At 36.1% G+C, this 72,089-nt stretch overlaps 1 protein-coding gene across 1 annotated transcript; it reads left to right on the forward strand.

Annotated features, from left to right (window-relative positions):
* The first annotated feature begins 31,855 nt into the window (after nt 1–31,855).
* Nucleotides 31,856–60,591, forward strand: LOC100472560 (olfactory receptor 2T8-like). The gene is made up of 2 exons (XM_034653322.1): nt 31,856–32,752; nt 60,220–60,591. Exons 1-2 carry the CDS (start codon nt 31,856–31,858, stop codon nt 60,589–60,591), a joined length of 1,269 nt encoding a protein of 422 aa, XP_034509213.1.
* The last annotated feature ends 11,498 nt before the right edge of the window (nt 60,592–72,089 follow it).

Raw genomic sequence — 72,089 nt, forward strand, 5'->3', positions numbered from 1 at the left:
TCCAGTCCAAAACCTATGAGATACTGCAAAGGAGGTACTAAGAGGGAAATACAAAGCCATCCAAGCCTCTCACTGAAAATTAGAAAATTCCCAAATGCACAAGCTAACCTTACACCTAAAGTAGCTGGAGAAAGAACAGCAAATAAAACTTAAACCAAGCAGAGGGAGAGGAACAATGAAGATTAGAGCAGATATCAGTGAAATTGAAACCAGAAAAACAGTAGAACAGGTAAATGAAACTAGAAGCTGATTCTTTGAAATAATTAATTACATCGATAAACCACTGGCCAGACTTATCCAAAGAAAAGAGAAAGGACCCAAATTAATAAAATCATGAATGAAAGGGTGAGATCATGACTAACACCAAAGAAATAAAAACAATTATTAGAAATTATTACCAGCAAATATATGCCAACAAATTAAGCAACCTGGAAGAAATGTATGCCTTTCTGGTAACTTTTAAGCTATCAAGACTGAAACAAGGAGAAAAAGACAACCTGAATAGACTGATAACCTGTAATGAAATTGAAGTGGTCACCAAAACCTTCCAAAAAACAAGAGTCCAGGGCCAGCTGGCTTCCCAGGGGAATTCTACCAAACATTTAAAGAAGAAATAGCTCTCCAAGTTAAGATGGCGAAGGAGTAGGTGACCCTTTTTTCAGCCGGTCCCCTGAGGTGAGTTGGATAGGTACCAGACCAGCCTGAACATCCATGGAATCAGCCTAAGACACAGGAAGACACATCTGGAACTCTACAAATGAACATCCCCAGGGCTGAGTATTGAGGTAGGAAGCGGGGAGCCGTGAAACTGCACACAGATATCGGAAGATAAATGGAAGGGGGAGGGAGCCGCCACGTTAGGGCACTGGAAAGCAATAGCTACCTGCATGGGGGAGCGGGTGGACTCACAGACCGGCACCCACGTGAGCAGACTGAGACTGTGAGCCGGGAACACATGCCACCAGATTGAAACACAACTCCTGTGTGCTCACTGGAACCAGACTGAGACCAGCAGCTCCAGGAGCGGAGGGGGCGGCTGGAGGCTGGCGGGGTTAGAAACACAAAGGACAGAGATGTGCCAGCCCTGGAAGTGAGGGCTGGGACGCCAGTGTGGGGTGCACATCCCCAAATGTTGCAATATTGAGCAGCACCAACAGAAACAGAGTTAAAGTGGCCAGACCTTAAGTGGAGAATGGTCCTGTTCTGAGACAGAGGCTGAGATTCCTCCACTGCTGCTCTGACTCAGAAGAGCCACAGTAAAATGCCAGGGAAAACCGTCAGAGAACAAAAGCCTGGAAAGACCATCTCACAGTGTGCCCATCCCCATCCCCCGTCACAGGGGACATGGAGACTCTACCCAAACAGGGTTGCCTGAGTATCAGCATGGCAGGCCTCTCCCCCAGAAGGCAGGCTGAAAAATCAAGAAGCCCACATCCCTAAGATCTCTATAAAACAAGGGCACACGGCCTGGGTCCTGGTCAATAATTTGGGCTCTGGACAACCCCACAACCTCTCCTCATCAGAATGATGAGAAGGAGAAGTCCCCCACAGCAAAGAAAAGACAATGAGTCTGTGACCTCTGCCACATAACTAATGGATGTGGATATAACCAAATTATCAGAAATGGAATTCAGAGTAACAATGGTCAAGATGGTGTGTCGACTGGAAAAAGCATTAACGAAATGTTAATGACAATATAGAATCTCTAAGGTTGGAAATGAGAGGGAATCTGGCAAAAATTACAAATTTTATGAACCAAATGCAATCAAAACGAGACACTCTGAAGGCCAGGGTGAATGAGGCAGAGGAACGTATCAGCGAGTTGGAGGATGGATTAGTAGAAGAGAAAGCTAAAATAGAATTTCGACTTAAAAAAATCCACATGCAAGAATGTAGGTTACTGGAGATTACTGACTCAATGAAATGTTACAATGTCAGAATCGTCATAATCCCCGAGGGGGTGGAGAAAAACAGAGGTCTAGAAGAGATATTTGAACAAATTGTAGCTGAAAACTTCCCTAATCTAATGAGGGAAACAAACATTCATGTCCAAGAGGCAGAGAGGACCAATCCCAAGCTCAACCAGGACAAACCTACATCATGTCAAGTCAAGGTGCAATTCGCAAACATTAGATCCAAGGATACAGTATTGAAAGCGGCCAGGGCAAAGAAATTTCTCACGTACCAAGGCATAGTTATCAGAATTATGTCAGACCTGTCTACACAGACCTGGAATGAGAGAAAGGGTTGGGGGGCATTTTTAAAGGTCTTTCAGAGAAAAACATGCAGCCAAGGATCCTTTATCCAGCAGGGCTGTCATTCAGAATTGATGGAGAAATAAAGACGTTCAGAATCACCAGTCATTGACCATTTCATAACCATGAAACCAGCCCTACAGGAGATATTAAGGGGGGTTCTATAAAGGTAAAAAGGCCCCAAGAGTGATGCAGAACAGAAAGTCACAATTGATAGAAACAAAGACTTTACTGGCACCATGGCATCATTAAAATCATATCTCTCAATATTCAGGCTCAAAGTAAATGGACTAAATGCTACCACAGGACTGCAGATTGGATAAAAAGACATGACCCATCCATTTGCTGTCTACAAGAGACTAATTTTGAATGTAAAGATACATTCAGACTGAAAGTACAGGGGTGAAATACCATATTTCACACCATGGACCTCAAAAGAAAGCTGGGTAGCAATTCTCATATCAGACAGATTGTATTTTAAACTAAAGACTATAGTTAGAGAGAGAGAAAGGCACAATGTTATTCTTAAAGGATTTATCCAACAAGTGGATATGGCATATATATATATGCGGCCAACAGGGGAGCAGCAAGGTACACAAGCCAACTCTTGACCAGAATAAAGAGACATATAGATAAAAAAAAAAAAACATTAATAGTAGGGGACCTCAACACTCCACTATCAGAAATAGACAGAAAACCCATGCAAAAAATTGACAAAGAAAGAAGGGCTGTGAATGATACTTGACGAGTTGGACCTCATAGGTATATATAGAACACTACACCCCAGAACCAAAGAATATTCATTCTATGCTAATGCCCATGGAACATTCGAAAGAATAGTACAGGTTCTGGGTCACAAAGCAGGTATCAACTGATACCAAAAGACAGAAATTATTCCCTGCATATTCTCAGAGCACAATGCTTTGAAATTGGAACTCAACCACAAGTAAAGTTGGAAAAAAACTCAAACACTTGGAGACTAAGAACCATCTTGCTCAGGAATGATTCGATAAACCAGGAAATCAAAAATCAATTTAAACCATTTATGGAGACCAACGAGAATGAAAACACAATTTTCCAAAACCTATGGGATACTGTGAAGGCAGCCCTAAGGGGGAAATGCATAGCCATCCAAGCCTCACTCAAAAGAATAGAAAAATCTAAAATGTAGTTTTTATATTCTCACCTCAAGAAGCTGGAACAGCAACAGAGGGACAGGCCTAATCCACGCATGAGGAAGCATTGACCAAGATTAGAGCAGAAATCAATGAATTAGAAACCAGGAGTACAGTAGAGCAGATCAACATAACTAGAAGCTGGTTCTTTGAGAGAATTAATAAAATTGACAGACCACTGGCAAGGCTTATCCAAAAGAATAAAGGACCCAAATTAATAAAATTATGAATGAAAAAGGAGAGGTCACAACCAACACAAATGAAAATGGAAGGATTATTAGAAACTTTTATCAACAGCTTTATGCCAATAAATTAAGCAATCTGGAAGAGATGGAGGCCTTCCTGGAAACCAATAAACTACCAACACTGAAACAGGAAGTAATTGATTTTTTAAACAGGACAATTAATTATGAAGAGATTCAGTAAGTGATAAACAACCTTCCAAAGAACAAAACTCCAGGCCCAGATGGTTTTCCTTGGGATTTCTACCAAACATTCAAAGAAGAAATAATACCTATTCTCCTAAAGCTATTTCAAAAAATAGAAACAGAAGGAAAGCTCCCAAACTCATTCTATGAGGCCAATATGACATTGATCCCCAAACCAAGCAAAGAACCCATCAAAAAGGAGAATTACAGACCGATTTCCCTAATGAATATGGACGCCAAAATGCACAACAACATCCTGGCTAATAGAAACCACCAGTACATTAAAAAGATTATCCATCATGACCAAGTGGGATTCATCCCTGTGATGCAAGGGTGATACAACTTTGGCTAATCTAGCAGTGTCTTAGATTTTATCCAGAGAGAAAAATTCCAAAAACATGATTCTCTCAATAGATGCAGAAAATCATTTCATAAAATACAGCATCCTTTCCTGATTAAAACCCTTCAGAGTGTAAGGATAGAGGGTACATTCCTCAGTCTCATAAAAACCATCTATGAAAAGCCTACAGCAAATATCAATCTCCATGGGGAAAAGACGGAAGCCTTTCCCTTAAGATCAGGAACACGACAAGGATGCCCACTCTCACCACTATTATTCAACATAGTACTAGAAGTCCTTGCAACAGCAATCAGACAACAAAATGGGGTAAAATGTATCCAAATCAGCAAAGAAGTCAAACTGTTTCTCTTCACAGATGACATGATACTCTATATTGAAAACCCAAAAGAATCCACCCCCAAACTATTAGAAGTTATAGAGCAATTCACTAATGTGGCGGGATACAAAATCAATGCTCAGAAATCAGTTGCATTTCTATACACGAATAATGAGACTGAAGAACGAAAAATTAGGGAATCCATCCCATTTACAATAGTACCGAAAACCATACGTTACCTTTTAATTAACTTAACCAGAGACGTAAAGGATCTATATTCTAGAAACTATAAATCACTCTTGAAAGACTTTGAGGAAGACACAAAAAGATGGAAAAATATTCCATTGTCATGGATCGGAAGAATTAACATAGTTAAAATGTGTATGCAACCCAGAGCAATCTACACTTTCAATGCTATCCCGATCAAAATACTGATGACATTTTTCAAAGAACAGGAACAAATAGTCTTTAAATCTGTGTGGAACCAGAAAAAGCCCCAAATCACCAAGGAACTGTTGAAAACGAAAAACAAAGCTGAGGGCATCACAATGCCAGATTTTGTGCTTTACTAAAAAGCTGTGATCACAAAGACAGCATGGTACTGGCACAAAAACAGACATATAGATCAATGGAATGGAAGGGAGAACCCAGAAATGGACGCTAGGCTCATTGAGCAAATTATCTTTGATAAAGCAGGAAAAAACATCCGGTGGAAAAAGGCAGTCTCTTCAATAAATGGTGTTGGGAAAATTGGACAGCTACATGGAAAAGAATGAAACTTGACCAATCTCTCACACCATAAACAAAGATAAACTTACAAATTGATGAAAGACCTCGATATGAGACAGGAATCCATCAAAATCCTAGAGGAGAACATAGGCAGCAACCTCTACGACATCGGCCAAAGAAACCGTTTTCATGACACATCTCCGAAGGCAAGAAACAAAAGATAAAATTAACTTGTGGGACTTCATCAGGAAAAAACTTCTGCATACCCAAGGAAACATTCAAAAAAACTAAGATGCAGCTCACAGAATGGGAGAATATATTTGCAAATTATACTACAGATAAAAGACTGGTATCCAAGATCTACAAAGAACTTCTCAAACTCAATACACAAGAAACAAATAAACAAATCATAAAAGAGGCAGAAGATATGAACAGACACTTTTCCAATGATGACGTACAAATAGCTAACAGGCACATGAAAAAATGTACAAAATCATTAGCCATCAGGGAATTTCAAAACAAAACCACACTGAGATACCACCTTATGCCAGTTAGAATGGCAAAAATTGACAAGGCAAGAAACAACAATTGCTGGAGAGGATTTGGAGAAAGGGAATCCCTCCTACATTGTTGGTGGGAATGCATGTTGGTACAGCCACTCTGGAAAACAATGTGGAGGTCCCTTAAAAAGTTAAAAAATGAGCTACCCTATGACCCAGTCATTGCGCTACTGGGTATTTACCACAAAAATACAGACTTGGTGAAGCGAAGGGCCATATGCACCCCAATGTTCATAGCAGCATTGTCCACAATTGCTAAATCATGGAAGGAACCATGACGCTCTTCAACAGATGACTGGATTTAGAAGTTGTGGTCCATATATACAATGTAGTATTACTCAGCTATCAGAAAGAACGAGTTCTCAACATTTGCTGCAACATGGACGGCACTGGAGGAGATAATGCTAAGCGAAATAAGTTAAGCAGAGAAAGACCATTATCATATGAGTTCTCTCATCTATGGAACATAAGAACTAGGAAGAACGGTAGGGGAAGAAAGGGATAAAGAAAGAGGGGTAATCCGAAGGGGGAATGAAGCATGAGAGACTATGGACTCTGAGAAACAAACTGAGGGCTTCAGAGGGGAGTGTGGAGGGGGAATGGGATAGACCGTTTGGGTAGTAAGGAGGGCATATATTGCATGGTGCACTGGGTGTTATACACAACTAATGAATCATCGAACTTTACATCAGAAACCAGGAATATACTCTTTGGTGACTAACATAATATAATAAAAAAAACATAAAGAAAGAAGAAGAAATAATACCTGCTCTACTAAAGCTCTTTCAAAAAATAGAAACAAAAGGAAAACTTCCAAACTCCTTCTATGAGGCCAGTGTTATCCTGAACCCAAATCAAGGCAAAGACCCCATCAAAATGAGAATTACATACCAATATCTCTGATGAATGTGGATGCCAAAATACTCAATAACATCCTAGCCAAAAGGATCCAACAGTACATTAAAAGGATTATTCACCATGACCAAGTGGGATTTATTCCTGGGGTGCAAAATGGTTTAACATTCACAAATCAATCAATGTGATAGAGCTTATTAATAAAATTATAACAAGAACTATATGATCCTCTCAATTGATGCAAGAAAAGCATTTGACAGAATACCACATCCGTTCCTGATTAAACGTCTTCAGGGTGTAGGAATAGAGGGTATATTCTTCAATATCACAAAAAGCATCTATGAAAATCCCACAGTGAATATCATTATCAATGGGGAAAACCTGAGAGCTTTTCCCTTAAGGGCAGGAAAATGACAGGGATGCCCACTCTCACCAATATTGTTCAACATAGTACTAGAAGTCCTAGCCACAGCAATCAGACAACAAAAAGAAATAAATGGCATCTAAATTGACAAGGAGGAAGACACTCTCTCTCTTCTCATATGACATGATACTTTATGTGGAAAACCCAAAAGTCTCCACCCCCATATTACTGGAACTCAAACACCATTTCAGCAATGTGGTAGGATACAAAATCAATGCACAGAAATCAGTTGTTTTCTACATACTAACAATCTAACTATAAAAAGGGAAATTAGGAACCAATTCCATTTACAATAGCAATAAAAACCATAAGATACCTAAGCAAATTTAAGCAAAGAGGTAAAATATCTATACTCTCAAAATTACAGTACACTTATGAAAGAAATTGGGGAAGACACCAAAGGATAGAAAAACATTTTATGCTCATGCATTAGAAGAATAAACATTGTTAAAATGGCTAACCCGCCCAGAGCAATCTGCACTATCAGTGCTATCCCTATTCAAATACCATTGGCACTTTTCCAATGAGCTTAAGCAAAGAATCACAAAATTTGTATGGAACCTCAGAAGACCTCAAATCACCAAGGGAATGTTGAAAAAAGAAAAACAAAGCTGGGGAAGCCCTCAGTTTGTTTCTCAGAGTCCATAGTTCCTCTGCTTCAGGGGGGGTGGTGGGGAATGGGATAGGCTGGTGATGGGTAGTAAGGAGGGCACATATTGTGTGGTGCACTGGGTGTTATATGCAACTAATGAATCATCGAACTTTACATCAAAAACCAGGGATGCACTCTATGGTTACTGACATAATAAAATTAAAAAAACATTATTATAAAAAAAGAAAAACAAAGAAAAAAAAGCTGGGGGCATCAGGTTGCCTGACTTCAAGCTCTATTACAAAGCTGTGATCACCAAGAGAGCATGGTATCGGCACAAACATGGACACACAGTCCAATGGAACAGAATAGAGAGTCTAGAAATGGATCCTCAACTCTCCGGTCAACTAATATTTGAAAAATCAGGGGGGAATAACCAATGGAAAAAAGATAGTCTCTTCAATAAGTAGTGCTAGGAAAATTGGAAAGCTATATATAGAAGAATTAAACTAGACCATTCTCTTACACCATTCACAAAGATAAATTCAAAATGGATGAGAGACCTCAATGTGAGACAGGAATCCATCAAAATCCTAGAGAAGAACATAGGCAGTAACCTCTGTGACATCGGCCACAGCAACTTCTTTCAAGACACATCTCTAAAGGCATGGGAAACAAAAGCAAAAATGAATTTTGGGAACTTTATCAAGTTAAAAAGCTTCTGCACAGCAAAGGAAACAGCCAACAAAACTAAGAGGCAACTCATGGAATGGGAGAAGATATTTGCAAATGACATTACACATAAAGGGCTTGTATCCAAGATCTGTAAAAACTTCTCAAACTCAACACTCAAAAAACAAGTAATCCAGTCAAAAAATGGGTAGAAGACATGAACAGACACTTCTCCAAAGAAGACATACAAATGGTTAACAGACATATGATAAAACACTCAACATCATTAGCCATCAGGGAGATACAAATCAAAACCTCATTGAGATACCTCCTTACACCAGATAGGATGTCAAAAATTAACAAAACAGGAAACAAGAAATATTGGGGAGGATATGGAGAAAAGGGAACACTTTTACACTGTTCTTGAGAAAGCAAGTTGGTACAGCCACTTTGGAGATCAGTACAGAAGTTCCTGAAGATGTTAAAAATAGAGCTACCCTATGACCCAGCAATTGCACTAGTAGGTATTTACTCCAAAGATACAGATGTAGTGAAAATTATGGGCACATGCACACCAATGTTCATAGCAGCAATGTCCACAATAGCCAAACCGTGGAAGGAACCGAGATGCCCTTCAACAGATGAATGGGTAAAGAAGATGTTGTAGATATATACAATGGAATATTATTCAGCCATCAGAGAAGATGAACACCCACTATTTGCATCAACATGGATGGAACTGGAGGGGATTATGCTGAGTGAAGTAAGTCAAACAGAGAAATACACTTATCATATGGTTTCACTCATATGTGGAACATAAAGAACAGCATGAAGGACATAGGGAAAGGGAGGGAAATCTTAAAGGGAGGGGAGAAATCAGAGGGGGAGACGAACCATGAGAGATTATGGACCCTGGAAAATGAACAGAGGGTTTCAGAAGGGAAGGGGATGGGATGATTGGGTAAAAGGTGATGGGTACTAAAGAGGGCATGTGTTGTGATGAGCGCTGGATGTTATACACAACTAATGTATCATAAACTAATGATGTACTATACAATGGCTAACTGAACATAATAAAAAAATTATGGTTTGTGGTGTTATGTTTCAATTCTTAACACCTATTATGTTAATTTTTGTGGCTGGTGTAATATGGGGGTCCAATTTCTTTCTTCTATATGAAGCTATATATTTCTCTCAATACTATTTATTTAAAAGACTCTCCATTCCCCTTTGAGTATTTTTGGAATCCTTGCTAAATATTAGTTGATTATATATGTGAAGATTTATTTCTGGACTCTGAATTCTGTTCTATGGGTCTAAGTTTCTATTTTATACAAGTGCCCTATTATTTTGATTTCCAAAAATTTACCGTTTAGCTTGCAATCAGACAGTATGATACCATTATTTTTGTTCTTTCTCAGGATTGATTAGGCTATTTGGTTTTTGTGGCTCTGTAAAAAGTTTAGCAGTATTTGTGCTCTTTCTCTGAAAAATGCCATTGGAACATTAGGAGTTGCATTGAATCTACTGGTGGCAATCAGTAGGATGGATATGTAACAATATGAATTCTTCCCACCAATTAACGAGGAATATGCTTTCATTTTTTGCATATTCTTCATTTTTTAAAATAAAACTCTTAGAATTGTTTATATATAGATCTTTTACTTCCTTGGTTAAATGTATGTCAAATGATTGATTTATTTTTGATCCTTTTGATCAATTTGAATAATTTTATTTCACTTTCAAGTATTTTACTGTTAGTTGATAGAAGCACATAATTTCTATACTTTGTTTTATATCCAGCTACTTTACTAAAATTACTGATCAGATCAATCTAGTTTCTGATGGACTCTTCAGGATTTTCTGTAAGGTTATATCATCTGCAAACAAGTAAAATATTACTACTTCTGTTCCAAAGAGTATTTTCTTTTTCTTGTGTATTTGTTCTGGCTAGGATTTCCAGTATCATTTTGAATATGAGTAGTGATAAAGGGCACCTTTGTTTTCTTTGTGATCATAGAGGAAACTATTGCGCTATTAAATATGAAATTAACTCTGATGCTGCTATGTAAATATGTTTTATATTGAGTTATGATCCTTCTATACCCATTTGACAGTTTTCTTTAATCATGAAAGGATACTATACTTATCTAGTTTTTTTTTCTGTATTTACTGAGGTAATCATATGATTTGTAACATCAATACCCCATGTATTGATCTATGTATATTTAACCATTCTTACCCCCAGGAAGAAGTTCCATTTTATCATTGTATAGGATCCCTTAAATATGTGGTTGACTTGTGTTTCCTAGTGTTTTTTTTTGGGGGGGGGGTTTGCATTCATATTAATCAGATTTTTTTTTCTTTTAGTGTCTGTATCTGACTTTGGTGTCACCATAATACCACCCTAGTATTATGAGTTTGAGAGTGGTGCATCTGTAACAACTTTCTGGAGTAGTTTAAGAACAATTCATGTTAATTCTTTAAATCCTTGGTAAAATGCACTAGTAAAACAATCTGGTCCAATACTTTTTCTCTCTTGAGAGGTATTTGGCTACTGATCTAGTCATTTTACATTATTTGTCTACTCACATTCTCTCTCTCTCTCTCTCTCCCTCTCTTTCTTTCTTGAGTTGGTCTTTGTATGTTCTGAACTGATATGACAATATCCATTTCTTCTAGGCTATCCAATTTGTTGTCATATAATTATTTATGGTACTCTCATGATTCTTTGTATTTGTATGGTATCATCATACATTCTCTGCTTTTATTTCTGATTTTATTTATGTAAGTCCTATATATTTTTTCTTAGGATAAAGGTTTATCAATTTTGTTTATCTTTTCAAAAAACCAACACAGTTTTATTGAATTATTTTATTTTTCTACTATGCCATTTATTTCTGTTCTGCTATGTTTTACCCTTCAGTCTTCTAACTTGTAGATCACTTAGTTTTTTTTGTTTGTTGGTTGGTTTCTTTGTTCTTCTAGTTCCTTGATATGTAAAATTTGGTTCTCATTCAAGATCTTTCTTTTGAATTAATGTAGGTATTCATTGCTGAAAAACATCCTGCTTATGACTGCTTTTGCAGCATCCCACTATGCATTGATTTGTTTGCTTTCATTTTTGTTTCAGATCTTTCTCTCTCCTTTTGAATTTCCTCTTTCATCAATTCGATGTTCAGGATTGCGTTGCTTAATTTGTACATATCTGTAAAATTTCCAGCTTTACTCCTGTTACTTATTTCTAATTTCATGCCATTGTGGTCAGAAAGTCATTGGATATCACTTCAATCTTATTAAATTTGTTAAGGTTTTTCATCAACATGCAATCTGTCCTTCATAATATTCCTTGGGTTCTTGACAAAAATATTTTTCTGCTTCTATTGGATGGAGTGTTTTGTATATGCCACTTGTGTCCATTTTGTCTAAAGAACTGCTTAAGTCATATATATATATATATATATATATATATATATATATAGTCTTGTTTAATTGACTTTTTTGTCATTATGTTATGTATTTCTCAGTGTTTTGTTACCATTTTTGGCTTAAAGTCTACCTTGTCTATTATAAGTAAGCTTTCTCTTTTGGCTTCCACTTGCATGGGATATCTTTGTCCTTTCACTGTTATCCTAAATGTGTCTTTAAAGTTGAAGTTATTCGCCTGTATGCAGCATATAGTTGTGGTTTTTTTTAATGCACACAGCCACTGTGTCTTTTGATTAGATAATTTAATCAATTTATATTTAAAGTTACTTCTTACTGTCATGTTATTTTTGTTTTCTGCCTATTTTCTATTTCCCATTTTTTTCTTCCTCTTCTCTAGCTCTCTGTATTTGTACAGTGATTGTTTTCCATAGGGGTATGCTTTGATTCCTTTTGTTTTATCTTTTATGAACTCACTGTTCATTCACTTTGTGGTTATTGCAAGAATTATATATAACATCTTCTACATGTAATAGACTTTTTATTCAGATAACATTAACTTCAGTCACATATGAAATGCAATTTGCATAATGAAATAAAAGAACAATAAACTCATGAAGATTAAGAGATTATTCTTTTTTTCTTGAAAGAGAAAATAAATCCCCAGCTGGACAGACTTTAGGATAATAAGAAAATCCATAAGTCTGAATTCATAGAATTACGAATTGCCAGATTAACATTACAAAAAACACAAAACACTATGTATTAAGGCTAAGAACTTTATTTTCACCACCAGGGATATAGAAATATAGACAGAAGAGCTTACACTGATATGGAGAAGAGTGTCAGACTTCTGGAAAAAATATATTTATAGGCTGCTTGGACAGTCAAAATCAAAGTTCAATTAGCATGAGATTAGGGGTTCCTGGGTTGCTCAGTCAGTTAAGCATCTGCCTTTGGCTCAGACCATGATTTCAGGGTCCTCGGATCTCTTTCTCTCACTCTGCTCTCTTTCTCTCAAATAAGTAAATAAAATCTTCAAAAAAATAATTAGCATGAGATTATAAAAAATACAGAGTTAAAATGGAGGTGAATAACAAGGTATTTAAAGAATAACCCATGAACGAAAGCTCTTGCACAAAGACAATCATGTGTATAATTAAAAACTAATTAAATCATGATACAAAGACATATTTTTGTTGTTATGGGACCTTGAGTATCTTTATGTGTTGTAGCAGGGAGTTAGGCTGCCTACTGGGCATCATATGCAGGATGCGGGTTGTTGGATGTGTTCTTTATATTTTATGACAAATCATCTAAAACAAAATATAAATTCTTCTGTTAATTACTTACTCTGCTGCATGAAAAAGAAATAGAAAACTAATTAGATGAAATTAAGTGACACTTTTTATTCACTGAAAAGAGTTCAGTCCAGCTAGCCTCTGGGCTGCACCATTTATTCCAGTTAAATGAAGTAAGAATATTTTACCATCTATATGCCCACTTTTCACTGGCAAGATCATGTTTTTCTATGTGTGAACTTCCAAAATGATATGCATTAAAATAATGGAGTGATTAAGTAAGTATTTTGGTGAATTTTTGTATTTACCTGAATTTATGTTGTACCTGTCAATTCTGCCACTAAACTGCTTATATTTCACTTAGGAAAAAAAAATGTAAAATAAAATGCAAGAAAATAATGTCACTGTAAATCAAAATTCATATTTCGGTATGTGTAGAAGTCTAGGGGATCCTTAACTCTGAAAATAGGTAAAATTAGGGCTGCCTAGTGCCTCATTCAGTTAAGCATCTAACTATTGATTTTCACTCTGGTCATGATCTGAGGGTCCTGAAGTTGAGCCCTATGTCAGGCTCTGTGTTGGCTATGAGTTGTAGAATCTTACTTTTTTCCCCAAATTGTCTCACCAATTGTCCTGGTTATGCTTGTCAATAACACACTGTCATCACCATTTATTTATGTTATCTCCAGGGCTTTGAATTCTGATCCTCTGTCTATGTGTTTCTTTCTTACATGGGGACTATACACTTTCATTCACAGTAGTATTTTATAATGTATTTTGATAACTAACAGTAAGTGCATGAGGGTGGTTTTCCTCTTAAACTACTTTGAAAAATCCATAGGAAATACAGGATGAAGTATCAGGCTCCTTAACAATATGAATATGCAACCATCACAATCTAGAGTATGGATTATTTTATAGGACAAATACTTAGTTCCATTACAAATAATAATATTTTTAATGAGTAAGAAAATATAGACTAAAAGAGACTTAAAAGTTTATTAAATTAATTAGATGGACTTCTTTTGGATTATAATTATTACATATATGTATAAAATTATTGACATTTTAACATTGACTATTTTATGAAATTAAGAATGGTAGCTTACTGTTTAAAAATATATCACTGGGTGTTATATGCAACTAATGAATCATCTAACTTTACATCAGAAACCAGGGATGTACTGTATGGTGACTAACATAATATAATAAAAAAACATTTAAAAAATCATGGTAAAAAATATACATGGTATATAATAAGTAGGCTTAAAGAAGCCCACATTATTAGAGATAAGTACTGTAATATTTACAGATGCAAAGATGTGATGCATTTACTTACTTTAAAATGTTTGGTAGGTGATGGGTTATGGGAGAATACAGAACAATATTTTCCTGTGATTATAATTATTGAGAATGTGTGATTGATTCATGAATATTGATCATGATATCCCTGCACTTCACATTCCAATGAACACCTTCAAAAGGAATCTAAAAAAATGAGAACTTGAATCAGAATTCCATAATTTTATAGATTGCATGAAGATGAATTAAAATTGTATATTCAATCTTCTACTCTGTATTCTACCATTCCATCTAGAAACATATTTACTTACCTCTTCTTTCATAAAATTCTGGGAGAAAATTGTGCTTATGTAAATATTGAAAATTTCTCAATGAATTTATTTTCAAGACATGAAAATTTTGTTGCATTTGTAATTTTTTAAAACTAGAATTTGTAACTGTTTAGGGCCCTTCATTTTCTTTTTCTGTATTAACTGTGTGTCCCCCTATACTTGCCTTGCATTCTTATGGTATTCTAGTTAAATCCAACCATATTGCAAGTTACTTATATTATAAGCAAATACTGATTTTTGCTTGTTTTCCAAAAGTTAATGTATTTTTGGTTGCAGGAATGTTTACCACAATGTGCATGACCATGACTTCCAGGAAGATATTGAGAAAAAATACATGTTACTTGCATTTAACATCCTGATGGGAAGCATTGAGAGTGTTTTATTTATCTTATTTTAAACATTATTAATTTATTTATTTGAGAGATAAAGAGCAAAAGAGAGAGAATGTATGATGGGAAGGAACATAGAGAGAGGGAGAGTGAAACTCAAGCAGATCCAGGATGAGCATGAAACCCAATGTGGGGTTTGATCTCACAACACTGAGATCACAACCTGAGCTGAAATAGAGTCAGATGAATGACACAACCACCCTAAGTGTGTTTTATTTTTAATGCAAGAAGGCTATGGATTTCAATATACTATAGACTTAATTTTTGGTCTGCACTACCAAAAACCTTTTTGTGTTTAGTGTTCTACAGAAATTTATGTGTTTTTATATAAATTTTATCCCCATTGTTCTGTTGCCATAGTTTTCCTCTATTTTAGAGTAGTTATTGACTCCTCTCTTTCTCTAACTAACCAATTCACCAACACACCTGTTGGCTGTTCATTAGAACCCCTTTCATATATGCCTACTTCTCAAGAGCTCCCCTGCAGATCTTGGAATCAGCTGCCATTGTGTCTTGCTTTGGTACCATGAAGAACTTTCAGCTGCTCTTCTAATTTTTCATTTTTTTTCTTCTAAAATGTCTCCCCATGATAGAGCCAGAGGTATTCTATAGAAAAATTAATCAGGTGATATATGTTTCTGCTCAGATTTCATCAATACATTGTATAAGTCCAAATTATTTAAACTTCCATAAATTGCTATTGAATACATCTCTGAACTTACCCATAGAATATCCCTCCCTCACTGGATTTGTACTGCTGTCCTCTTTGATTTTCTCATGCTCTTAAGGTTTTTGCACTGTTGTTCTCTCCCCTAGTACTTCTTCTTTGCACAAATTGCCTTTGGCTAACTCCCTAATTGCATTCAGATCTCTCAAGTATCACTAATAAAAGACATCTTGTTGACCGAACAACATAACATAGCAGTGCCATAGCATTCTACCCATTGTCTAGTTCTTTCAAATTCACAAGTGCTAGTATTATTTTTAATTGTAATATTTGTCTATTTGTATATGTACTCATTGTACATTCCCCCATTACAATGCAAGTTGTAATTTCTTACATTACAATGTAATGTACATTCCCCCATTACAATGCAAGTTGTAATTTCTTACATTACAATGTAAGAAATTTGTCTTCTTTACTTCTGTAATTGTACAATCTGAAAGAGGAGCTGACAAACAACATGAACTAAAGCATTTTTAATAAATGGATGTTACATTAATCCTAATACCCAGATGTCTTTGGAATTCTGTAATTATGAGTATTTGTTTAAAAGATACCTTTTATTGGGGCATCTAGGTGAAGCAATAGGTTAAATGTAAGACTCTTGTTTTTTACTCAGGTTGTGATCTCAGGGTAGAGACAGAGTCCTATATCAGGCTTTGTGCCCAGCATGGAGTCTATTTAAGAGTCTCTTCTTTTCCCTCTTCCCCTTCCCCCTCTCTAATTAATTAATTAATTTTTAAAAAAATTACATTTATTGTTCTACCATAGTTTCCATTTCCTGATAGTTTATTTATGATAAAGAATGATATTCATGGATAACATTTGTCCAAGTTTATACATTTTACTGTTTTTTTTTAATTTTTATTTTTAGAGTAGTTTTATGTTCACAACAAAATTACAGGAAAAGAGAGAAATTTCTCATATCCCCACATATCCCTGGGCTCCCTAATTATAAACATCCCTCACTAAGGTGGTATATTTGTTACATTTGATAAACCTATATTGACACATCAAACCACTCAAAGTTCATAGTTTGCCTTAGGGTTTACTCTTGGTCTTGTATATTCTATAGGTTTCAAAAATGTATAATGACTTATATCCATCATTAGACTTCTATATACAATGGTTTCACTGTCTTAAAAAATCTTCTGTGTCCCACCAATTGATTCCTTTCTCCTTCCCCAATCCCTGTCTCCATAGTTTTGCCCTTTCCACAACAATGTCATTCTGTGGAATCATACAGCATGTTGCCTTTTCAGATTGGGTTCTTTCAGTTAATAATATGCATTTCGGCTTCCTCCATGTCTTTTTATGGCTCAATACTTGTCTGTTTATTTGGTTCATTTGTTTTTAGTGTGGAAAAATATTCCATATTCTGGATTTACCATGATTTACTTATCCATTTGCATACTGAAGGAAATGTTAGTTGTTTCCAAGCTTTGTCAATTATAACTAAAGCTGTTATAAATATCCATGTGAGGTTTTTGTGTAGACATGAGTTTTCAGTCCCTTTGGGTAAATACCAAATATGTGATTGCTGGGTTGTATTGTGAGAGTTTGTTGAGTTTTGTGAGAAATGGTCAATCTATCTTCCAACGTGGCTGTAGTTGTCCTACCAGCAGTGAATGAGTCATTGTTGCTTCATATCCTGGTCCACATTTTGTGTTTTAAAAGTGTTCTGCATTTTGGACATTCTAAATTATATTTGTAATTTTTGCCCCATTTTTAAACCAGTAGTTTTCTTATTGTTGACTTTAAGAGTTGTTTGAATATTTTGGATAATATGCCTTTTTGCTAATAATTTTTTAAAGATTTAATTTATTTGAAGAGAGAGAGAGAGAGAGAGAGAGAACTCAAGCAGGGGAAAGGACAGAGGGAGAAGGAGAGGCAGACTTTCCTGTGAGCAGGGAGCCTGATGTGGGGCTTGATCCCAGAACCCCGAGATCATGACCTGAGCTGAAGGCAGCCACTTAAATGACTGAACCACACAGACACCCTTGCTAATAATTTTTCATAATTTGTTTCTTGTGTTCTTATTCTCTAAACATAGCCTTTCACTTAATAGAAGTTTTCAGTTTTAATAAATTCCACCTTCTTTATTATTTCTTTCACGGAAAGATATTATTTGGCATAATGTCTTAAAGTCATCAGTATATCAAGTTCATCTGGGTTTTTTTTCTCTGATATTATTAGATGTTTTATAGTTTTTTGTTTGTTTTGTTTCTTTTCTTGTTTTGTTTTTAGTTTACATTTAAGTCTATGATCCAATTCTATTTAGTATTTGAAAAGGTTGTAATGTTTGTATCTAGATTCAGGTTTGCTTGTGGATGTCCAATTATTCTGGCACAATTTGTTGAAAAGATTACATTTCTCTTTTGTTTTGCCTTTGCTCCTTTATCAAAGATCAATTTGGTATATTTTTGTGTTTCTATTTCTGGACTTTATTTATACCATTGATCTACATGTCTATTATTCTGCCAACACCACACTGCCAAGATTATTGTAGCTTCATAGCAAGTCTTGTTGTTTGGATTGTATCAGTCCAACTTTGTTCTTCCCTCCCAATATTTTGTTGGCTATTCTGGGACTTTTATTTCTCCATGTAAACTTTAGAATCAGTTTGCCTTTCATTATAGTCTGTAATATTTCACTAATTTTTGTTCTTTGGACATTCTTACTAGGTTCCTACTTTAGGACCTTAACTTAGTTAATTTCCATTGAACAGCTTAGTACCAGGTATATGCATACCCACTTCTTTTAATTTCTTTGGTTTTCCACTGGAATGTCACTATAATAGAGAATTTATCCATGTTCTTCCAACTTAAACCAGCCACTGCTTTTCCACATACTCTATTTTATTATTTTTTCCTCTCATAGATTGTCATCATATTTGTGTGTGTGTTTGTGTCTGTTTCTTTTCTCTATTCTTGAATTCATATATGTTAAAAACTGACTTATATCTGGGGGCACCTGGGTGGCACAGCGGTTAAGCGTCTGCCTTCGGCTCAGGGCGTGATCCCGGCGTTGTGGGATCGAGCCCCACATCAGGCTCCTCTGCTGTGAGCCTGCTTCTTCCTCTCCCACTCCCCCTGCTTGTGTTCCCTCTCTCGCTGGCTGTCTCTATCTCTGTCGAATAAATAAATAAAATCTTTAAAAAAAACTGACTTATATCTGACAAATATTTGATTCCTGTATAATATTTGTTGAAAAATTGAATAAAATTTGCATAGAGTAGATTATTAGTTAGAAAATATTAACATGCTCCCAAACTCACACCTATACCATATATATAAGAGGAGTACATTTCCATGATTTCTTCACACTGGCAATGGCCATGAGACTTAGCTAATAAAATGTGGATGAAAGTGGAAATATTACAGTTTCTGTGAATTCTATAAGAGGCTTTCCCTGAAAACTTGAACTTTCACAAGAGAAGCATGCCCTGAGTAGCTGTTGTCCATTCAGTTAGTTGAGGATGATTAAGAGTCCCAATGAATCAATCTGAACTCACAACCAGCCATCCAACCAATATGGTTGTGTGAAATAAATGCTTTTTTTTTATGCCACTGAGATTGTGTAGTTGTCTTTTGTGCATTATAATACTTTATCTTAAAGTAAGAGCATGACTAATATAGGAACTTAATAAGTCAAATGCAGATCTTGCCGTATATGAAATCTCATGACACCATTCAAGCAATACAAGCACTACACCTGGGAATAAGAGGAGAGTGATTGTTCTCAGGGAATCCAGAGCAGTGGAATATTCTCCGTCTTTGTTTAGTGAAAGCTTCACTGTGTGATTTGTTCTGGTAAATGGAAAGTGAATAAAATATGAATAAAAGTGAAGGATTCAAAATCTAAACAAGCTTTAAGAGCTTTTACATAGTCTCACTATTGTTCTTATTCCTTTGCCATGATAGTAGTGGGCCAGTGAGACTTCAACACAGAAAAGAATAAAGTCATGGGCCTGTGTTTCACTTGAATCATACCAAACAGGTCACGTAATAAAAAGTTGATGGTCAACATTGTGAGTCATTGACACTTGGAAATTGTAAACTAAAGTCAATTCCAGGGATGTGTACCAATCATTAGATGAATAATAGGGTACTATTATTCATGATTACTTCAGGAACATGCATTCTACAAAATGTCCAATTTGTTCAGGTGTTATTTGGGGAAGGAATTTGATAAAGGATTTTCCTTACTATTCTGACAGCCCTGTGACTAACATATTGTAGACCACTGTGAATTGCAGATGTGAATCCTGGTGATGCTGTATCCATATTTTCCCAGCCATAAAATCCATACTTACAATGAAACTAAAGCTAATAAAAGCATAGAAAAATAAACTGTAAGAATCTAATTAATGATGTTATCAATTCACTGAATAAAATCATGTTATATTTTGAACAGCAAAAATCAACCTTTAACAGTCATATAGAGGTGATTTGAGTTTTAAATTATTTACAAAGATTGGAGGCAAGATGGCAGAAGAGTAGGGAAACTTGATTTATCTGGTTCCTTAAGTTCAGCTAGATAACTATCAAATCATTCTGCATAATTATAAATTCAACTTCAGATGTAAGAAAAAGTGCTGGAATTCTACAAGGAGAAAAGCGATCACTTTTTGCAAGGTAAGAGATGCAGAGAAGTGAATCTGAGGTGATATTTGAAAGATGAACAATGGGGGGAAGGGAGACTTCAAAAGCTCTCTATGGGAAAGTGGAATAAACCCTGAGCACAAAATTGGGACCTTTAGAAGTCTCCTCCAGTGTGAGAGCTTACATGAAAGGTGCTCAGGTGGTGAAATAGGGCAGGTTTCTAGGTGAGGCAATGTGGTCTTGGGAATCCTGGTGTCACAGAAAGAACGGGGGTGCTAGATACTGCAGAATTCCAAAGCACTGAAGCAGGGAAACTTGTTATGGTCAGTGAGCTGGGGAGGGGTCTTTCAGCTAGATTAACCATAAATTGCAAACCAAGACATGACCAGGTGACTGCCCTCTGTGTGAGGGCCCTGAAAAGGGCAGAAATGTGACCCGCTGCCTTCCCCTGGGAGGATCAATTCGGGCACAAACCCCAAGAGTCTACAGAGTTTGATACACACAAAAGTGAAGACTGCTTATTCCTGAGGGTTAACTGCAGAGAGAGGATGCAGCTTCAGGACTGGAGATCAGGGTATAGCCATTTTAATTTTTATCCTCTTAGAAGCACAGAAATCCTTAAGGGAACAAAAGTGATGTAGAGCAACCAAAAACAAGTTACACTGAGGCCAGCTACCTTACAAGGGGTGGTGCAACTCCACCCAGGCCAAGAACCTGTGAATCAGTAGAGCAGGCCCCTCCCACAGAAGGCCAACTGGAATAGTTGAACACAAAGTTTACAGAGCTCACAGGACTGTGAAATCTCAGTGCTAGGGGAAACTAGTATATAAAATTCAAGTTGTTTTTTTTTTTTTCTTCTTCTCATGATTCATTTATCTTTCAGTTTAAATTTTTCCTTTTCTTTTTTTTCTTTTTCCTTCATTTTCAACTAGTCTATTATTTTATCAACTTTTTGCTTTTAAGTCTTTTTTTTAATTTTCATTTTTATATTTACATTTTATAGGTATATTCTTCACTTTTGGTTTCCTTTCACTGCATTCAATTTTATTTTACTTTTTAAAATATTTTATTTGTTTATTTGACAGAGAGAGAGAGAAAGAGAGCACAAGCAGAGGGAGCTGCTGAAGGAGAGGGAGCTGCTGAGAGAGAGGCTCCCCATTGAGCAGGTAGCGTGATGTGGGTCTTGATCCCAGGACCCAGGGATCATGACCTGAGGTGAAGGCAGATGTTGAATTGAGCCACACAAACATCCCTCAATTTTATTTTTGTATATATACAAGTTTTGCTTTCTTTACAATTTTGGGATTTAGTGTTTTCTAACAAACAGACCAAAATACACCTAGAACCAACTGGGTCACCATGTTTTGTCCAGTTAGGAGATTATATTATCTCTTCACTCCACCCATTTTCTTTTTCTTTTTCTTTTTTTTTCCTTTTTTTTTTCTTTGTTTTGTTTTCTGACGTCTTTGAATTGGTCTAGTGTGTATTTCATTTGGGTCATGGTTGATATTTTTGATTTTGATCTCTCATTCATTCATTCTTTTCTGAGAAAAATGACTAGAAGGAGGAATTCACAACAAAAGAAACAGAGGTAATACTCTCTTCCACAGATCTAATCAATATGGACATAAGTAAAATGTCAGAGCTGGAATTCAGTATAATGATTATAAAGTTACTAGTTGGATTTGGGGAAAAAAGCATTAAAAACACTAGATAATTTCTTAGTGTGAAAGGAGATCTAATCAGGTTGAAATAAAAAATGCTCTAAATGAGATGCAGTCTAAATTGGATGCCTAACATCTAGGGTAAATGAGGTAGGAGAGAGGCAATGACATAGAAGAAAAGTTGATGGAAAGGAAAGAAGCTGAGGAAAAGAGAAAAACAACTAAGGAATCATGGGGGTGTTGAGAAATCACTGATACCATAAAGTGAAACAATATTAGAACTATTAGGGTCCAGAGGAAGAAGAAAGAGAGAGAGGCCGAGAAGGTATATTTGAACAAATTATAGCCGAGAACTTCCCTCATCTAAGAAAGGAAACAGGCATTCAAGCCCATGAAGCACAGAGAACCCCCCTCAAAAACAATAAAAATAGATCATCACCCTGACATGTAATAGGGAAGCTTGCAAATGGGTAAAAAGATAATGGGTATTAAAGTGGATACATGGGGGCACCTGGGTGGCTCAGTTGTTAAGCATCTGCCTTCAGCTCAGGGTGTGATCCCAGCATTATGGGATCGAGCCCCACATCAGGTTCCTCAACTGCGAGCCTGCTTCTTCCTCTCCCACTCCCCCTGCTTGCGTTCCCTCTCTCACTGGCTGTCTCTCTCCCTTTCAAATAAATAAATAAAATCTTTAAAAAAAATAAAAAAAAATAAAGAGGATACATTTTGGGATTAGCACTGGGTTATATGCAACTAATAAATACACAACTAACATATCATTGAACACTACATCAAAAATTAATGGAGTACTATAGAGTGGCTAACTGAACATTATGAGAGAGAGAGAGAGAGAGAGAATCCTGAGCAGTTCAAGACAAGAGGTTCTTAAACTACAGGGGGTAGAAACATTAGGCTGGCAGCAGACCTATCCACAGACATCTGGCAGGCCAGAAAGAGCTGGCATAATATATTCAGGGTACAAAAAGAAAAACATGCAGCCAAGAACAATTTACCAAGGAAGTCTGTGTTTCAGAATGGAAGGAGAGCTAAAGAGCTTCCAAGATAAACAGAATTTAAAAGAATTTGTGAACACTAAACCAGCCCGGCAAGAAATATTAAAGAGGATCTTGTAAGGGAAGAGATAACCCAAAAGAAACATAGATCCAAAAGAAACAGGGACAATCTACAGAAACAGAAACTTTACAGGTAATACAATGACACTAAATTCATATATTTCAATAGTTACACTGAATGTAAATGGGCTAAATACTCCAATCAAAAGATTCAAGGCATCAGATTGGATAAAGAAACAAGACCTAGCCATATGCTATCTACAAAAGACTTGTTTTAGATGGAAATTCGTCTCAAGATTGAAAGTGAGGGGTGGAGAACAATTTATCATGCTAATGGACTTCAAAAGAAAGGTGGAGTAGCAATCCTCATATCAGACAAATTAGATTTTAAACCAAAGACTGTAGTAAGGGATGAAGATGGACACAATATCATATTAAAAAGTACATCCAACTAAAAGATCTAACAATTATAAATATTTATGGTCCTAAATTTGGAACAGGCAATTATATAAACCAATTAACAATGAATTAAATAAACACATTGATAATAATACAATAATAGTAGGGGACTTCTACACCCCCTCACAACAATGGAGAGATCTTCTAAGCAGAAGATCAACAAGGAAACAAGGGCTTTGAATGACACACTGGACCAGATGGACTTTACAGGTATATACAGAGCATTCCACCCTAAGGTAACAGAATGCATATTCCTCTCGAGTGCTCACAGAATATTCTCCAGAATACATGACATACTGGATCACAAGTCAGGTCTCAAAAGATATCTAAGGATTGGAATCCTTCCTGGCGTATTTTCAGACCAAAATGCTTTGAAATTTGAACTCAATCACAAGAGGTAATTTACAAGGAACTCAAACACTCAGAGGTTAAAGACCATCCTACTAAAGAATGAATGGGTCAGGGGCACCTGGATGGTTTCAGTAAGTTAAGTTTCTGCCTTCTGCTTATATGATGATCTCATGGTCCTGGGATTGAGCCCTGCATCAGTTTCCTTACTCAGTGCGAAGCCTGCTTCTCCCTCTCCCACTCTCCCACTTGTGCTTTCAGTCTCTCTCCATGTCAAAAATAAATTATATCTTTTAAAAAAAACTGAATCGGTCAACCAGGAAATTAAGAAGAATTTAAGAAAAAAAATTTCATGGAAACAAATGAAAATGAAAACTCAACTGTTCAAAACTTTCAGGATACAGCAAAAGTGTGCCTAAGAGGGAAATATATAGCAATACAAGCATTTCTTTAAAAAAATTAGAAATATCTCAACTACACAAGCTAACTTTACAGCTAAAGAAGCTGGGGAAAGAACAGCAAATAAAGCCTAAACCAAGCAGGAGAAGAGAAATAATAAAGATTGGGGCAGAAATCAATGCAATTTAAACCAAAAGAACAGTAGAACTGATCAATGAAACTAGAATCTGGTTCCTTGAAAGAATTAACAAGATTGATAAGCCCCTAGCCACACATATCAAAAGGAAAAGAGAAAGGACCCAAATTAATAAAATCATGAATGAAAGGCTAGATCACAACCAACACCAAGGAAATATAAATCATTTTAATAGCATGATCAACAACTATAGACCAACAAATTAGGCAGTCTGAAAGAAATAGATGCATTTCAGGAAACTTATAAACTGCAAAAATTGAAACAGAAAGAAATAGAAGATCTGAACAGACCCAAAACCAGCAAGAAATTGAGGCAGCAATAAAAAATTTTCCAAGAATCAAGACTCCAGGGCCGGATGTCTTTCCAGGGGAATTCTACAATATTTAAGGAGGAATTAGCACTTAATCTTCTGAAAGTCTTCAAAAAAAATAGAAGTGGATGGATAACTTCCAAGCAAATTCTATGAGGCCAGATTACCTTGATCCCAAAACAAGACAAAGACCCCATCAAAACGTAGAATTACATACCAATATCCCTGATGAACATGGATGCCAAAATACTCACCAAGATACTTGTCAATAGTATTCAACAGTACAATAAAAGGATCATTCACCACCACTAAGTGGGATTTATTCCTGGGCTGCAAGGGTGGTTCGACATCAACAAATCTATCAATGTGATACATCACATTAACAAAAGAAAGGACAAGGACCATATGATCCTTTTGACTGATGCAGAAAAAAAGCATTTGACAAAATATAGTACCCTTTCTTGGTTAAAACTATCCACAGTGTAGGGATAGAGAAAACATACCTCAATATCGTAAAAGTCATATATGAAAAGCCCACAGTGAATATCATTCTCAATGGGAACTTATCGAACTCAACACCCAAAAAACAGAATCCAGTCAAAAAATGTGTAGAAGACATGAACAGACATTTCTCCAAGAAAGACTTAAAAATGGCCAACAGACACATGAAACAATGCTCAACATCACTTGTCATCGGGGAAATACAAATAAAAACCACAATGAAATACCACCTCACCCCCCAGTCAGCATGGCTAAAATTAACAAATCAGGAAACAACAAATGTTGGTGAGGATACAGAGAAAGGGGAACCCTCTTACACTGTGGGTGGAAATGCAAGCTGGTACAGCCACTCTGGGAAACAGTGGAGTTTCCTCAAGAAGTTAAAAATAGAGCTGCACTACAACCCAGCAATTGTACCACTAAGAGTTTACCCCAATGATACAAATATAGTGATCTGAAGGGACACCGGCCCCCCAATGTTTATAGCAGAAAATTCCACAATAGCCAAAATGTGAAAATAAGTGAAATGTCCACTGACAGATGAATGGATAAAGATGTGGCATATTTTTATACAATGGAATATTACTCAGCCATCAGAAATGATGAATACCATTTACAACCTTGTAGATGGAACTGGAGGGTATTATACTGAATGAAATAATCAGAGAGAGACAATTATCACATAGTTTCACTCATATATGGAGTATAAAAACAATGCAGAGGATCACAGGGGAAAGTAGGGAAAACTTAATGGGAAGCCATCAGTGAGGGAGAAAAACCATGAAAGACTCAACTATAGGAAACAAACTGAGGGTAGTTGAAGGGGAGTGTGTGGAGAGTTGGGGTAATTGGGTTATGGATGTTAAAGAGGGCACATGATGTGATGAGCACTGAATGTTATACACAATACACAACACACTACATTTGTAATTAATGATGTACTATATGATGGATAACTGAAATTAAATAAAATAAATAATATATAAATTATTTTCAATAGAGGGATATTTTAACTGACTTTACAATAGTGAAATTCTACACTGCTGGCAATAATTATATAAAACCCTTTCTAACACATTTGTAAAAAATATAATTCATACTTAAAGATATGAATTAACTTTATCTAGGTAAATTTTCATATACCTAGAAAAAATACCTTCCTGAGGGCTTCAGAGGGGAAGGGGGTAGGGGAAAGGGATAGGCTGGTGATGGGTAGTAAGGAGGGCACGTATTGCATGGGGCACTGGGTGTTATACACAACTAATGAATCATCGAACTTTACATCAAAAAAATTTAAAAATTAAAAAAAAATAAAATAAATTAAAAGCAGAATATCTGACACTTGCAAGCAATTAACAACGCTTATAAATGGTATTTTTGTGCTTAAAATAAAAGTGCTTTAAATAAAAAAAGAAAAAAATACCTTGGTATATATTTTAATATTTAAAATGCAGAGGTATTTTTTCTAGGTATTTTGTATTTTATCTAGATAAAATATTGATTTATTTTACAGGGCATGACAGTAGATCAAAGACATATTACAGATATCTCCTATGATAATAAGAAAATTGCTTTGAAAAAGTTTCCAAATATCTATTATCTGTTTATATTCCACTAAGTTTAAATATATCTCTATAATTTCCTATATCCAAGATCTATTCTCTATAACTAAACAAATATATGAGTGTTTAGGATCTTTGTATATTTATAGATCTGTACCTTATTGATAATAAATAAAGAAACATGGATGCATTTTTAAATTTTCCTTCAATGATTGTTTACTACATTTTAATTAAATACCCTATTTTTCTGGGTAAATTATAGGTGCACACTATTTCAAACTGCCTTTACTGACTTTTTATCAGTGAATTGAAATGATCGATCTAAGTGAATTTCAATAACTTTTCTATGCAGCTTCTTTTAACCTAATTGCACAATAAAATTGAGCACTATTCAACTTTATTTAAAGCTGTTTAGCTCCAGATCATTCCTCACAAAAAGCTTCACATGGTATCGAAAAACATTTGCAAATACCTGTGTTGATAGTTGTAAATGTATTCTATTTCCTCATGTTTTACCCAAATCATATTAAACTCCTTGCATTCTTCACCTGGGGAACATGAGTATGTTGAAGGACTTATTAACATTTCACAGTTGTCTCCAATTAGGCAGTCCCGTTTCTTGACTCATTTCTCTATGATGAAAATCCCACTGGAGATGATTCAGAAGGAACAAAGTTCAGAAAATAATAAAATTTCCATGTTTACACATCCTCATGTTTAAATTACTTGGTTTAGTGTCTATTTTCTGGTGCATTAGGCAAGCAAATACACATAGAAATTATTCTTTATTTAAAGGACTTCCTATTTATGTAGCTTATGTATTCAACCTGTGACCCAGTGAAGGGGGGCACAATTGCATTTTTGTAGTTTACTAGTCTTTGTGAACAGACCATTAGTCACTGGGAAGGTAAGTAGCTATAAAAATGGATATTTCTGTACACATGCTCTCAAATTCATGACTATGTGACATCTCAGTGCTTAAGTTTTAGGTATATGTCACTGACTAAAATGTAAGAGTATCCTTTGCTACTTTTAAGACCTTTGGTTACACAGAAAAAGTAAACTCCAAATGTGGCTACATATACATAACCCTATAAAATAATCATTTTAATCACATTACTATAATATCAATGAAGGGGTAAATTCAAACTTATTTCTATCATTTTATTATTTTTTCATCTTTTTACATTTTTTTTTTGCATTGAACAATTTCTTCCAAATCTTGGTTGTGAAGAAGTAATCATGAGTGTGGTTGTTACCTAGAAATTTCCATGAAACAATCGCTTTATGAAAGGTAGTGTTAAATGATTGTGTAATAGAACATGCATTCTTTTATTTTTAACACATCTGTGAAAGCAACCTATTAGAGTTTCTTTCTATTAATGTATTTTGCATTTTGTTTGATTGTTATTTTTCAATGTCCCATTGGAAAAAAAAACAATTCTTTTGAAATACTCATCTGCATTTCATAAATTTATCTTCTTTTTAAATAATCTTCTTCTGTTAATAGCAAAATATTGCCATCTATATTTTCAATGCATCATTTCAACATACCAGGTAAAATATCTGGGTATTTAGTATATAAATAAATAACCCCTCAAGTTTTCTTATTATCTTGATGAATTTTCTCACACATGTGAAGCAAGCAGGGCGATAATTATCTCTTTATATGTACTTATTTTTTAAGACTCATCTCTATTTAAAGTTTATCAATATTTTTAAACAGTTTAAAAATATTAAAATAATATTTCTAATGCATAAATTTTATAATTAAGTCTCGTAATTTTGACGATACAATGGACTGAAAAGAGGGAGGGAAGAAGTTAGGGTGGGTGAAGGGAGGAAAGGAAGGAATGAAAGCATGGAGAAAGGAGAAATGAAGGGAGAAGCAAGAATCTAAGGGAGAAAATATTATGGAAAAAACTGTAGAATTTTGAAATGAGTAAAGAAGGTAGGTAGAATGAATATCAATATTTACTAGTGTTAGCTTTGTTCTATCTGTTGCCCTAAAGAAGATTCATATATAGATACATGTATTCTTGCCTGATGGGGATTGTGATCCCACTTTGTAGATGAGTAAAGCAAGGTTGTAAAACACAGACTTGTCTACATCCATCAGCCCATATCTGTCAGAGTGAGATTACAAATACGGATCTGGCTAATGAAAACCCAATGTTCTGTTAATGTAACTGGGGCCCCAGAATGCAAAAGCACCAGGCTCTGGAGGTCCCAAACAGACCACATTTGGTCACTCACTGCTGACAAAATACACAGGCAGGAAGATGAGTGACCCTGAAAAAGGATGAAATTCATTTCAGTGAGGTCAACACTTGGAAGGCCATAGACAAAAATCTCAAAGATGGTCTCCAAAGTGCTGAAAACCCTTTTAGGTTTATATAAGGAAAATGTGAAACAAAGGTAAATGGATACATGCAGGTGAGAAGAAAAAATCAGGTTGATCACACTCATGTGGGGTCTTGCTGGTGTCAGGGCAGTCATTGTTGTGTGAGGTGTACTTTGGTCCCTATCATGGGTTGCTTTGCCTGCAAGTTAGGCTGCCTGAATTAAAAGAAATAAGCTGGAAAGGATAACCATCAGTTAGTGCAGATTAAGGTAAAAATGGAGGTATTTATTTATTTATTGATCTATCTATTTATTTATTTTAAGTGTAAACTACACTTCTTTTTTAAATTTTTTATTTTTATTTATTTATTTATTGATGTAAAGTTCAAAATGGAGGTATTTAAAGTTTACTGATCTTTAACGTATTTCATGTGTGAAAAAATATTTGCGATGGTATGGATTAGAATCCCAATTTTGCAAATGATGAAAGTGAGGTTTAGAGTGAATTTAGTATTTCACCCCAGGTCATGCTGGTAATGAAAGCAGAAAATAAAATCTAAGCACTGAATTTTTACTCCAGATTCTATTTTACCTTCACAAAGTGTAACTACTGGTATATTTAATCATGTCTGATTCCTATGAATAAATAAATAAAAATATTGCAAAACTTTAGTTTAATGGCTTTGTCATAGTTATAGAAATAGACAGACATTTAGTAGTAAATAAGTCATTACCCGCAAGAAGAAAGTGTTAAGGGCCTTAGCAATAATAGAGACCACATTTGGTGTAGAATATATAGAAGGATGACTTTACAGGGACCAGAGCACCTAGCATGGCATAAAATATTGGCACTACAAATTATACTTACAGATTTAGGATAATTTCCATGCTTTTTGGTTTTGTTTTATTTTGTTTAGTTTTTTGGCAAATAATAAATTTGGAAAAATAAAAGATCCAGATTGGAAAAATACATATTTATGTGAAGATTCAGGCATTTGCCCTACAGCATGAAAACAGTAACATGAAGTACTTACATAAAACTGCTATTTTCACCATATGAATATTATTTTAATTTCAATTAACCAGAAATTGCCATGTGGCCAATGGAAAAAGCTATCGGATGTGAATTAAAGCTCATCTCAATATTTTGTTTCAGTGTCCAGATATTCAGCTGTTTTGCATAATTTTGCTAATCTCTGCTGCAATGTTTTCCTGTTTTTAATAGTTATCACGATGGTACATATCTATTGATTATTCTGCCATTTAAAGGTGTGTTTATTTGCTTTTGTCATACTGATCATTGAATGTATTATGTTAGATTTTTAAATACAAATACACTTAGATTATAGAGTATATTATTGTTGAAACTTTGGCATGAAAATATATTTAATACAGTTTCACTAACAATTATAATTCTCACTTTATAAACCATCAGAACATCACTTTAAAATATGAGTTTGATGGCATACAGATAATTGAAGATCTCATTACTCTATTGAACCACAAAGTAATGTAAAAGTTATATGAGACAATAATCTGACTAATTTAAATAGAGAGTTCTTTGGTCTAATCATAACTGTAAAAACATAGTTTTATATGATTGATATTTTACCATACATTTTAAGAGAAGGATTGTCATTACTTGAAGGAACGTTCTTGTGTGGTTGAAGGCTGAAGAATTGGAATCTTAGTAGAGCTGAGGAGAAGCTGCATATTTGAACAAAGACTCTCTTTTATTGATATGAAGGAGCACATGGTTATGTGAGACTTTTCAGGCAGAGGCTTTCTACAGTTAACTTTTACTACTAGGATCCAGTGCATAATTTATTTGTCACCAGGATTAAGTAGCCACATGAGTATGCTTTATATTCCCATTTATTCTCAAATATTGGATGGACGTTCCATAGAAAGGATGATACATTCATGGGGAAATTATTCACGATGTTCATTACACATAGAAAACTTTATGTGTCTAAGGTAAGAAAAATATCTAAATAATACCAAATTAGATTTGGAGAAATAGATTCTACTAATCAACAATGAACACACTTGTACTAATAGCTATAATGTTTGATTTTTGTATGCACAATGTTTATTATTTTTAGCAGGCTTGTTGGTAGAACTTTGCTTTGGTCTAGGGATCAGATTACTGAAGTCCAGAGGAATTTTCAGAGAGGATGCAAAATCAGTCTGACTAGCTGTTTTCACTGGAAAGCCATCACCAAAACTGCTGGTAAACCACTAATAAAGCAATCTTTTTATTCTACCTATTTTGGACTGGAAGAGCCAAAATATATTAAAAAGGGGAAAATATCCATCTAACTAAATATTTCACATCATGTAGCATAAATCAAGCAAGAAAAATGTCTTTTGATCAATTTAGATTTGCTGGATTCACTATTTTCTCCAGAATTCTTCAGGTAATATGGACAATGTTTTCCTGTGAGTTAATTTCTATGTAGTTAACTAATAATAGTGAAATAGTTTCTATGTTATATGCTCTTCCTTTCATCACTATAGAGATTACAAGAATGAAACATTTAGCAAACCACACTATGACTGAATTCATTCTTCTGGGTCTACTGAAATACACCCCAACTCACTTCTGTCTCTTTGTGCTTATCACCATGATGTTAATATTCATGCTAACTGGAAACAGCCTCTTAATTCTACTGATCCTGGTAGACCACCATCTTCATATCCCTATGTACTTTTTCCTTTGGCAGCTCTCTCTCATTGACATACTCTTCACAGTTTCCTTTGTCCCCAAGATGATGAATGACTACCTTCTGCATAAGACAATCATCTCCGCTTTTCACTGTGGCACCCAGATCTTCCTTGGGTTGGCCCTGGGTGGGACTGAGTGTATCCTCTTGGGACTCATGTCCTATGACCGATATGTTGCCATCTGCAAACCATTACAATACCCACTCCTCATGAATTGGCCCCTCTGTAGGTTGATGACTGTTAGCTCATGGACCAGTGGTACTGTCAATGCCTTGATACATACTGTCTACACCATGAGTTTTCCCTTTTGTGGATCAAGAGAAATCAATCATTTCTACTGTGAACTTCCTGTTGTGCTGCATCTCTCCTGTGAGGATACCTTGACCTATGAGACTGGGATTTTGATCAGCACCACCATTTTGCTTCTGATTCCATTCTCAGTCATCCTTGCCTCCTACACACTCATCCTGGTCACCATTATCCAAATGGCTTCTGCTGAGGGCCGAAAAAAAGCATTCTCGACCAGCTCATCTCACCTGACAGTGGTCAGCTTATATTACGGTGCCATCATTTTTATGTACATGCGGCCAATTTCTTCCCATATTTCAGGCCAAGATAAAGTTGTGTCTGTCTTCTACACTATTCTGACACCTATGCTCAACCCGGTGATTTATAGTCTTCGGAATAAAGATGTGATGGGAGCCCTGGAAAAATGCTATAGACATGTTTATTATGTTCTAAAATTAATATATAGGCTCAGTGGATGTTGTTTTACTGAGTATAAATTTTGTTTATGCCATATGATACATTTTGGACTGACAACAATCACACCCTAGTTTATTAGATAAATTGTTTCATTCAATTTATTAAAATCAACTAAATTTGTCCTCAAATAAATGCAGATCCACAGTATAAAATAACCATGCCTTGCTAATTTCATTGAGAATATAATTCAAAGTCATAATCTATAAAATTAGAACAACAATTAAGGGAGAAGTTTGAAAGCCATGTTAAGTCACCAGACAATGTTCAAGAAGCATGAATGCTGGACTCCTTTGTCAAGGGACAGAAAACAAGATAGAAAGTATAGAAGGCTAGGCCCTCTCTCTTATGCCCCAGGTTAAGAATCATCATCTAGACTATTACACCACTAAAAACTTACACATTGGGGATACTACATTAGAAATCAGGTACTTCTCTACACTTTCCTTTCAGGGGCTTAGAAATCAGCCTTTGAGCATCTGCAAAAAAGAATAGAAATCCTGAGGCTTGATATCTTCCTATGTGTGTCAGAGTCTTGAGTAACTCTCTTATTAATGGTGTCATTGATTGCGGCTATTGTCTTACTTGATAAATTAATAGTGTGAATTGAAAAATGACCACTGGTTGGCCTGATAATTGTTTGATTGAAAAATTGAGGTAAACTCAACATTCATCAGGTTTTTGTCTTAGTGTAATGCCATTTCAGGATGTAAAAGTGAAAAATAAAAAAAAGGAATCCTGAAAAGCCATGGTATTTATGCCAACCAAGAAATCCATATGGATACCATATTCATTCTCCGAGCTACATATTGAGGATCCAAGGTTTGAAATTTGTATTAACTTGTCTCATGGGTTTTCAAACTGGAGAACAGTTAGCCATTTAAGTAGAATGACTATCTTGATAGCCATGCCTCTAACCCTGAATTCTTTAGATATTCAAGTTCATGACACAAAGCCTTCACCATAGCAATTCAAACAGGGACTGGAAAAATAATGTCAATGTCCTTAAGTCTCTGTGGTCACTGATTATCACTTCTGCTAGAGTTCTAATAATATTTATAGGCTAGGCTATGAAGTGGCAAGTTCAAAGACTAACAGGTTAGTAGTGTAAAATCTTCTGAATGGATCATAATGGTATCAATTAGCAAACACAGGTAATTTGTAAAGGTATCTATGGTCTATGGTTCATTTATTTTATATTACATGCAGTATATGTACCACAGATAGTGCTTAACATATATTGAGATGATCTTCCATATTTCCAGCTTCAGTGAAATTCAAGTTGTAGCCATGCAATTAATTTTATACAAAAGACATGGGAATGAGTAAAATGAATCATTTCCAGCCATCCACCTCAGACTTTTCCATGGAAAACATTGGTGATTGTCTGATCTTGAAAGACAGCTGCCAAAGAAAGAGAAAAAACCCCATTTACATCATAATGCCTCATTGAAGATGAGAAAACTTTGCTACCTTAAAACAATGAAGTTACTTTTTGTGATAGGTAACATTGATAGCCCTAATACAGAATAACATACTATCTCCAAATATTTTGTTAATTTGTGATAGGAATGATTCACAGTAATGGCAAGTTTTATGAAATGCTTAAGTAAAAAATATGGTGACATTAATGATTGAGTTTTTCTCTTTTTAAAAATTATATGCACAGCATCTTCTGTATATGTTTAGAAGAACGCAAAAACTAGATCAAATATTTCTGGAATATATATAACTTCCTAATATGAGTTTTATTTATGCCTATTTTTGAGATTATTTGCCCAGATTTTCCTGTGAAAACATAAACTGGAATTTATTTATTTGCTTGTTTGCTTATTTCAGAAATTTAAATATTACGTAAGATTGCCTGAAATTACACATATGTGAAGAGATATAGTATTTTTAGATCTGAGTCTACTATCTGGAAATAGTACATGTAATCATAGGTTTACTGGATATGTTAAGATTTCCAGGTTTCAATTTCCATTTTGTTCATTCTGGCTTAATTTATATTTTACTTTCTGTAACTTATCACTCTCATATATAAATTTAATTCAGTAAATTCACTGAATTCATTTACTTTTACAAGACCTTCCTTTTTTTTTATGGGACCCTACTTTTAATCACAGAAGAAAAACTTCAAACAAACAAACAAACAAAAAGCCCATTCAAGGGACTGAAGCATGATTGTATTTACAAATTTTCAGCGCAAGGATTTTACCCTGATAAGTCAAGAATCTTCTACTTACCTTTTTTCCCTTTTTTTTTTTCCCCTGATACTCAGTAAAGATACAGAAGTGGCCTTTGGGAAGTTTTCATGATTATGACTGCACTTGGAAAAGTGTTCTTTGGTCTGAAACTGTTCCCTGATTTTCATAGCTTCCTTTGGTGTATTTATCCTAATTGTGACTTGGATGCATCCCTGTCTTGTCCTCATGACTATTGGATTTCCAAGCACAGGATAATACTCACTGTGTGGGGGGGTAATAACAAAGATCTTGAATCTCTCCCACCTGCAGAGTGAGACCTTGTCCTTCACTGGCACCAAGTACCCTCCAAACTCAGCCTTATCTTCTCTCCTTTGTTTGCTCCAGTTGTCAATGAAGTTTGTGCCATAACCACATGTCATTCTCCAGGCTTTCTTGCTAAGTTGGGACACACAGCCATCTGGATCTCTCCATAATCCTATAGCCACCCCTTGCACTGTGGATGATTCTGCTCTCACGTGTAGATCACATGCTCCCCAGTTAAGCATCCCCACATTTATCTAAATGATGCTGCTTATCTCAATACCCCATAACTATGCTTATATCCACCAGGGATCATTTTAAAGCAGATTTTAAAATGTCTTACTTCTTTGTAGTTTTTTTTTCTAACCTTCTGTAGATTGAATGAAAGTTCTTGAAAACTATCATCACAGATTTTTTTTTTCTTCGTCCTATAAAGAAGATAAAACAAACGCCTGGTTTTCTATCTTCACAGTTTTGCCTTTTATGCATGTGTGTTTGTTTTTTAATGTTAAAATCAAGTGTTTGATCCTCACACAAGAATGCTTTGTCAAAGTACCTTAGATAAAAAATCCAATGCATTTTGACTATGAGATAATTTTATTTGCCAAAATATTTTAAACATTTTCTTTTTTAACTTTTGCACTGGATCAACATTATCATTAGTGCTATTATTGTAGATATATAAGCAATAGAACAAATGGGAATCATCTGGGATATAAAATTGTATTAAAATATAGTTTCAAAATATCACAAAAAAACACTGAACAACAATTCCCCTGTGATAATATACAATATTTTATTTGACCTCGCATTTAAACAAAATGAAAAAAACCTTAATAATGTATGATCATTTTACTTTATACCTAGAAATTTGTATTTCTTGACTGCCTTAATTTTGCTATTTAAAAAAAAGATGTCATCCAAATTTTTGAAAGATTAAAAAATTAGAATGCTATGCAATAAAATTTTATAAATTTAATGCACTTACATGTACAAATACACATATATATGTATAATTATATGTGTCAAATTATTGTTTTAATTATTCATCACATTTTATTTTTTAATTCTTTTTTGCCTTTGTGAAATTGAAATATTTACTTTAGAATGGTGTCCAGTATTTGCTCACCTAATGTCACACAAAAACTACAATATGTCCAGTATTCAAAATTATATTCAGAGTACCATATTTCATGAATAAATATATCTTAGTATAGCTGCCAGTGTCATGGCAATAACGTTTTCTTTTATGTTTGTTTTGTTTGAAGTTTTTATTTAAATTCTAATTAGTTAACATGTAGTGTAATATTGGTTTCAGGAGTGGAATTTAGGGATTCATCACTTATATATAACACCCAGTGCTCATCACAATAGTGTTCTCCTTAGTGTCCATCACACATTTAACCCATCCCCATCCACCTCTCTCCATCAACGCTCACTTTGCTCTCTATAGTTAAGAGTCTCTTTCATGATTTGCCTCCCTTTCTTGTTTCCCCCCTTCCCTTATGTTCATCTGTATTGTTTCTTAAATTCCATATATGAGTGAAATGAAATGGTACTTTCCTTTCCCTGACTGACTCATTTTGATTAGGATAATATACTCTACCACCATCCACATTGTTGCGAATGGCAAGATTTCATTCTTATTAATGGCTGAGTGATTAGTTTTTCTTTCTTTATAATTTTGGAATTTATTGTCTAATAACAAACAGACCAAAATACACCCAGGACCATATATACAATGGAATATTACTCAGCTATCAAAAAGAATGATTTCTCAACATTTGCTGCAACATGGACGACACTGGAGGAGATAATGCTAAGTGAAATAAGTCAAGCAGAGAAAGGCAATTATCATATGGCTTCTCTCATCTGTGAAACGTAAGAACTAGGAAGACTGGTAGGAGAAGAAATGGATAAAGAAAGGAGGGGGGTAATCAGAAGGGGGAATGAAGCATGAGAGACTATGGACTCTGAGAAACAAACTGAGGGCTTCAGGGGGGGTGGGGGAATGGGGTAGGCTGGTGATGGGTAGTAAGGAGGGCATGTATTGCATGGTGCACTGGGTGTTATACACAACTAATGAATCATTGAACATTACATCAAAAACCTGGGATGTACTGTATGGTGAATAACATAATATAATAAAAATATTATTATGAAAAAAATAAATAAAATACTTAAAAAAATGCACCCAGGACCAAGTGTATCACCCTGTTTTGGTCACCTTTGAAATTATATTCTGTCTTTTTTCTTCTTTTCTTTTTCTCTTTTATGGTTTCAACCTCTTTGTAATTGTCAGTGTGTATTTCACTGGGGTCATGGTTGATATGTTTTATTTTGTTCTCTTGTTCATCCATTGTTCTCTGGACAAAATGACGAGACAGAGAAATGCACAACAAAAGAAAGAACCAGAGTAATATTTTCTGACATAATGTAATTAAACAGATATAAGGAAAAAGTCACACCTAGAATTAAAAAAAAAAGATTATAAAAATAGTAGCTGAGCTTGAAGAAAAGCATAAACGACCCTAGAGATTTACTTAGTGCAGAAACAAAAGAACTAAATCTAATCAGACTGAAACTAAAAATGCTTTAACTGAGATGTGATCTAAAATGGACACACTAACAGCCAGGGAAAAGAGGCAGAAGAGATTCAGTGAAATAGAAGACAAAATGATGAAAAGTAAGGAATGTGAGGGAAAGAGAAAAAAAAAAGCAACATCTAATGAATAATGAGGGGACGTTTTGAGAAATCACTGATAAAATAAAGCAAAACAATATTAGAATTATTGGGGTTCCAGAGGAAGAAGAAAAAGAGATTAAGAGAGGAGCAGAAGGTATACTTGAGCAAATCATACCCAAGAATTTCCATACTCTAGGGAAGGAAACAGGCATTCAAGTCCAGGAGGCACAGAGAAACCCCCTCAAAATCAATAAAAATAGATTAACACCATGACATATAATAGTGAAGTTTGAAAATCTCACAGATAAAGAGAAAATCCTAAAAGAAGCTCATGATAAAATGTCCTTAACCTACATGAGTAGAAACATTAGACTGGCAGTGAACCTATCCACAGAGACCTGAAAGACTAGAAAGTGTTGGCATGATATATTCAGGGTAATAAATGAGAAAAACATGCAGCCAAGAATACTTTATCCAGCAAGCCTGTCATTCAGAATGGAAGGAATTATAAAGTGCTTCCAGGGCAAACAGAAACTTAAAAAAAAAATGTGTGCTCACTAAACTAGCCCAGCAAGAATTATTAATGGGGATCATGTAAGTGAAGACAGAGCTTAAAAGTAGCATAGGCCAGAAAGAAACAGACAAAATATACAGAAACATAGACTTTACAAGTAATACAATGGTATTAAATTCATAGCTTTCAATTACTACTTTGAATTTAAATGGAATAAATGCTCCAATCAAAAGACACAGTGTATGGAATTGGATAAAAAAGCAAGAACCATTGATACGTTGTCTACAAGAGACTCATTTTAGACCTAAAGACACCTCCAGATTGGAATTGAGGGGTTGAGAACAATTTATTATGCTAAGGGACATCATAAAAAGCTGGGGTAAGAGTCCCATTATCACCTAAATTCAATTTTAAAACCAAAGACTGTAGGGGATGAAGGAAGACACTATATCATACATAAAGGGTCTATCCAATAAGATTTAACAAATATAAATATTTATGCTTCTAACTTGAGAGCAGCCAATTACACCAACAAATTAATAGCCAGATTAAATAAACACATTAATCATAATACAATAATAGTAGAGGACTTAAACACCACACTCATGGCAATGGACAGATGATCTAAGCAGATTATCAACAAGGAAAGAAGGACTTTGATTGACACACTGGACCAGATGGACTTCAAAGATATATACAGAGCATTCTATCCTTAAGCAGCAGAATACAACTTCCTCTCAAGTGCTTATGGAACATTCTCCAGGATAGATTGCATACTGCATCACAAATCACTTCTCAACAAAAACAAAAAAGTTGGGATTTTTCCCTGCATATTTTCAGACCACAGTGCCTTGAGATTTGAACACAATCACAAGAGGAAATATGGAAGGAACTCAAATAATTGGAGGTTAAAGGGCATCCTACTAAAGAATGAATGGGAGAACCAAGAAATTAAAGAAGAATTCTAAAACTCCATGGAAATAAATGAAAATGAAAACACAACTGTTCAGGACATTTGGGATGTAGCAAAGGTGGTTCTAAGAGGGAAGTATATAACAAAACAAGCCTTTCTCAAAGAACTGGAAAAGTCTCAAATACACACACTAGACATACATCTAAAGGAGAAAGAGAGAGAACAGCAAATCAGCCTAAACCAAGCAAGAAATGAGAAATAATAAATATTAGAACACAAGTCAATGAAATACAAACCAAAAGAACAGTAGAACAGATAAAAGAAACTGGAAGGCAGTTCTTTGAAGGAATTAATAAAATCAATAAACCCATGGCCAGATTAATCAAAAAGAAAAGAGAAAGGACCAACATTAATAAATTCATGAATGAAAGAGGCGAGATCATGACCAATGCCAAGGAAATACAAACAATTTAAAAAACATATTATGAGCAACTACATGCCAACAAATTAGGCAATCTGGAAGAAATGGATAACAAGCAAAATCACAGAGAAAGAGGAAAAATAATCATCTACACAGAAAAAAATGTAAGAGAATATTATAATAACCTATACGCCAAAAAACTAGACAACCTAGAGAATATGGATAAAATCCTAGAAACATAAATCCCACCAAACTTGAAGCAGGAAAAAATAGAAAATTTGAACACACCAGCTATCAGCATGGAGGTTGAATCAGTAATCAAAAATTCCCTACAAATGAAAGTCCAGGACTAGATGGCTTCACAGGTGATTTTTTTTTTAAGATTTTATTTATTTATTCAACAGAGATAGAGACAGCCAGCGAGAGAGGGAACACAAGCAGGGGGAGTGGGAGAGGAAGAAACAGGCTCATAGCAGAGGAGCCTGATGTGGGGCTCGATCCCATAACGCTGGGATCACGCCCTGAGCCGAAGGCAGACGCTCAACCGCTGTGCCACCCAGGCGCCCCTTCACAGGTGAATTTTACCAAACATTTAAAGCAGAGTTAATACCTACTCTTCTTAAACTATTTAAAAAATAGAATAAAGGAGAAGTTAATAATTCCTTTTAAGAGACCAGTATCACCCTCATACTAAAACCTGATAAAGAGACCTCTAAAAAAGAGACCTAGGGGCCAATATCTCTGATGAACATAGATGTGACAATCCTCAACAAAATACTAGCAAACAGAATTCAACAATACATTTAAAGAATCTTTCACCATAATTGTGTGGATTTATTCCCAGGAGGGAATGGCCTTTCAATATTTGCTAATCAATTAGCATGAGGCATCGCATAGAGAAAGGATAAAAAAAATATGATCATTTCAACAAATGCTTTTTCTAAAGTACTTGACAAAGTACAACACTTACCCATGATTTTTAAAAACCCTTGACAAAGTAGGTTTAGAGGGAACACACCTCAAAATATCAAAGGTCATATATTAAAAACTCACAGTGAACATCATACCCCATGGGGAAAAGTAAAAGCTTACACCCTAAAGTGAGGAAAAAGACAAAGGCATCCACACTTAACACTTTTATTCAATATCATACTGGAATCCTAGGTACAGCAAGTAGACAATGAAAAGAAATAAAATGCATTTGAATTAGTAAAGAAGTAAAACTTTTGCTTTTTGCAGGTGACATGGTACCATATATAGAAAACCCTAAACATCCACCAGAAAACTGTTAAAACTGATCAATGAATTTAGCAAAGCCATAGGGATGAAAAAATCAAGGTGCAGAACTCTGGTGCATTTTTATACACCAATAATGAAGCAGCAGAAAGAAAAATTAAGAAAATAATCTCAATTAAAATTGCACCACAAATAATAAGATACCTAAGAATAAACATAACCAAACAGGTACTCTGAAAATTATAAAATATTGAATAAAGAATTTGAAAATGACACAAAGAAATGCAAAGGAATTCCATTCTCATGGACAGGAAGAACAGATATTGATAAAATGTCTCTATTGCTGAATACGTCTACAGATTTAATGCAATCCCTATCAAAATACCAACACCATTTTGCACAGAAATAGAAGAAACTATCCTAAAATCTGTATGGAATCTCAAAAGAACCTGAATAGCCAAAGCAATTTTGAAAAAAAGAAAAGCAAAGCTAAATATATCACAATCAAAGACTTTACATTGCTGAGCTGTCATAATCAAAACAGTATGGTACTGGAACAAAAATAGACTCATAGTTCAATGTATCAGAATAGAAAACCCAAAAATAACCCCAAATTATATAGTCAATTAATCTTTGACAAAACAAGAAATAATATCAAATGGGAAAAAGAAAATCTCATCAACAAATGCTGCTGGGAAAACTGGTCAGTTACATGAAAAACAAGAAAAGTGGACCACACTTAACACCATACCTAAGCATAAACTAAAATGTATTAAAGTCCCTAATGTGACACCTGAAACCATAAAAATCCTAGAAGAAAGCACAGGGGAGTAATGTCTCTGACATCAGCATTAGCAACAGTTTTCTGTATATGTCTCTTTAAAGCAAAGGGGCGGCCAGGAAGATTGATTGATTGATGATTGATTGATTTTAGAGAGGAGAGGGAGAGAGAGAAAGATAATGCAGGGAATAGGGGCAGCAGGAGAGAGAGAGACTCTCAAGCAGACTCCCCACTGAATGTAGAGCTCAATTTCAGGACCCTGAGATCATAACATGGGACAAAATCAAGAGTCAGGCACTTAACCCCTATGTATGTCTCTTATTCAAGGGAAATAGAAGCAAAAATAAAGTATTAGGCCTACATCAAAATGAGAGGCTTCTGTCCAGCTACGGAAACAATCCACAAAATTAAAAGCAACCTAAAGAATTGCTGAAGCCATTTAGGAATGACATATGTGATAAAGGTTTAGTATCCAAAATATAAACAGACTATCTAAATCTCACAACACAAAAATGAATAATCCAATTACAAGGTGAGAAGAAGACATGAATATACTTTTTTCCCAATGAAAACATTCAGATGCTCAAAAGTCAAAAAAAGATGGTCGACATCAGTGATTTTCAGGGAATTATAAATAAAAACTACAAAGGGATATCACCTTACACCTGTCAAAAAGGCTAAAGTCAAATACACAAGAAACAACCAGTGCTGGCTAGGATGTCACGAAAAAGGAATCCTCTTACACTGTCGGTGGGGACGCAAACAGGTGCAGGTACTCCAGAAAACCATACGGAGTTTCCTCAAAAAGTTAAAACGAGAACTACCCAACAATCCAGTAGTCACATTACTGGGTATATATCAAAAAAAATTCGAAAACATTAATTCAAAGTGATGCATGCATCCCTATGTTTATAGCAGCACAATTTTTCAATAGCCAAATTATGGAATCAGCCAGTGTTCATTGATAGAGGAAGGGATGAAGAAGTGATATAATCATATGTGTGTGGGTGTGGGTGTGATTGTAGGTGGGTGGGTGTGTATGTGTGTGTACACAGACAATTCAGCTACAAAATACAATGGAATCTTTTTTTTTTACTTTTTCACGTTTTATTTAAATTCCAGTTTTTAGTTAACATACAATAATATTAAATTCATGTGTAAAATTTAGTGATTCCTCACTTATGTACAACACCAAGTGCTCATAACAAGTGCCCTCCTTAATACCCATCACCTGTTTAATTCATCTCTCTGACAACTTCCCCGCCAATAAACATCATTTTTCTTTTACTCCCAAATATACCCATCTCTTGCTGGAAATAAACAAGCATAAATAAATAAATATCTGCAAAATATATGTATAAGGCAGACAAAATTATTGAAAGCAATTCAATTGTATGAATCAGAAGCTTTTTAATAACATTACTCCCAAAATGGATGGTGGAAGCTTGAAAATTCATAGACGCACACCTGTTGGGTTTTTTTGTCGTTGTTATTTTTTTTCTCGCTGTTGTTAACATGTATTTTAATATTAGTTTCAGGAGTAGAATTCAGTGATTCAGCACTTACATACAATACCCAGTGCTCATCACAGCAAGTTCCCTCCTTAATACCCATCACCCATTTAACACATAATACTGCCCATCTCCCCTTCAGCAACCCTTAGGTTATTCTCTACATCAAAGAGTCTGGTTCAGGGTTTGCTTCTCTCTTTTGAATTTCCCCATATGTTTATGTGTTTTGTTTCTTAAATTCCACATTTGAGTGAAATTATATAGTAGTCATCATTCACTGACTGACATATTTTGTGTAGCATAATACACTCTAACTCTATCCAAGTCATAGCAAATATCAAGATTTCATTCTTTCTCATGGCTGAGTAATATTCCAGTGTTTATATATACCACTTCTTTATCCGTTCATCAGTCGATAGACATTTGGGCTCTTTCCATAGTTTGGCTATTGGTGATAATGCTGCTAATAAGCATTGGGAGGGCATGTATCCCTTCAAATTAGTATTTTTTTAATCCCTTGGGTGAATACCTAATAGTGCAATTGCTGGATGGAAGGATAGTTGTAATTTTAACTTTTTGAGGAAACTCCATACTGGTTTCTAGAGTGGCTGCACCACTTTGCATTCCCATCAATAGTGTAAGAGGTTTCCCTTTCTTTCCATCCTTGCCAACATCTGTTTTTTTTCCTGTGTTGTTAATTTTAGGCATTCTGACAGGTGTGAGGTATATGTCATTGTAGTTTTGATTTGTGTTTCCTTGATGATGAGCAATACTGTGCATCTTTTCATGACTGTTAGTCATCTGTATGTCCTCTTTGAACAAATTTCTATTCATGTTTCTGCCCATTTTTATCTGGATTATTTTTTTTGGGGGGGTAGTCTGTCTGATAAGTTTTTTATATAGATTTTTGAATACAAACACTTTATGAGTTATGTCATTTGCAAATATCTTCTTCCATTCCTAAGTGTCCCTTTTAGATTTGTTTATTATTTTCTTTGCTGTGCAGAAGCTTTTTATCTTGATTAAGTCCCAATAGTTTATTTTTTGCCTTCTTTCCCTTCCTTTGGGAGGCATATTTAGTAAGAAGTTGCTATGGCTGATGGCAAAGAGGTTAGTGCCAGGGCTCTCCTCTAGGATTTTGATGGATTCCCTGCCCACGTTTAGTTCTTTCATCCATTTTGAATTTATTTTTCTGTGTGGTGTGAGAAAATGATCCAGTTTCATTCTTCTGCATGTGGCTGCCCAGTTTTCCTAATACCATTTTTTGAAGAGACTTGTCTTTTTTTTTTTTTCTTCAGATATTGATGGCTGCTTTGTTGAAGATTAGTAGACCTTACAGTTTTGGGTCCCTTTTTGGGTTTTCTATTGTGTTCCATTGATCTATGTGTCTGTTTTTGTTCCCGTACCATACTGTCTTAATGATTACAGCTTTGTAATATAGCTTGAAGTCCAGAATCATGATGCTTCCATGTTTGCTTTTGTTTTTCAAGGTTGTTTGGTTATTTTTGGTCTTTTGTAGTTCTATATAAATTTTCAGGTATTTGTTCTATCTATGTGAATAATGCTGGTGGTATATTGATAGAGATTGTAATAAATGTGTAGATTGCTTTGGGTAGGATAGACATTTTACCAACAGTTGTTCCTCCAATCCATGAGGATGGAGTGTTTTTCCATTTCTTTGTGTCATGCTCAATTTATTTCATAAATGTATAGTTTTCAGAGTAGACATCTTTTACCTCTTTAGTTATGTTTATTCTTGGGTATCTTATGGTTTGGGTGCAATCGTAAATGGAATTGATTCCTTGATTTCTCTTTCTGCTGCTTCATTATTGGTGTATAGAAATGCAACAGTTTTCTGTACATTGATTTTGTATCCTGTGATTTTACTGAATTCCCGTATCAATTCTAACAGTTTCTTGGTGAAGTATTTTGGGTTTTGCACATGGAGTTTCATGTTTCATGCAAACAGTGAAAGTTTGACTTCTTCCTTGCCAATTTGGAAGCCTTTTATTTCTTTTCGTTATCTGATTCCTAAGGGTTGGACTACCAGTACATTGTTAAATCATAGTCATGAGGGTATAAATCCATGTCTTATTCCTGACCATGGAGGAAAGCTCTCAGTTTCTCCCTACTGAACATGTTATCTGTGAGGTTTTCATATATGACCTTTATTACGTGATGTTCCCTCTATCACTACTATGTTGGTTTTCATTAAGGATAAATGTTGTACTTTGTCAAATGCTTTATCTGTATCTCTTGAGAGGATCATATAGTTCATATCCTTTCTTTTATTAAGGTGTTATACCCTATTGATTGATTTGTAAATATTGAACCACCCTTGTAACCCACAAATAAATCCAACTTGATCATGGTGAATGATTCTTTTAATGTACTGTTGTATTGATTTGCTAGTATTTTGTTGAGAATTTTTGCATCCATGTTCATCAGGGACAATGGCCCGTAGTTCTATTTTTTAGCGGTCTCTTTGGTTTTGGAATCATGGTAATGCTGACCTCATAGAACAGGTTTGGAAGCTGTTCTTGCATTTCTATCTTCTAGAATAGTTTGAGAGGAATTGGTATTAAATGTTCTTTAAACATTTGGTAAAATTCCGCTGTGAAGCCATCTGGCCCTGGACTTTTGTTTGTTGGGAGATTTTTGATTACTGGTTCAATTTCTTTGCTGGTTATTGGTCTGTCCAAGTATGCTCTTTCTTCCTGTTTCACATGATTTATGTTTCTAGAAATTTATCCATTTCTTCCAGATTCCCAATTTGTTGGCTGATATTTTTTCATAATATGCTCTTATAATTGTTCCTATTTCTGTGGTGTTTTGATTCCTCCTCTCTCATTGGTGATTTTATTTACTTGGTTCCTTACTATTTTTTTAAATAATCCTGGTTAGGGATTTATCAATTTTATTAATTTTTTCAAAGTTCTAGCACCTTTTCATTGATGTGTTTGTTCTACTGTTTTTTTGCTGTTGTTCTTTTTTGTTTCTACATCATTTATTTCAGCTCTAATCTTTTTTTTTAATCCCTTTCTCTGGTGGCTTTAATCTTCAGTTTTTCTTTTTCTATATCTTTTAGGCATAAATTTAGGATCTGTTTTTGTGATTTTTCTTGCTTCTTGAGATAGCCCTGTATTGCTCCATCCTTCCCTTTTATGACTGCTTTTGCTGGATACCAAAATTTTTAGACTGTTATGTTTTCATTTTCCTTTGCCTCCATGAAACTTTTTTTAAAACACGATATGCTCTATTTTTTATTATTATTATGTTATGTTAGTCACCATGAAACCTTGAAACTTTTTATTTATTTTTTTAATTCCCCTTTTCTTTTTTTTTTAAATTTATTTTTTAATGATTTTTTATTATATTATGTTAATCACCATACAGTACATCCCCGGATTCCGATGTAAAGTTCGATGCTTCATTAGTGGCGTATAACACCCAGTGCACCATGCAATACGAGCCCTTTTACTACCCATCACCTGTCTATCCCATTCCCACACGCCCCACCCCTCTGAAGCCCTCAGTTTGTTTCTCAGAGTCCATAGTCTCTCATGCTTCATTCCCCCTTCTGATTACCCCCCTTTTCTTTATCCCTTTCTTCCTCTACCGATCATCCTAGTTCTTATGTTCCATAGATGAGAGAAATCATATGATAATTGTCTTTCTCTGCTTGACTTATTTCACTTAGCATTATCTCCTCCAGTGCCGTCCATGTTGCAGCAAATGTTGAGAATTCGTTCTTTCTGATAGCTGAGTAATATTCCATTGTATATATGGACCACAGCTTCTTAATCCAGTCATCTGTTGAAGGGCATCTCGGCTCCTTCCATGATTTGGCTATTGTGGACAATGCAGCTATGAACATTGGGGTGCATATGGCCCTTCTCTTTANCGCCAAGGAAACAGTCAATAAAACTAAGAGACAGCCCACGGAATGGGAGAATATATTTGCAAAGGACTCTACAGATAAAGGACTGGTATCCCTATGACCCAGCCATTGCACTACTTGGTGTTTACCCCAAAGATACAGACGTAGTAAAGAGAAGGGCCATATGCACCCCAATGTTCATAGCTGCATTGTCCATAATTCCCCTCTTCTTATTCACTTCTTTTTTAATTTCCTGATTTCCCATTCATTCTTTAGTAGAATGTTCTTTAATCTCCATGTGTTTGTGGTCTTTCCAAATTTTTTCTTGTGTTTGACAAGTTTCATAGCATTTTGGTCAGAAAATATGCACAATATGATCTCAATCTTTTTGTATTTCTTGAGAACTAATTTTTACCTAGTATGTGGTCTATTCTGGAGATTGTTCCATGTGCACTTGAAAAGAATGTGCATTCTGCTACTTTAGGATGAAATATTCTGGATATATCTCTTAAGTCCATCAGGTCCAGTGTTTCCTTCAAAATCATCATTCTCTTGTTGATTTTCTGTTTAGATGGTATTTCCTTTGGTATAGTGGGGTGTTGGAATGTTCTACTATTATTGTATTATTATCAATGAGTTCCTTTACATTTGTTATTAATTCTTTTATATATTTGGGTGCTCCCAAGTTGGGGGCATTAATATTTACAATTCATGGATCTTGGTTGGCCCCTTTTTTTTATTATATAGTGCCCTTCTTCGTCTCTTGTTGCAGTCTTTGGTTTAAAATCTACTTTGTCTTGGGACACCTGGGTGACTCCATCATTAAGCATCTACCTTTGGCTCAGGGCATGATCCCAGCATTCTGGGATCAAGCCCTGCATCAGGCTCCTCTCCTGGGAGCCTGCTTCTTCCTCTTCCACTCCCCCTGCTTGTGTTCCCTCTCTTGCTGGCTGTCTCTCTCTCTCTGTCAAATAAATAAATAAAATCTTAAAAAAACAAAATAAAATAAAATCTACTTTTCTCATGTAAGTATTGTTACTTTGGCTTTCTTTTGATATCCATTTGCATCACAAATATATCTCCATTCACTCACTGCCAATCAGCAAGTGTCTTTAGGTCTAAAATGAGTCTTTTGTAGGCAGTATATAGATGAGCCTCCCCCCCCATTCTGACACCCGATGTCTTTTGATAGTAACATTTAGTCCATATACATTCAGAGTCATTATCAATAGATGTGAATTTAGTATCATTTTACTACTTGCTTTGTCTTTGCTTTTGGAAATATTATTTGTCCCTTTCTAGTCCTTGTTGCTTTTGGTCTTTCCTACTAAATGTGTCCCCTTTAATATTTCTTGCAGGGAAGGTTTAGCAGATCTCCTTTGGTTTTTGTTTGTCTGGGAAATTTTATCTTTCCTTCTATTCTGAATGATAACCTTGTTGAATAGGGTATTCTTGGAAAATAGAGTAGTACTTATTTGCTTGTTTGTGTGTTTGTTTTCCATTTCAGCACATTGATTATATCATGAAACACCCTTCTGGTCTAACAAGTTTCTGTGGGAGGTGTGCTGCAAGCCTTATTGGTCTTTCCTCATAAGTTAGGGACTTCTTTTGTCCTACTGATTTTAGCATTTTTTTCCTTTATCTTTATATTTTGGAAATTTAACTACAGTATATCTTGGCATTTCCCTTCTTTTATGATTTTGATAGGAATTCTCTGGGTCTCCTGGATTTGGCTATCCATCACTTTCCACAGGTTAGGGAAGTTTCCAGCTACAATCCTCCAGTAAACCTTCTGTTGCCCTTCCCCTCTCTCTTCTTCTGGGACTACTATGATATGAATGTTACTACATTTGAGTCACTGAGTTCCCTAAGTCTACTTTTGTGATCCAGGACTTTTCCTTCCCTCTTTTGTTCAGCTTCATTATTTTCCATAATTCTATCTTCTAATTCTCTTATTTGTTTCTCGCTTCTTCCATCATTGTGGTCATCACATTTAGTTGGTTTCAAATTTCAGTTATTGCATTTTTCATTTTGGCCTGATTAGTTTTAAGCCCTTTTATCTCTATGGTAAGGATATCCCTGATGATTTCTATGCTTTTCCCAAGCCCAGCTAATATCTTTATGATTGTTGCTTCAAGTTGTAGATCTGGCATATTACTTGTACCATTTCAATTACATCCCTCACCTTGACCTTTTTTTTGTTTCTTATGTTGGGATGAATTCTTCCATATTTGCATTTTGCATACGTTTCTGTCTTCATCTCTGTGCTAGGGAAGACTGTTATATTTCCTGCTCCGGATAGTAATGGCTTTTTGAAGAAAGGGTCATATAGTGTCGAGGGTCTGACTTTTCAGGAAATGTCTCCAATGTGTGCTATGTGAAAACTGCTGCTGTGCCATGGGTGTTCTTACCTCAGGTCAGTTCTCTGCAGAGTTTCTCCTCACCTGCCATGGGGACTGTTTGGTGTGGTGAGTTTTAACTAGGAGTGCTCTGATCTGCTTGCTAAAAGATACCTGATGCTATTTCCCCTAGAACAGAAGCTTTGCAGAACTCTCTGGTCCGTAGATGTAGTGTGTGTGGGATTTGTGCTGGTCTTCTGAGGGTGGAGCTTGGTGCACTGGTCCTTAGTTACACTTGACCTAACAAAGCAGTACCAGTGGAATACAGTGGAATGGGACTTATTGTAAGCAAATTAGTCAGGCAGTGTTGCCATTGTGCTGTTTATGGAAGTTGGTTTATGCTGAGGGTTAGGGCAAGGAAATGGTGCATGTCCCCTCCTTTGTCCCTGGAAAGGGGTGTCTGTGCTTGTTGCTTACAGGCAAACACTTTCATAGGAGAAAATTATTTTCCTGGTAAGTCACAGGCATTTTTCAGATCCCTGAATTCATACTGTGTGTCTCTGGTTTGCTTGCTTGCCTGGAACAGCTGAGCACACCCTGGAGTCTGCATTAGTTATGCCTTTTGACTCTTAAAATTCCAAATTTCAGGGATTTGGTGTGTGGTTTTGGGGGAACCTAAGCTGGTCCTCTGGGAAAGCATCTTTTCACTCTGGGAATGACCTAGTTTTGTCGCAGAAGGGCACTTATGCCAGAGCACAAGGGCATCTGATTTGGAGCAAGCTGGCTAAGCAGTCAGTCATGGTTAGTTGCCATCAGCAGGTGTCTCTGCACCTATGCTGAGGGGTGAGAAAGGGAAATGGCCCCACAGGTTCTTTTAACCTTTAGAAGGCAATGCTACCTCTAACAGATTGCCTTAAAAAGAAGAAAGAGTCTCTCCCTGTGCCATTTAGGTTATCCTTAGTCCACACAGTTTTCCCTGAGATTATTTGCCTGACTTTGGTCCTGGGGTAAGGCAGAGTCCTCAGTGCTCTATCCCACCCAATTCCGGGGACCTCTGAAACTCCAGTCTTTGAGACCCTGTGGTTGCAAAAACTCACAAAATGCAACCCTTCTCATTCTTGGCAAACAGCTTTGGAAAAATGTTCTCCTTGTATGTATGCCTGTGCACTCCACTTTTTATCACCTTTCTCTATGATCAGGGCTCCCTCCCCTTCCCAGTGCCTACAATCCATTTCTTCCCCAAACAACATCTCCACACTTCCTACCTTCCAAAAAGTGGCCTCTCTTCTCCCTCTAGCTGTGCAATTTGTTCCATCGATCCACAGATCACTGTCTTCAGTATATAGAATGGTTTGATAATTAATTAGTTGTGTTTGAGTGATGAAACACACTTGGATCCTCCTACTATGCTTCTTTCGTACAAGAAGAATGAAAGCTTGAACACTTGCAAGGGCATGTATGAAGCTAGAGGGTATAACACTAAGTGTGTAAGTCAGTCAGAGAAAGACAAATACCATATGATTTAATTCATATGTGGAATTTAAGAAACAAAACAATTAAGCAAAAGGGAAAAAAGAGAGAAAGAGAAAGAGAAAAACCAAGAAACTGACTCAAGTATAGAGAACAAACTGATCCCTAACAGAGGAGGGTTTGGTGGAGGGATGTATGAAATAGCTGATGAGGATTAAGGAGTACATGTGTTATGAACACTGGGGGAGGTATGGAATGGTTGAATCACTAAATTGTACACCTGAAACTAATCTAACACTGAATCTAATGATACTGGAAGTAATATAATAATAATAATTAATAATAATAATAATAATAAATTTATATGGTAAAAAAGACAAACTGGAAACATAAAATATACTCAGTTATCATCACAAAAAGAGGAAGTATGGAAGACAAATATAAGTACAAAACTTAGTACTAGAAGTCCTAGCCTCAGAAATCAGACAACAAAAAGAAATAAAAGGCAACTAAATTGGCAAAGAAGAAGTCGGACTTTCTCTCTTCACAGATGACATGGTACTCTGTGTTGAAAACCCAAAAGACTCCACCCAAAAAATGCTAGAACTCATACAGGAATTCAGCAATGTGACAGGATATAAAATCAATGCACAGAAATCAGTTACAATTCTATACGCTAAAAGAGAGACAGAGAAAGAGAAAAATTAATGAATGGATCCCATTCACAATTGCACTAAAAAACATATGTAGCTAGGAATAAACCTAACCAAAGAAGTAAAGAATCGATATTCTGAAAACTACAGAATATTTATGAAAGAAATCAAGGAAGACACAAGTAATTGGAAAAACATTCCATGCTCATGGATTGGAAGGATAAATATTGTTAAAATGTCTATGCTGCCTAGAGCAATCTAAACATTCAGTACAATCCTTTCCAAAATACCATTGACATTTTTTTACAGAGCTGGAACAAATAATCCTAAAATTTTGGTGGAACCAGAAAAGACCCTGAATAAGCAAAAGGATGTAGAAAAAGAGAACCAAAGCCAGTGGCATCACAATGCCGGACTTCAAGCTGTATTGCAAAGTTGTGATCATCAAGAAATTATAGTACTGGCACAAAAACAGACACATAGATCAATGGAACAGAATAGAGAACCCATAAATGGAATCATAACTCTATGGTAAATTAATCTTTGACAAAGCAGGGAAGAATATCCAATGGAAAAAGACGGTCTCTTGAACAAATGGTGCTGGGAAAATTGGACAGCTCCATGCATAAAAATGAAACTGCACCACTTTCTTACACCATACATGAAAATAAACTCAAAATGGATGAAATAATTAAATGTGAGACATGAATCTATCAAAATCCTAGAGGAGAACACTGGCAGCAACCAGTTGGACCTCAGCTGTGGAACTTCTTGCTAGATATGACTCCAAAGGCAAGGGAAACAAAAGCAAGAATGAACTATTGGGACTTCATCAAGATAAAACTTTTTTTTTCTTTCCCACAGCAAAAGAAACAGTTGACAAAACCAAAAGACAACCTACAGAAGGAGAGACTATATTTGCAAATTTCTTATCAGATAAAAGGCTAGTATACAAAATTTATAAAGAACTTACCAAACTCAATACTCAAAAAACAAATAATCCAGTCAAGAAATGGGCTGACATGAACAGACAATTCTCCAAAGAAGACACACAAATGGCTAATAGACACATGAAAAAATGCTCCACATCAGTTGGCATCAGGGAAATACAAATCAAAACCACAATGAGATACCACCTCACATGGTTAGAATGGCAAAAATTAACAAGTCAGGACATAACAGATGCTGGCGAGAATGTGGAGAAAGGCAACAACACTCTTGCACTATTGGTGAGAATAGAAGCTGGTACAGCCACTCTGGAAAACAATATGGGGGTTCCTCAAAAAGTTAAAAATAGAGCTACTCTATGACCGAGCAATTGCAGTAGGCATTTATCCAAAGAATACAAACATAGCAATTGGAGCGACACCTGTACCCCAATGTTTATAGCAGCAGTGTCCACAATAGCCAAAATATGGAAAAAACTCAGATGTCTATTGAAAAATGAATAGGTAAAGAAGATGTGGTATACATTTATATACAACGGAATTTTACTCAGCCATCAATAAATTGAAATCTTACCGTTTGCAAGAATGTGGTTTGAATAGGAGGGCATTATGCTAAGCGAAATATGTCATTCAGAGAAAGAAAATGATTATATAATTTCACTCATATGTGGAATTTAAGAAACAAATCATAAGGGAAGGGAGGGAAAAGTAAAAGAAGATGAATTCACAGAGACAGAAAAACCATAGGAGACTCTTAACTATAGTAAACAGTGTTGATGTATGGGAAGTGGGTGGGGGGATTGGGTAAGTGGGTGATGGCCATTAAGGAGGGCACTTGTAGTGAGCACTGGGTGTTATATGTAACTGATGAATCACTAAACTACCTCTGAAACTAATAATACACTATGTTAATTAATTTAATTTAAATAAAATTTTTAAAATAGGTATAAATAACCACAAGTGGAAAACAGTAATGGAAATGGTAGATATTAGGGACACCTGGGCAGCTCAGTTGGTTAGGCATCCGCCTTTGGCTCAGGTCATGATCCCAGAGTCCTGGGATCAAGCCCCCCATCTGGCTCCCTGCTCAGTGGGGAGTCTTCTTCACCCTCTGTCTCTCCTTCCAGCTTGTGCTGTCTCTCTAGTGCATGCACATGCACGCACACATGCTCAATCTCTCAGATAAAAAATTAAATCTTTAAAAAAGGACTCGTAAACCATTATAAAATAATCATACTTAGCAAATATACAAAAAAACCCTTCTCTAAACAACATAAGAATATGCAAGTTTCTTAATTCATATGTACCAGTCTCCAGGATTGGATATATCAGGTCATGAAATAAATTGTAATAAGCTTAAAGTGTCGTAATCATATAAAGCATCTTTTCTGATAAATATATAATGAGGCAAGCAATGAAAAACAGAAGAAACACTGGAATTCATAATTATATGGAAATTAAACAACACACAAGTAAAAAATAGGAGGTTTAAGAAATCACAATGGAAATTAAAAAATCAACTTGTGGCATATGAAAACAGAAACAAAGATACTGAGACATAAGTCATTCAGATAAAGCAGTGCTAAAGAAGAATTTATTGCAGCAAACATTTACATTTAAAAAATAAGAAAGTTCTCACAACAACTAAATGTTATACCTTAATCAACTAGAAAATAAATTAAACTCAAAGGTAATGAAAGGGAAGAAATAATAAAGATTAGAGCAGAGAAAAATAATATCGTATAGAAAAAACACCAAAGAAAAACATCAAAACTAATAGGTGGTTCTTTGAAAATTGACAAAACTTTACCCAAGGGGCTACATTAACCAAGGGGTAAAAAAAGACAGGAAGGCCAAAATATTAATACCAGCAATGAGAGTGGGTACCTTATTATAAATTTTATAGAAATAGTCCAATTATCGGTGGAATATGAATAATCATACCTTAAAAATGAGATTGCCAAGAATAAATGGGCAAATTCCTAGACACAAGTATTACCAAAACTGAGTCAAAAAGATATATAAAACCTGAGTAGACTTATAACTAGTAAGGAAATCGAATAAATAATTAAAACCTTTCAACAAAGAATATCTTTGGGCCAAATAACTTCACTGGTTAATTTTTCCAAGTGTAGAAAAACAAATTAACATAATTTCTTCTCAAACTCTTGCAAAAACCTGAAGTGAAGTGAATACATAGTAACTCATTCTATGAGGTCAACACTGTCTTGAAACCAAAGATGGAAATGACATTGGTCGGGATATCAGTCTTTGTATAAACTTTCATGAAATGTGAACACCCAGATTTCATCAGTACATGAAAAGTATACACTATGACCTAGTTGGATTTAATCTTGGAATACCAGGATTGTTCAACATACGAAAGTAAATATATGAAATGCACCACATTAACATTCTAAAGGAAACTTCATGCACAAAAAGAAAGTTGAAAAAGAACAAAAAGGGAAAAGTCATAGTTTTTTTTATTAATTTGAAAATTAAATGTCAATCAAAAGTAATCAAAACAGAGTGGTACCCCAACAGCCAAGGCCATCTTTTTTTTTTCTTTTCTTCTCTCTCTCTCTTTTTTACTTTTTTTAAAATTTAAATTTCATTTGTCAACATATGGTGCATCATTACTTTTTGATGCAGTGTTCAATGATTCATTAGCTGCATACAACACCAAGTCTCATTACATCATGTGCCCTCCTTAATGCCCATCACCTAGTTGCCCCATCTGCCCACACACCTCCCTTTCAACAACCCTCAGTTTGTTTCCCAGAGTCAAGAGTCTCTCATGATTTGTCTCCCTCTCTGATTTCTTCCCATTCAGTTATCCTTCCTTTCCCCTACGATCCTCCACACTATTTCTCACATTCCACATATGAGTGAAAACATGATAATTGTCTGTCTCTGAGTGACTTGTTTTGCTAAGCATAATACCCTCCAATTCCATCCACATCAATGTAAATGGTAAGAATTCATCCTTTCTCATGACTGAGTAGGCTGCAGGCTATGAGTTGGGTCTAAGTAAAGAATGGACCTCCAGGAACTACTAGAATTTGGAAAGGCTTTTTATTAATTTACCTGTTAGTTTCTGTAAGCTATTGAATGGAACAATGAGATAGTTTATCAGAGACCTCCTGAGAGTCTCATATACTCTGCCAGGGGGACTTCCCAAAAACAGATATGGGGGTGTCTGTAAGGCCACTACTTGCTGAAGTTTTCTTTACAGTCACGTAATTGCTTTAGAGGAAAGTCAATTTAGACAAAGGATTATAGAATAAGTAACCGAATGATGAAGCACAGAGGAGAACGGTAGGAGTTGCATTGGTCTTATAGTCTTTTGTTTTAGGTAGTCTTCTGTCTCTAATTTTTCATTAAGCATTTGCAACAAGTATTTCAAATAAATCTAATTTGGAAACTTGAAACATGTTGGAGGCTTTTGTATGCCAGTGAAAATAGGTATCCCACTCCGTTTACATAATTTGGTAACCCTGACTTTCAAGTGCAGGTCTTACAATGACCTAATTGGAACATTTCATATAAAGGCCACAGCAATTTCCCTAAGGGCTGGTAGGAGTATAATACTGCCATGAACCATAATACCCACATTTCTCTCTACCCATAACTAGCTGTAAATGGGTGCAGCTCTAGCCATATTTCTGACCCCTCAATCTGATGGTTAGCAAAATAAGTTTTTAGAACACAAAACACTATGGACTCTGGGAAACAAACTGAGGGCCTCAGAGGGGAGGGGGTGGAGTACTGGGATAGGCTGGTGATGGGTATTAAGGAGGGCACATATTGCATGGTGCACTGGGTGTTTCATGCAAATAATTGATCATGGAACGTTGCATCAAAAACTGGAGATGTATGGTGACTAACATAACATAATAAAAAATTATTATAAAAAAACCCACAAAACACTTATCTTGTGCAAACATAGGTTGTTATAGTAAGATTTTGTTATATATGTAGATATGCAAGTGGGTTTCTAGGACCCCAGTTCTTAGAAATAACATAAGTGATTGTACAAAAGGTGATATGCTTAACATTTTAGAATTTAGGTATTCCATTCACTTTGTTTTGCTTTTTTAAAAAATTTATCTTTATCTAAGTGTTTAGGTCTCACTGGGCTAAACTATTATCTAAGAACGATATGTCTCTGGTTTTGGGAGTGAATGGTGATTTAAAGTGTACCTTGTTGCATGGAAATTTTCTTGAGGTAGGCAGGCAACCTAGAGTCAAGATAACCCATTTCATGACCAATTTATTTTAGCAGAGTAGTCCTGAGGTTAAGCAGGAAGTGCTATAACAGCTTTGAGATGTTCAACCTATGCCCACCAAATTTTCTTCCATCCTTGCTTCCAGATTCCTTTAGCAATAGCTTTATCTGTACACAAGACAAACAATTGGGTGCATCTTAACCCACCGGCAGCAACCAATAATTGTTACTGCACACTGGCCCAGCAAAGGCCCTGCATGCTCCACTGGCAGTTCCGATGGAACTCAGGACTGGGGAAAGGTGGAATCAACAAATCCAAAATGTGAGGATTGTGGCCTGAACTGGGGACAAGGAAAACTGGGAAAATGGCTGAACCAGTGTAGCCCAAGAATGAGGAATTTGCACAGGAATGGACTTCCAAAAAGTGTAATTCCAGACTAGAGAGTCAATTAAATTGAGATCTTGACACAAAGAGAGCAGAACCAAGAACTGAGAAGACCTTGGTTAGTACCCTCCGAACTGGTGAAAAAGACAGAGAACTCAAAAGGGCTCACAGGTACCGTGCCTGTGTTTCAGGTTGTCCCCAAAGCCAACCGAAGTCCCTTCAAAAGCACCACTGCTTCTAAACCTGTTTAAGACAAAATACAACTGAGTCAATTTAAGGATCAAGTTGACTTTCTTCAATGTTGCATAAATGAGACAGCACCCCTTCTGACAATTAGAAAGGAAGACTGAGGAATTTTATGAAATGGGAGACTTTTAAAGGCAGAAGGGAGCAGGAACGAGGAAAGACTGATTACACTGTATTACCTTGGGGGTTACTGGGTCTAACAGACAGATTGTCTCACAACTGACCAAAAAACTGCCTATTGCCTGGTTTAAGATAGCCAACCTGGAAGACTTTGAAACTACATTTTGGTTAGTTGGTTTACGGATGTGGGGCTTAGCACAATTGACTCTCCTTGACCTGGTGTCTCTTTTAAACAGTACCCAAATTGTGTGAATCACACACCTTTGTGTCTGCTACAAGTGGTAAGTATTCACTAAATATTTGGTGATTAGAAAATTATTTGGTTTAAACACCAGCTGTCTTTTATTTTTCCAACTAAATTTTAAAGACTAGTACAATGAGTAGTGGGGGTTAGATAAATCTTACAGCAAGAAGCCAGTTACTATTTTATCAGATATCTCACAAAACTAACCTTCACTTTATTCTGTTAAAAAGAATTTCATCCCTCAAAAATGGAAGGAAAGAAGGAATGCTCATTTTTGTTTCTATAAACTAAACTTTACTCATTTAATATTTAAGAAACTCTCAATACATACAGGTGTGCATTATAAAATCATTCAAATACATGCCAATTTCTTTAAAATTTGCAGCTTCTGGTCTGAACCACAAAAAAATTAAATAATGAATTAGAAGTGGTAGATAATAATCACTAACAACTGGATGAAAATAAGAATAACTGAAGAAAGGGATAAAGAAAGGGGGGTAATCAGAAGGGGGAATGAAGCATGAGAGACTCTAAGAAACAAACTGAGGGCTTCAGAGGGGAGAGGGGTGGGGGAATGGGATAGACTGGTGATGGGTAGTAAGGAGGGCACATATTGCATGGTGCACTGGGTATTAAACACAACTGATGAATCATCGAACTTTACATCAGAAACCAGGGATGTACTGTATGGTGACTAACAGAATATAATAAAAAAATAAAATAAAATAAGAATAACTGACAGGAGACATAATTAACTCTGAGTCAGGAACAATGTAGGTGGAAGTCTGCTGCATCATTGTTCAGCTTCCAAATTATCTGGAGTAGAATTCCATAAACATTGGAAAAAAATGGCAGAAGATTTGAATGATGTGTTTCCTCCCTTTGTGTCTCTTTCTGAGGTTAAGGTGTTATGATGGAAGGAATGACCTGTAGGTGCAGACACAATAGGTGGGAGTTAGCTTACTGCTTTTCTGAGCCAGAAGGCTGCTGGAATGAAGGATATCCAGAAGGTCATTCTGACAGGCTGGATTTACCAGTATTTGCTTGTGATGTCTTGACCTCCATTTCCAGAGTTGTAGGCATAAAAAGTGGGATTAGTCTTCCCTTTGTATGAATGTCAGTAAGAGGGGGTTCAATGATGCCATTGAAGGAAAACAAAATTTGTCAGCTTAAAAAATGCCTCGTGGACATAAATATTATTTTTGCCTGGTTATTTTTAAGAAACAGTGGACATGGAAAAACACCGTAAACTGAAATAGAAGTTTCCCTTTTGTAAGAGACATATATGATTTTAAAGGGCTATTTTATTTGTAAAGTTTTCTCCTTCTCCCTACAAGAAGGATGGACAGATCTCTAGAAATTCTTATCAAAGGAGAAACCAGGGACTAAAATTTTCAAAACCACCATACCCTCGTTTACTCTCCTTTTCTGATACCCTCTCATAGCTGGCTTTTCTGGTCCCCTACACTCTTTGTGTTTATTTGAAGGTAGTTTTTAAAGTAATGGCTTGGGTAATTTCAGGCAGTCACTCAGAGTTTCTGGATCTCTCCATGTGCAGGAGATATAATGTGGTAATAAATTTTTGTCTGTTTTTCTCCTGTTAATCTATTTCTAAGTATTTATTTATTTATTTAATATTTATTTATTTAGTTAGTTAGTTAGTTAGTTAGTTATTAAAGAGAGAGAGAGCACAGGGTGGGTGACAGGCAGGTGGAGAGGAAGTAGAGAAGCAGACAGGAACTGCTGAGCCTGGAAACCTATGCAGGGCTTGATCTCACAACCTGGGATCATAACCCAAGCCAATACCAAGAGTCAGACACTTAACTGACTGGACCACCCAGGCGTGTTAATCTTTATTTTTTTTTTTATTACAGGGGGTGTAATAAGAACTTAGAAGGACCCAGAAATGTGGAACCATTATTCTGCCTCACACACAGCATTTTCTGATACAATCAAGTATTGTGCCTCCATCTTCCTTTCTAGCAAACTACGACCAGAGACCTAGTGTGGTTTGCCTTGGCCATGGTACATCAGGGCCAATAAATGTTCCGGTTCTCCTGATTTCCTCCAATATTCAGTACCTGAAAGAGATAATGAGTCTGTCAGGGGTATCCCTGTTCAATTCCACATTCCCTCAGGTAATTTCCAAAGATAACCACTGACAAAAACAGCAAACATTCTCACATTTTACTGATTTGTATGATAAGACTCCCTTCCTACTCACTCATTCTAACTTCCTCAAGGCTGAGCTCATGTATGTGTGGCCTGGGCACTTTCACAGGGTCCCAGACTCACAAAGACTCTTTTGTTGCTTTAATGTATGGTTTTTGCCATCTTGAAATTTTTAAGAGTTTTCTCTCTGAGTCAACATGTGTGCAGAAGAGCTGGGGGGCAGCATTGGCATGTGACTTTGGCCCAGCAACAGGGCCTGCACATATGGGCTCAAGACAGCATGTTCACACAGCAGTACCCCCGGCCTCCTCACAGGAAAACATACATCTTGCTCAAGGTGCCACAGGACCTCAAGGGAGTAGCTCCAATGGAACTGGAACCAGATTGGTGACAGTGATGACAGCAGCAGCTGCAGAGGCAGCAACAATGGTGGAAGGAGCCATCGCCAGGAGAGAAAAGGAGCTGTGCCTGGCAACATCAGTGACTCATGGTGGGGCACCGGCTGAATTCCATCCCAAAGATTGTTCCTGTGTCATTACAAAATTATGACGTCTCTTGCCTGAGAGTCAGTAGAAGAAATGCTTCGGAGTTTAAGCAAGAATCCTCATCAGTATTTATCACAAAAAAAAAGCGCGCACATTATTATTGCAATAAAGTATATTGGGAAGTTACTAGAATTAATAAAATAATCCAAAACCTATAGTTTTAAAAAGTGCTGTAACATTGCAAAGTTAATGCCCGCAGTTTTATAAATAAATATGCAATTTAAAAATGTTAAAAAATTTAAAATTAGTATGAAATATTATTTATGGGAAAGAATATTTTTCATATAAATTTTTATAATGAGAAAGAAAGAAGTAATGGCAGATTACTTTGTAATAGAAGATACAGTGATAAAATGAACAAATGTGAATTGAAACATGAAGTGACATCCAGTATTTTATATGAAGTCCACATGCTTCCAAAAATTGTAGAGTATTCACTAAAATTCCATTTATTAAAATTATATTTAAAAACAAATTCAGATTTATGTAAAAAATTATCAGTTTAAATCAGTTTACTACAGAATTTTTTTAGAAAAAAAAAACTTCTCCTTGGAAGTAAAAGTGAATATTTAGATATAATGTGTCAAAAATTCAGTACAATGCTTTCACCACTGATACATACTCTATTTTTTTATTTTAATTTTTTTATTATATTATGTTAGTCACCATACAGAACAACCCCGGTTTCCAATGTAAAGTTCGATGATTCATTATTTGCGTATAACACCCAGTGCACCATGCAATACGTGCCCTCCTTACAACCCATCACCAGCCCAACCCATTCCCCAACACCCCTCCCCTCTTAAGGCCTCAGATTTTTCTCAGAGTCCATAGTCTCTCATGCTTCATTCCCCATTCTGATTACCATCTTTCTTTATTTTTTCTTCTCCTACTGATCTTCCTAGTTCTTATGTTCCATAGATGAGAGAAATCATATGATAATTGTCTTTCTGTGCTTGACTTATTTCATTTAGCGTTATCTTCTACAGTGCCGTCAATATTGCAGCAAATGTTGAGAACTCGTTCTTTCTGATAGCTGAGTAATATTCCATTGTATATATGGACCACAACTTCTTTAATCCAGTCATGTGTTGAAGGGCATCTCGGTTCCTTCGACGATTAACTATTGTGGACAATGCTGCTATGAACTTGGTGCATAAGGACCTTCTCTTCACTACGTCTGTACCTTTGGGGTAAATAACAAGTAGTGCAATGGCTGGATCATAGGGTAGCTCCATTTTTAACTTTTCAAGGGACCTCCACACTGTTTTACACAGTGGCTGTACCAACATGCATTCCCACCAAAAATGTAGGAGGAATCCCCTTGCTCCACATACTATCCAGCAATTGTTGTTTCTTGCCTTGTCAATTTTTGCCATTCTAACTGGCGTAAGGGGGTGTCTTAGTGTGGTTTTGATTTGAATTTCCCTGATGGCTAATGATTTTGAACATTTTTTATCTGTCTGTTATCCATTTGTATGTCATCCTTGAAAAAGTGTCTGTTCATATCTCCTGCCCATTTTATGATTTATTTGTTTCTCGCATATTGAGTTTGAGAAGTTCTTTGTAGATCTTGGATACCAGTATTTTATCTGTAGCATCATTTGCTAATGTATTCTCCCATTCCGTGGGCTGCCTCTTAGTTTTTTTGACTGTTTCTTTGGCTGTGCAGAAGGTTTTTATCTTGATGAAGTCCCAAGGGTTCATTTTTTCTTTTGTTTCTCTTGCCTTTGGAGATGTGTCATGAAAAAGTTTGCTTTGGCTGATATTGTAGAGGTTGCTGCCTATGTTCTCCTCTAGGATTTTGATGGATTCCTGTCTCACATCGAGGTCTTTCATCCATTTGAAGTTTATCTTTATGTATGGTATGAGAAAGTGGCCAAATTTCATTCTTTTGCATGTAGCTGTCCAATTTTCCCAGCACCATTTATTGAAGAGACTGTCTTTTTTCCACTGGATGTTTTTTCCTGCTTTATCAAAGATTAGTTGCCCAAAGAGCCGAGGGTCCATTTCTGGGTTCTCTATTCTGTTCCATTGGTCGATGTGTCTGTTTTTGTGCCAGTACCATGCTGTCTTTGTGATCACANTTGTGATCACAGCTTTGCAGTACAGTTTGAAATCCTGCATTGTGATGCCCCCAGCTTTGTTTTTCCTTTTCAACAGTTCCTTGGTGATTCAGGGCCTTTTNCTGTGATCACAGCTTTGCAGTACAGTTTGAAATCCGGCATTGTGTTGCCCCCAGCTTTGTTTTTCCTTTTCAACAGTTCCTTGGTGATTCAGGGCCTTTTCTGGTTCCATACAAATATAAGGGCTATTGTTCCAGTTCTTTGAAAAAATGTCATCAGTATTTTGATCGGGATAGCATTGAAAGTGTAGATTGCCTGGATAGCATGGACATTTTAACTATGTTAATTCTTCTGATCTATGAGCATGGATATTATCCCATCTTTCTGTGTCTTCCTCAATGTCTTTCAAGAGTGATTTATAGTTTCCAGAATATGGATCCTTTATGTCTCGGTTAATTCCAAGGTAATGTATGGTTTTTGGTCCTATTGTAAATGGGATGGATTCCCTAATTTCTGTTTTTCCTGTCTCATTATTCGTGTATAGAAATGCAACTGATTTCTGAGCATTGTTTTTGTACACCGCCACAACACTGAATTGCTCTATAACTTCTGTTAGTTTAGGAGTGGATTCTTTTGGGTTTTCTATATACAGTATCATGTCATCTGTGAAGAGAGACGGTTTGACTTCTTTGCCGATTTGGATATCTTTTATCCCTTTTTGTTGTCTGATTGCTGTTGCNTCTTTTATCCCTTTTTGTTGTCTGATTGCTGTTGCAAGGACTTCTAGTACTATGTTGAATAATAGCTGCGAGAGTGGGCATCCTTGTCGTGTTCTTGATCTTAAGGGAAAGGCTTCCAGCTTATCCCCATTGAAAATGATATTTGTTGTAGGCTTTTCATCGATGGTTTTAATGTGATTGAGGAATATACTCTCTATCCCAACAGTCTGAAAGGTCTTAATCAGGAAAGGGTGCTGTATTTTGTCAAATGCTTTTTCTGCATCTATTTAGAGAATTATATGATTTTTGAATTTTTCTTTCTGGATAAAATCTATGACACTGAGAGATTTGCAAATGTTGAACCACCCTTGCATCCCAGTGATGAATCCCACTCGGTCTTGATGGATAATCCTTTTAATGTACAGTTGGATTCATTTAGCCAGAATCTTGTTGAGGATTATGCCGTCCATATTCATTAGGGAAATCGGTCTGTAATTCTCCTTTTGATGGGGTCTTTAATTGGTTTGGGGATCAAGGTAATATTGGCCTCATAGAATGAGTTTGGTAGCTTTCCTTCTGTTTCAATTTTTTTAAATAGCTTTAGGAAAATAGGTTTTATTTCTTCTTTGAGTGTTTTGTAGAATTCCAAAGGAAAACAGTCCAGGCCTGGAGTTTTGTTTTTTGGAAGGTTGTGTATCACTGATTCAATATCTTCATAATTAATTGGCCTGTTGAAAAAATCAAATTCTTCCCATTTCAATCTTGGTAATTTAGAGGTTTCCAGGAAGGCCTCCACCTCTTACAGACTTCTCAATTTATTGGCATAAAGCTGTTGATAAAAGTTTCTAATAATCCTTTCAATTTCATTGGTGTTGGTTGTGACCTCTCCTTTTTCATTCATAATTTTATTAATTTGGGTCCTTACTCTATTCTTTTGGATGGGTCTTGTCAGCGGTCTGTCATTTTATTGATTCTCTCAAAGAACCAGCTTCTAGTTCTGTTGATCTTCTCTACTGTACTCCTGGTTTCTAATTCATTGATCTCTGCTCTAATCTTGGTCAACTGCTTCCTCATGCGTGTATTAGGCCTGTCCCTCTGTTGCTGTACCAGCTTCTTGAGGTGAGAATATAAAAATTGCATTTTAGATTTTTCTATTCTTTTGAGTGAGGCTTGGATGGCTATGTATTTTCCCCTTAGGACTGCCTTTGCAGTATCCCATAGGTTTTGGACAGTTGTGTTTTCATTCTCGTTGGTCTCCATAAATTGTTTAAATTGATTTTTTATTTCCTGGTTTATCGAATCATTTGAGCAGGATGGTTTATTCTCCAAGTGTTTGAGTTTCTTCCAAATATTTCCTTGTGGTTGAGATCCAATTTCAAAGTGTTGTGCTCTGAGAATATGCAGGAAATAATATCAGTCTTTTGATATCCGTTGAGACCTGTTTTGTGAACCAGAACATGGACTATTCTTGAGAATGTTCCATGGGCATTAGAATAGAATGAGTATTCTTTGGTTCTGGGGTNAAATAATATCAGTCTTTTGATATCCGTTGAGACCTGTTTTGTGACCCAGAACATGGACTATTCTTGAGAATGTTCCATGGGCATTAGAATAGAATGAGTATTCTTTGGTTCTGGGGTGTAGTGTTCTATATATATCTATGAGGTCCAACTCGTCGAGTATGGCATTCAAAGCCTTTGATTCTTTGCTTAGTTTTTGCCAGGGTGTTCTGTCTATTTCTGATAGTGGGGTGTTGAGGTCCCCTACTATTACTGTGTTCTTATCTATATGTCTCTTTATTTTGGTTAAGAGTTGGCNTCTTGTTAATATTTGGCTTGTGTATCTTGCTGTTCCCCTGTTGGGGGCAGAGATACTTATAATTGTCATATCCACTTTTTGGNATGGAGTGTTGAGGTCCCCTACTATTAACGTATTTTTATCTATATGTCTCTTTATTCTTGTTAAGATTTGGCTTGTGTATCTTGCTGTTCCCCTGTTGGGGGCAGAGATACTTATAATTGTCATATCCACTTTTTGGCAGATATTTATAATTGCAATATCCACTCTTAATCCTTTAAGAATAATATAGTGCCCTTCTGTATCTCTAACTATAGTCTTTAGTTTAAAATCCAATCTGTCTGATATGAGAATTGCTAGCCCAGCTTTCTTTTGAGGTCCATTGGCATGAAAGATGGTATTCCATCCCTTTACTTTCAGTCTGAATGTATCTTTAGGTTCAAAATGAGTCTCTTGTAGACAGCAAATGGATAGGTCATGTCTCTTTATCCAATCTGCAACCCTGTGGTGTTTTATGGGAGCATTTAGGCCATTTACATTGAGACTGATTATTGAGAGATATGATTTTAATGATGCCATGTTGCCAATAAAGTCTTTGTTTCTATCGATTGTGACTTTCTGTTCTGTATCACTTTGGGTCCTTTTTACCTTTATAGAACCCCCCTTAATATCTCCTGTAGGGCTGGCTAGTTTCATGGTTATGAAATTGGTCAATGACTGGCGATTCTGAAGGTCTTTACTTCTCCATCAATTCTGAATGACAGCCTCGCTGGATAGAGGATCCTTGGCTGCATGTTTTTCTCTGAAAGAGCTTTAAAAATGCCCCCGCAACCCTTTCTCGCATTCCAGCTCTGTGTAGACAGGTGTGACGTAATTCTGATATCTTTGCCTTGGTACATGAGAAATTTCATTGCCCTGGCCACTTTCAATACTGTATACTTGGATCTAATATTTGCGAATTACACTATGGCGTGACGTGGCGTAGGTTTGTCATGGTTGAGCTTGGGAGGGGTCCTCTCTGCCTCTTGGACAAATTTTTCTTTCCCTTGCTAGATTAGGGAAGTTTTCAGCTACAATTTGTTCAAATATCTCTTCTAGACCTCTGTTTTTCTCGACCCCCTCGGGGATGCTGATGATTCTGACATCGGAATGTTTCATTGAGTCAGTAATCGCCCGGAACCTACATTCTTGCGTGTGTGTGTTTTTTTTTTTTTAAGTCCAGATTCTATTTTAGCTTTCTCTTTTGCTAACCCATCCTCTAATTTGCTGATATGTTCTTCTGCCTCATTCACCTTTGCCATCAGAGCCTCTAGTTTTGACTGCATTTGGCTCATAGTATTTTTAATTTCTTCCAGATTCGCTCTCATTTCCGCCCTTAGAGATTCTAAATTCTCATTAACATTGTCTTTAATACTTTTTTCAAGTCTACACATCATCTTGATCATTGTTATTCTGAATTCCATATCTGATAATTTGGTTATATCCATATCCATTAGTTCTGTGGCAGAGGCCACAGGCTCATTGTCTTTTATTTGCTGGGGTGGATTTCTCCTTCTCGTCATTCTGATGAGAGGTTGCAGGGTTTTCCAGAGCCCAAATTATTTACCAGGACCCAGAAAGTGCACCCTTGTTTTATAGGGATCTTAGGGATATGGGCTCCTTGACTTTCATGCCTGCCTGCTGGGGGAGGGGACTGCCATGCCAATACTCAGTTAACCCTGTTTGGGTAGAGTCTCTGTGTCCCCTGTGAGGGGAGATGGGGATGGGCATACTGTGAGCCAGCAGTTCCAGGCTTTTGTTTTCTGGCAGCTTTCCCTGGTGGTTTGCTGTGCCTCTTCGGAGAGTCAGAGCAGCAATGGCCAAATTTCTCTGTCTCAGAACAGAGCAATCGTGGACCATTCTCCACTGATGTTCTGGCCACTTTAACTCTCTTTCTGTTGGTGCTCCTCAGTCCTGCAGTGTCCTGAGATTTGCGCCCCACACCAGTGCCCCGGCCCTCATTTCCAGGTATGGTGCATCTCTGTCCTTTGTGTTTCTAACACCACCAGCTGCCAGCTGCCAGCTCACCCCATCCACCCTGTGTGCACGTTCCCGGATCTCTGGTCTCAGTCTGGTTCCAGTGAGCAACCTAAGGTCCATTTCAGTGTGGTGGTGTGCATTCCCTGGCTCACAGTCTCAGTATGCTCTTTCATGGGTGCCGGTCCACAAGTCCGAATGTTCCCCCGTGCAGGTGGCTACTGCTTCCCAGTGCCTGAACGTGGTGGCCCCTCCCCTTTCTATTTATCTTCCAATATCTCTGTGCGATTTCATGGCTCCCGGCTTCGTACCTCAATACTCAGCACTGGAGATGTTCACTTGTAGAGATCCAGATGTATCTTCCTGCGTCTCAGCCTGATTCTGTGTATGTTCAGCATGGTATGGTACCTATCCAACTGAACTCAGGGGACTGGTTGAAAAAGGGGTCCCCTACTCTTCCGCCATTTAACTAAAATCCCTTTAGTGAATTAGAAATTTTAATGATAATATTTAGTATTGAAGCAAAGTGTGCTTTCATTTTTAAAAAGAACTATGCATTTTTTAGAGTATAAAGAGATCTGGACACACAGTATTTCCGTAGGTTCACGTTTGAGTGATTCCAATCCATGTAATTCCTTAAAATTCCACAATGGTGAATCAGCATTAGTAGATAAATAGGTAATTAAGTAGGCGGATATTTTCAAACATAGATATTAATTACAAGACCTGCCTTTCAACTTCTGTTTGGCACTGAGAATGGGTTTATTTTCATTCATTTTACCTGTGCACTGCAGAAAGTTTAGGTTTAAAACTAGATGTAATTCTAGCTCACTTGCTTACAGAAAATAGGAGATTGGATTAAAGAATTTAAGTATTAGAGCCTGTACATTGTATGTTCAACAGATGTGAAGAAACGTGGGGTATTACAAGTTATCTATGAGATAAGACACAGTGAAAATGTAGTGAATATTCGGCTATACATTGTCATGGAAGAGTAGCTGTGAATTTCAGCATTTTTATAATTATCATTGTCTTTCCCTTCACTTTTCATTCACTACAGTAGATGATAATTTTTTCAAATTGTTTCCATATGTTCTGCTCACTGATCTTCACAAAAATTCTGCAAGGTACTTAAGTCAGATATTATTATTGATTTTTCACTGGAAATGTCTTCATGCATATGAGAATTGAACAACAAATGCAAATGTTAGAAGCATAAACCCATCAATTTCACAGAACTTGTGTTTAAAACAAACAAAAACAATCGATTGCCATAACTAAACATACAGTAACCTGGATTATTTCCAGAAGTTGGCCTTCACATTTTATACACCCACTCCACACACACACACACACACACACACACACACACACACACACACCATTGGACTTTCTCAGTTTTGTTTTCTTTTAATCATCACTACACACAGATACCCTTGCTCCCTGAAAGCAGAGCACTTCTCCAAAAGCTTCCATAAGCTGAAAGTGCATGAAGTGAGGAAACAGTTACCATTAATTTTTATAAAACATTTTTCATCATTACCAAACTCGAAGATAAACACTCCTAGGCTTTTCTGATATCGTAGAACACATCTTGCTGATGCGCGTACAAAATAAATCACATAAACAGGGGTTCACACACACAGAGAGATCATGTAGCGCCCGGGGCCTGACACTTTAGGGTATGTCTCTTGTGCATGCTCCATTCACTCTCCTGTGGGATTTAGCTCTTCTTTCCTTCAGGTCAGTCATTCTGAAAAGGCTCTCATTGCCTGCTCTTGGTCATTTTTTTGTCTTTGACCAGAGTGTGGCAAGTTTTAATACGGTTGCTCAGTTCTGCTTATGATATGAGACTTTATGCCACCTCTACCAGAACTGAGACCTTGCACAACCCTCTGGTTTGGAGATGTGGTGTGGGTAGGGGGTCCTCTGCTGGTCTTCTGGGTGAGGTGCCTACCCCGCTGGGACTGAGCAAAGCTTGACTGAGAAGATCAGTCCCACAAGAGTACAGGAGGTTGGGGCTTGGTGTGGTCAAGTTAGGCAGCTGTAATTGACACTCTGACACTCCTGCGGATGGATCTGTCATTCAACTACAGGGTGGGGGAGGGAGATGACAAAGGCTAGTTTCTTTGTTCTTAGAGAAGTACCTCTATGAAAGATCAGTCTCAGAGTGAATAATCTCTCCACTATGTCCTAGGTGCTCTTCAGATTGCTGTTTCCACACTGCCTACCACCAGGTGAATTCCCTGTCTTATTTCCAGTTTCAGGGACGCACCCTCAGTTTTCCATCCCAGCTGAGCCCACTGACCTTTAAAATTTTAAGCTTTTAGCACCACTATTTGTAAGAACCCAAGAAAGCCAAACTCTCACAATTATCAAGATAAAGGCTTTGGGGAAAGTTTCTCCTTGTGTGTTCGCCTGTATGCTGCTCTCTCTCTTACACTTCTCTGTGAATATGACCCCCTCCCCTCTGCAGCACCTTCAATCCATTTTTTCACCAAACCAAGTCTCTACATGACCTTCTGTCTTTAATGTGGTCTCTTCCCCTTCAGTTGTGAAGTTTGTTCTTTCAGTCTTCATGTCAATCTTTGGGTTATTTAGGATGATTTGATTTTTGTTGTTTTTGTCATTGTTGTTATTGTTCTACTTTTGTTCATGGGACAAAGCAAGCCTAGGGTCCTCCTCTTGGAGGAGGAGGTTGAAATGTTGAAATAACATTTATTGGTAAATAATATGGGGAAGACTATCTTATTCCATTTAATAAAGGCCAGAAGTGAACTATTGGGTTTTTTCAGGAGACAGTGAGAATATAAAAAGAGCAGAACTGAGAAAACATATCTCTAAGAAGAAAATGTAAAAGATATAATTTTAATATCAAAAATAATTTTATTTGATCATGAAATAACTTATCAAATGCATTTGTCATCTTCTACTGCCCAGGCAGAATGAAGAATTCAAGTTTAAATAGTGATGATAATGGAAGTTTGCAGTGGCTAATGTGAGCAATCCTTTTTTTCTGTTCATGCTTTTCATGAGGCAGCGGACAAAGATTTCTTCTTAGGTTGATAAGTCACTTATATTCTGTGAATGCCACTTATTTAGTAAGTGAAGGCGGTGATACAAGTCTTGGAACATTGTTTCACCTTAGCATAACTTCTGACACTTGTCCAGTATGCTAATGAGATGTTCAGTAAAGTCCTCATCTGAGATTTCCCTTCCACCTATGGAAATGGCCAAGGAACAAGACTAACTCTTACTTTGACATGTGTATGTAACTTCGAACAGATGCTACCAATTTTCATCTGTCTACAATTAAATTCACGTTAATGCTTAAGAGTCAAAGTTTTTTGAATGACTAATACTAATGAATACAGGTGAGAGATTTTGTAAATAGACTGTACATAGGTTAGTTATTTCCAGTTCAGTATCTGGAAACAGAATAATAGGGTTAAAATAAAGTAGTTGAAATTTCTTTATGTATTCAAAAATGTTTTTGACAAATAACAAGGGCATTTTTCACAGAACTAGAACAAACAATCCTAAAATTTGTACGGAAATACAAAAGACCTCAACTTGTCAAAACAATTTTGAAGAAAAAAAAAAGCTGAAAGCATCATGATTCTGGACTGCAAGTTACATTACAAAGCTGTAGTGATCATAACAGTATAGTATGTGCATAAAAATAGACACATAGATCAATGTAACAGAATAGAACACCCAGAAATGAACTCATGACTATATGGTCAACTAATCAGCAAAGCAGGAGAGAAGATCCAATAGGAGAATGAGGTCTCTTCAAGAAATGGTTGGTGTTGGAAAAACCTTGGACATATGGAAGAAAGAAACTGGACCACATTATTACACCATATACAAAAATAAATTCAGAATGGATTGAGGACCAAAATGTGAGACAGGAAACTATCAAAATCCTAGAGGACAACACATGCAGTAATCTCTTTGTCATCAGCCATAAAAATTTAGGGCTAAATATGTCTCCTGAGGCAAGGGAAAACTTAAGCAAAAAGAAACTAATGGAACTTAATCAACAACAACAATAACAAAAACCAATAACTTTTGCAGAGTGGAGGAACCTATCAACAAAGTGAAAAGGCAAACTATAGAATGCTTGAAGATATTTGCAAATGACATATCGGATAAAGGCTTAATTTCAGGGGAAAAAAAGGAATTATAAATTGCATCGCCTAAAAATATTTGATCCAATTTAAAAAAGGGCAGAACATATGAATGGGTATTTTTCCGAAGGGGACTTACGCACAGCTAACAGGCATGAAACGATACTCAAAATCACTCGTCATCAGGGAAATACAAATCAAAACTGCAATGAGATATCATCTAACACCTGATAGAATAGCTAAAATCAACAACAGAAGATACAACAGGTGTTGGGAAGGATGTGGAAAAGGGGATCCTCTTGACCTCTTGGTGGGAGTGCAAACTGGGACAGCCACTGTGGAAAGTTCTCCCAAAAGTTAAAATTACAACTACCCCACACTATAGCAATTGCAACACTAGATATTTACCATTGAATACATAAGTACTAAATCAAAGTGAAACATGCACCCCAATGTTTACAATATATTATCTACAATAGCCAAATTATGGAAACAGACCAAGTGTCTATGTAAGAATACATAAAGAAGATATATGCATTCTTATAAATATGTACTCAGCCATAAAAATTAAAAAGAAAGAAATCTTGCTATTTGCAGTGATGTAGTTAGGGCTAGAGGGTATCATACTAAGTGAAATAAGTAAATCAGAGTATCACACTTAGTGAAATAGATACATCAGAAAACAGATACCATATGACTTCATACATATGCGGTATTTAAGAAACAAAATGATTAACGGAGGATAAAAAGACAGAGAGAGTGATAGATACA

Source organism: Ailuropoda melanoleuca, unplaced genomic scaffold (assembly GCF_002007445.2).
Source record: "Ailuropoda melanoleuca isolate Jingjing unplaced genomic scaffold, ASM200744v2 unplaced-scaffold7743, whole genome shotgun sequence".
NCBI classification, from domain to species: Eukaryota; Metazoa; Chordata; class Mammalia; order Carnivora; family Ursidae; genus Ailuropoda; species Ailuropoda melanoleuca.

What these genes read in the sequence shown, in the direction of transcription:
- LOC100472560 (XM_034653322.1), top strand. Translation starts at nt 31,856, where the DNA reads ATGACTGAATTCATTCTTCTGGGTCTACTGAAATACACCCCAACTCAC. An exon ending in TGGAAAAATGCTATAGACAT is followed by an intron (nt 32,753 to 60,219) that starts GTTTATTATGTT and finishes GAAATTTTTAAG; the next exon opens with AGTTTTCTCTCTGAGTCAAC.